Raw genomic sequence first — 72,089 nt, forward strand, 5'->3', positions numbered from 1 at the left:
AAAAAAAATAAAAATAAAACACTTGGGAATTATGAGTAAAACAAACAAAAGCAAGACTATGAGCTAAAAGAAGAATATGAGGTAATGGAAATTAGAGACTATAGCAAACATAGAGACAAGCAAAAACAATACAAATAGAGGCTAAATGCAAACTATAGGCTACAGACTATGATGAGCAAAACATAAATAGACTGACCAAATAAACAACAAGACTAGGCTATGATTTAAAAAACTGCTGTTTATGAGAGCAAATAAACAATATAGAAATAAACAACTAAAGATATGATTAAAGAAGCAACAACAGACTGCAACTACAGATAATGAGCAAAGAAACCAAACAGAATGTATGAGCAAAAAAATCAAACTAGATTATGTGCTAAATAGGCCTAAATAAATAAGTTTACGAACAAAAACTAATCTGAATATGCCACAGTTTCTCACTTAAATGTTCTACAGTGTAAAGATTTACCATTGTGGGTATTCTACACTCTTAGTTAAGAACACTGGATTTAATTGTGTACCTCTGCTGCTTTCTGCCCTCCTTCCCTGTCCCTCTCATTCAACCGACTCAGAAGCAACGAATGTTCTCATTATTATTTCAGTACTTGTCAGGAGAGCTGGCCAGCTGGGGTAGATGTAGCCATCTTTCCAAACACACCCATGCGTTCACTTGCCATGTGCACATACACAAACACATAGTTTAATTTGACTCTATCAGAAAAAAGTACACAGAACATATTAGCTACTGCACTTAAGTTTATTTTATTTTTACAACAACCAGAGACCCATTATTGTCAGGCAAACTGTGAGGGTGCATATTGATGCAATGTACGTACGGTAATTACTACATGACCACAGATGTATATGACCATTTTTCTATTTATATTATATTGAAACAAAAACACAATTGTCCTGCATTGTTATAATGAAACAAGGAGGAGAGGAGTGAATAATCCAAACATTGTTATTCATGGTGGTAAAACAAACAAGCAAACAAAACTGGACCTGTCCTACCGAAAGCCACTGCCCTAAAGGATGAAGGATTCACGGGAATGCAAGGTTAGCAGAGATTGATTGATTGATTGCTCAACAATTGAACTATGATGACTAGTCCAACATAAATTGTGGTAATAAGTCCACTAAGTATGTTTAAGAGTAGTCAAGTTGTAGGAAACAAAGAAACAAATTAAGAAACGTGGTGTGGTGCACCTTGGACCCTTCTCCCCTGAGCAACATGTACATGTTATGTAACCTTGCGTTGTTGAAGTAGCCCCATAGAATGTTGAAGTAGCCCCATAGAATGTTGAAGTAGCCCTATAGAATGTTGAAGTAGCCCTAAATGTTGAAGTAGCCCTATAGAATGTTGAAGTAGCCCCATAGAATGTTGAAGTAGCCCCATAGAATGTTGAAGTAGCCCTATAGAATGTTGAAGTAGCCTCCATAGCCCTCCATAGTATGTTGAAGTAGCCCTCCAATAATTCATTGTCAAGCAGCGTCACCACTGACCTTTTACAACAAAGACGTACTGTATATACCACATGCAGCGAATGTAATGAATTGAGCAGGAGCTGAGAAAACATGCCAGAAATAATGGTGATTAAACAGCATTGGTATTTCACACTTTACAGAAAAAATAAAAAAGAATCCCAAGAGACAACACTTTGAGCGAAAAGAATACATTATAGTATTGAGGTGCAGTGGAAGGGGATGGAGACATCTATAAAAAAACTCACTTTCTGTGCGGAAGCAACAATGTCCTGCGATGATTTAAGTGGCTCTCTCTGATTCAAGTCAGATCTATGGGGTTGTATCTTATTCAAAGGAGATGATGCCGCAGGGACAGCAACGGCAAAGTATAGGAATGGAAATAATATAATCACATAGGCTACTGTATACAGTATACACACGATTCACTCCTCAAAACTGCATAAATTCCTGATTGCTTACTTTTACAAGTTTAACACAGTGGCCTCTAGTTTGAGGGGCCATGTTTTTTTCAATAACTTTTTTCATTTAAAAAACAAAAAAACAAAACAAGGACGGTTGTTGGTGTTTTCGATTAATCTAACATGGTTAAAATGGAGTTTGATGTTACAATGGGTTTGTATAGGAAGGTGGCATGTCTGATAAAACGAATATATAAATATAAACTAATATCTAAATACTGAATGAAGCAACTTAACAGCAGTCTGGGGTGCTCCTAAAATAATATAAGTTATATTTCTGAGTTAAATGACCACAAGAAAATGTGAAAGTGAAATATCCGTTTAACCTGTGCCATTCGGTCTAGAGCCAGCCCACTCCAAAAATCCAGGCCGGTAATTTCCACACACCTATGCATGCGCACAGATCATTTCAGAATCTGCTGATTCTCACTAGACTGGATTTGCAACCTAGCAAAAAATCGAATTGATCCCTGTCTAGGCATTTATTGCATTATATTTTACCATTGTATATGATCTGTTGGTCAAACTCATTAACCACGTCAGGAATGCCATATCCACAGTGATGGGCTGAGGCCTTATATTTTGGAATCCTGACGGGAGATAGCAGTGATGCTACTCCGTAGCGACTGTGTGGAATGCTGGCTGAATATGTTAAGTTTACCACCTTCAAACTAGAGGCCATTCTGTAAACAATAAGCCATACTTACTATTATTTCCACTTGGAGTTTATCTATTCTTATCATTGACATATACAATGATATAATAGAACATTTTATTTTAGGGCTGACCTGGTTCACAGGAAACAAAGTCTTGATCGGCACAGAGACGGGTGCGTAGGCACACTGGGCCACACACTGTCTGCACGGTCACAAAGACCTTCAGGCATCTGAAGGTCTTTGTGACCTGCGTTGCTTAAATAAAATTGTCCCTATTGTGCAAGGTGTGCGGGTCCTTTTATTTGATTCTCTATATTTTAGGGCTGGTATAAAAGTCTTTCATAAGAATGAAAAGGGAAGTGATCAGGCACAATTTATGTCTTAACAAGTTCACATCCTTTTTTGAGATCACAATTCAGATTCTTAGCGCCTCTGATTGGTTTTCCCAGTGCAAAATCATTCCAGCAATGAACCCGTCGCTGCAAATAATTGTTTTTTCTCAAAACATGCAACTCGTTTCTGCACCCTGGATCCCTGGAGTCTATAGTGAACTAGCAGGAGGGGCTCACAGGTACCCCTGAGGTAACCCTACCGAGCACTCAGTCCGTGTGTCCGCCCGTCCTTGCCTCAAATCATGAACGCAGAGTGCAATTTGAGGGAAATTTTGCATGCACATTCCCACTAGGCTACTTGATTTCTCATATTCCATCCTGATTGTGGAAGATTGGCTTCCAATGTTTTCAGGTGTGGACAGTTTTGTACAGAATGCCACAAATCATTAGAAGAGAAATAAAGTCAACAGTGCAAAGCCAAACAAATAACAATAATAGAAGTAATAGACGTCATACATAATAATAATAATTGTACTGTCTGTCTGTCTGACAGACCGACCGATCGACCAAATGGCTGTCGAATCGTTATGGGGAGGTTTACCCAGAATAGTATTATGCTCTAGTAGTCTACACTACAGGATAAGACCAGATGGAAGCTGATAGTCACAGCCTTATTTTCCATAGGGAATGTAGAGGATTAAGTAAATAAGTAAGTACCAAGAGTGCATATTCATTGTTCCAGATGGGGAGGCATCCATCTTTTAAACTCCCAGCTGCCACACAGGTTAGAGGTTATTATTTATTTGGATTGCAAAGATTCTAACTGTGAAGAGAGTGGAAGTGCCAGCTAGGGGCTCTCTGTTGGCCTAGTAGAGTTTTAGACCTGCTGTGCAAGCGCAACATGTCAGTATTTTTCAGGGACTGGGGAAGGCCACAACAATTCATCTAATTAACGGGAGATGAATGAATATGAAAAATTCCGTTGTTATAATTTGGGTAGGAGTATCTTGACAACTGGCCTTATTGAAGGGCAAGGGTTAATTAGGCACAAGTGAGCATCACTGAGCTACCCTGTCTCTCTTCACCTCGGCTCCAGTCCAACGTTTGGAGCCTTGATCATGTCAAATGCAAAATCGACCACTCAATCAGGCAAAATTAATTAATGGAGAGAGTCTGAATGGTACCGATCTGGTAAAACTGCTGGATCCAATTTGGGTCAGACTCTGATGCGTTGCATTTCTCCTGCTGCACTCACTGAAAAAAAGTGTAAATGTCCCCAAAACATGTTTTCAACAATGCTTCATGGAAAAATACAAGCGCCTGGAGTTCGTCTGGAGTTCCACCAAGTCCAAAAATACCTCTGGGTATGCTTGGATAGAGCTGTCCTTTTTGTTTGGAAGCCAAGCAAAAATAAGTTTTACTCTTTCTTATGTACCTGTACACAAGATGTAACAATAAAGTACAACCTTGAACTTGAACCAACATGTTGAAGATGTGAGGGCCAAGGTGACATCAAGGTGACATATCCGATGTCTCGCTGGTACGACCTGGGGAGCTTCCGCCAATACACTAAGCCCTGGTCTTCTCTGCAGCTGAATACTATGCCCCAGTCTGGTGTAGGAGGCCACATGTCAAGAAGGTAGACACTGTAATCAACAACTCTCCAAATCCTCTGTTCTACCTGCCAGTCCATATCCTGGCTTTGACCTTTTACTGCGGCCAGTTTTGAATTGCAGTTGAATGCCTTGTTTGAGCCAAATCTGGGTTGAACGTGATTAGTGGAGCTCCCTCTGGTGTTGTGGACGGCGTTGATGTTTTGGAAGTCGTTTGGTACACATGGGTGTCTTTGTGGTGTAGCGTATCTTGTAGACCAGACCCATTGCAAGTTGCCCTATAAGATTAGAAAGCAATGGTTGTTGATTAATTGTTTGAATTTTCAACTAACATTAACCCGTTATCTTTTCCCCATGTTTCTTACAGAATGATTACAGGTACTGTGTGATTGGAGAATTTGTATTCATCAATGACTTTCATAAGAGGGTAAAAGTCTGTATAATCTCGTGAATTATACTTTTGAGCATAATTGAAGCGGCATCTCCAAATTTCTTTTTGGAAAGGTTATGCAATATCTAGAAAACCTGCAGAGGATCTGAGCCAAGTAAAGGCCTTGTGAAGGAACATAAAACAACAGGGAGTCTCTGATGTAAGCTGGCTCTAACGAGTTGAGAGACTTTGACAGACACATGACACATTGGCATAGTCTAGTTAAGACCAGAGTGACTGAGAAACAGCCGAAGGCTGATAAATAGACGGGAAGCAACCTTTTAATGATTGGCCGATTGACAGCACATGACCTCAATTCGGAATTCAGCCTATGGGATCTGTCGTCATGGTTACAGTCTCGCAGGTTATGGCATCTCTAGCGGCTGGCTACACTAACTTGGCACACACACACACACACACACACACACACACACACACACACACACACACACACACACACAGACAACAGCAGAACATACAAACACTGCAGACTTTCATTTAGAGCCTGTGTCTACATTGCGTTTTATGAGCGGGAGGGTGCTTTGGAAGTTTGGATATCATCTCCATAGCACTAGCACTGTATAGCTTAGTTGAAACAGCATAAACATCAACTTCTCATGGTTGGGGGTGGCAATGATTACAAATCACCCGTGCTGGGTTAAAAAATCACCCGTGCTGGGTTACAAATCACCCGTGCTGCGGGTTTCAAATCACCCGTGCTGCGGGTTTCAAATCACCCGTGCTGCGGGTTACAAATCACCCGTGCTGCGGGTTACAAATCACCCGTGCTGCGGGTTACAAATCACCCGTGCTGCGGGTTACAAATCACCCGTGCTGCAGGTTTCAAATCACCCGTGCTGCGGGTTACAAATCACCCGTGCTGCGGGTTTCAAATCACCCGTGCTGCGGGTTTCAAATCACCCGTGCTGCGGGTTACAAATCACCCGTGCTGCGGGTTTCAAATCACCCGTGCTGCGGGTTTCAAATCACCAGTGCTGCGGGTTACAAATCACCAGTGCTGCAGGTTTCAAATCACCAGTGCTGCGGGTTACAAATCACCCGTGCTGCGGGTTACAAATCACCAGTGCTGCGGGTTACAAATCACCCGTGCTGCGGGTTACAAATCACCCGTGCTGTGGGTTACAAATCAGCCATGGCTTCCTGTGAGATTAGAGTTAGGTTAGGGTTTGGGATAGTGTTAGTAATGGTCGGATTCATCATTAAATACATCATTAAATACGCTGACGACTCGGTCATCGTCAGCCTGCTTGACAATGATGAGAACTGTCACGGGCAAGTGGTAGACGACTTTTTATCCTGGTGTGACAACGCCTTCTTACAGCTTAATGTTTCAAAAACAAAAGAGCTATGCATAGATTTTAGACGTTCCCCACAATCCCCCCAGAAGAGTGTTGTCAATGGACAGACTGTAGATATTGTGCCCAGCTACAAGTATCTAGGCACAATTATTGATGACAAACTGAAATTCGACCTAAATACTGATGTGATGCAAAAAAAAAGGTCAACAACGCCTGTACTGCCTAAGGAAATTGGCTAAGTTCAATGTCGACAAGACTCTGATGAAACTGTTTTACAGCGCCTACATCGAGTCCGTCATTTCTTTTTCCATTATCTGTTGGTATGGTAATCTCTGCATCAGAGACAAAAATTCCCTAGGGAGAATTGTAAAAGTGGCCTCAAAAATCATTGGCTCACAAATGAACGGCCTAGACCAGATCTTTAAGAAACAGGTACTTAACAAAGCCCTGTGTATCCGATCTGATGCTGCTCACCCACTATACGGAGAGTACATCCTTCTCCCATCCGGCCTTCGCTTGCGAGCCCCCTGTGCCACAAAAAACAGGCACAAACATTCCTTTGTCCCGGTCTCTATTCACACACTGAATGCTGCTGTGCGTAGATCGAGGATATAACCTTATGATGAGCACCTTTACTTTTTACTGTATTATCTTGTGCCTATGTCTATGCACACCACTTTTATGACCTATCGCATAGCACTTTAAACGCCTGCACTTTAATGGTTGTGTGCACCTTTTACTCTGGTATCCGCTATGTGAACTGTTTGTTGTCTGTACTGTTTCATTCATTGTTTAATGTACTGTCTATGCTGCAACCCAATTTGCCCTTCGGGGACACTAAATAAACTTGAACCTTGAACCTTGACTAACAAGAGGTTGGACCAATGCCACGCACAGGGCCTGCAGTTGATTCCATAGTAATTCTGTGTTGTCACTTTCAGCTGTTGTGAACTATGGGTGTTCTAATAATAATAATAATAATAATAGCTTGAATTTATATAGCGCCTTTCATGAACCCAAGGACGCTTTACAAAATGTACCAACAACAATCAACAACTATATGCCATAAGCCTGAGAGAATAAGTGTCTTTTCAAGGCAGCCTTAAAAGAGTCCAGTGTTTTAGCGCACACTGAATGCTCTGTCCCTGAAGGTTCGCTTGACTGCCTTGGGGACAGAGAGGAGGTCCAAGTTTGTGGACCGCAGGTTTATGGAGGAGGCCTGATAGGTACTGTGGAGCCAGGGCTTTTTTTCATTTGTAGGTGAGGAGGAGGAGTTTATAATTGATACGGAACTTGACAGAAAGCCAGTGCAGTTGTATGAGGCTGGGGAGGGGAGGATGTGCTGCCAAGGCTTTGTGCGGGTGAGAACTCTGGCAGCTGAGTTTTGGACATACTGCAGCCTGTCCAGGTAATTGTTTGGGACCCCAAACAGGACTCCATTGCAGTAGTCCAGGCGGGAGGTTGCATGGATGAGGGTCTCGGCCACGGAGTCAGAGAGTGAAGGGCGGAGTCTGGAGATGTTCTTAAGGTGGTAGAATGCTGATTTCGTTATGGATTTGATATGTGACTGGTAGGAGAGGGTTGAATCCAGAATGATGCCCAGGTTGCAGACTTCCAGAGATGGAGTTATGGAGCTGCCATAAACATGAAGCAGGAAATGTCCAACTTTGTGTAGCAGTGCCTTGGGACTCGGGAGCCATGACCATGAGCTCTGTCTTCGAACTGTTTAGTTTGAGAAGGTTAGTGGTCATCCAAGCATTTATTTTAGTGAGGCAGTTGACAAGGGACTGAGGGGGGAGCTGAGTGGAAGGTGAGGTGCTGAGATACAGTTGAGTATCATCAGCATAGCAATGAAAGCTCAGACCATGGTGGCGAATAATCTGGCACAGGGGGAGCATGTAAATGGTGAAAAGTAGTGGGCCAAGTATGGAACCTTGTGGTACACTGTGGTTGACTGGGGCTGGGTGAGATCTGGAGGAGTTGATGGCGACAAACTGTTGTCTGTTGGAGAGATATGACTGGAACCAGGAGAGAGCTATGTCTGTGAGGCCAAGGCAGCCGAGGAGGATGGTGTGGGAGACTGTATCAAAAGCTGCGGAGAGATCCAAGGCCAGAATCAGCAACAATGAGACGTGAGAAGGTCATTGGTGATCTTTAATAGGGCGGTCTCCCGTGCTGTGGTGAGTTCTGTATGCGGATTGGAGTGGTTCATAAAGCCTATGGTTGGACATGTGTTGTTGTATTTGGGCGGCAACTACTCTTTCCAAGATTTTACTGAGGAAAGGAAGTTTGGAAATCAGCCGGTAGTTGCTCAGCTCCTCAGGGTCCAACCGGGGCTGGTGCACTCACTAGCGTGTATTGTGCCGTTACTTACAGAATTCTGAACTTAACCTGTCAGAATATTCATTCATCTTGAGGCTTTTCTTTTCTGTGTTCCCAGGAGATCTTCTTTCTCCGACACCCATTAGCCAAAAACCCATTTGAAATCACAGTACAAACACATAAAATGTTTACCGTTAAATTATGTATGAACGTGGAGTAAGTTCAAGAACAAGACAGCCACTGTGATAAATGCCTAAATGTCTGTGGTGTTTGGTTGAAGCTGCACTGCTGTGACTCCTGTGAGACAGGAAAGTAAGAAAAGGAACAACCACATTGCAGACAGACTAAATCTTGCGAATGAAAGGAAACAGGAAACCATTTTCCTGAGTCTTGTTCATCTCTTGGAGAATGAATAAGACACTCCTCCTCTGCACAAGGAGTTTAGAGGACTTTTTTCTGAGGGCATCAAGTGTGGTTTAATATAGACAGACTCACTGAGTTTGCAAGTTTATCTCTGCTACAATTGTATGCCTGTGTAAGACCCCAGTGAAATATTCAGGAGGTAAATTATGCCTTCAGTCCAGTGGAACGTTAAAGAAAACCCTTAGAGCTGACAGGTGTAACACAGGTGGCACTTTAGCCTGATTCTAGACGGTGCCTAAATTAGTCCATGACTCACTATTGATATCATCTTTACCCTGTGCCCAACCTCTCATTGAGGAAATCGTACACTATTCCAAATGTAATTATCAGACAACACTAACCAAATAAAAGTTTAAGATGGAGCATGATATTGCCAAATCTCATCTTCTGTGCAGGCCTTCGGCGGTGAGGTTAAATCTAATCTATTTGTGAGGGATGGACAGTCATACACTGCAATGAACCAACTTTCACCTATGTTTCTGTATTTAGCCAAGGATCATTTTCAGGTCAACATCATACCTGTATGTACACAGATTTACACTCAAAGGAAGGAGGGGGATGGAAGTGTGGTGCTGGGGATGTCAGATAAGTGGTAGAAGAGAGTTTGGGTTATCAGGCATGGTCGAAAAAGAGTAGGATAAAAACTCCCGTAGAAGTAGATAAAACAATGTCTCCGTCTTCGCTGCTGTAAATAGAAGAACCTATCACCATGGGACCAATCAAGCCTATGAGAAACGGAAAGCGAGCAGGCGTCAAAGAGTGGGAGTTTGGCCTGTCTGAGACAACTGGCATTAAAGTTGCTTCCTCTAATGACTGCGTCCTCTCAGGAGGACCGGCGGCATTTCATCCAATTGATTTCAAACAAAAATAACCTGTAATGAATATCCACCAGCGCTGACAGGAAGTAACATTTTACTCATGAGGATAGCTGTGTTCGATCTATCCACATGCACCGTTGCCTGTGACAACCGTGCCCCACCCACCCACAACCCCCCCTCGCCACCTAACCCGCCCCCACAGTGTCCACTTGTTCACTCTCCTCAACCACATTAAATACACAATTGGTGCCTGTGGCTTACTAGTTAACCCATTGCATTAAGGAACTCAGCGGGCAAGGACAGATGTGTTAATTGGCACAGGATGGTGGTGGGTTACTGGCTGCACCCAACTAAAGGCACAGTTGGGGGGAGGGATGAGGCTTGGGGGAGGAGGGAACATCTGTCAGTCAGCCACTATCCTCGGGGAGTAGAGGAGAAGAATAAAGAGAGAGAGAACAGGCCCTATCTCGCGCTGTCTTCCTCTTACTGTCTCTATGAGAGACTCAACATCAGTCCCACCATTCAGTGCCCAACTTCATAAAAGTTGACTGTCTGTCTGTCTGTCTGTCTGTCTTTCACCATTATTGGCCGCTGTGGAGAAGACTGATCTATTGTTAATTTGTTATAGTTCATTGTTCCTACTTCCTATCCAGAGACGCATTACTATTCAGATGCAGGGGTATAGGGTAAATAAGGAAATCAAACGGACACAAATTTGTTACATTTCATTTTGTACGGTTGTCGTGCATCTAATCTATGCTCACTCGGGCAATGCATGTTTTTCTTATGAGAGGCGGAGAGAGCGAGAGTGAGGCGAGGAGGACAAAATTAAACTTTTAATAAATTGATGATACTCCTTGCTGACATTAACCAAACAAACCCTAGAGTGCATCTTGGCAAACACGCATGCCGCCCGCCCCCACCACCACCACCACACACATGCATGCACGCACACACACACACACACACACACACACACACACACACACACACACACACACACACACACACACACACACACTGCAACCACCACATAAAGGCTGCAGGAGCAGGGTGGCGTTGCCATAGGAACTAGGAAAGGTAATGGCCATGTTCTTGAGCTCATGCCGCAAGGGTTGAGGGGCAAAAAAAATAAGGGAGGTGGGTGTGGGGGTGTATGTGTGTGTGTGTGTGGGGGGGGGGGGGGTGAAGTGAGTCAGACTTATAAACTAATGATGAGAGGTTTAACTTCCAATCCTCCATCTTAGTAGTTAGTACCAATATCCAAGCCAGCATCAGATTGATGGTGGCCTCAATTCTTAAAAACAGCACTGTGTTTGCTTTTAATGCATCCATGATTGGAGGGTTCACCTAATGTGGCTAATGGTGTTAGCTTTGATGAAGAGTGGACTAGGGGCCTCTTTAAGCGTGGCCTTCCATCAGCACTCCTGGGGCATGATGAATAAATGATCTCTAATGCAATGAACTAACCTTTCAACTAACCAGTCAAAGCTATCGCCACCCATCTTTGTATGTATGCATGTATGCGTGTGTGTGTGTGTGTGTGTGTGTGTGTGTGAATGGGGTGCAAGAAGTTGCTGAGAAATTCAAATTATTTAATCATAGGCTCATTCGCCTGGACCCCACAGTTCTTTGGCTCAAAAGGAAAGGTTCTTGGATCTGCCATTAAGCACATTAATATTTATGGTCAGCGAATAGAGGGTATGCGCGTGACATCATCATCATACCTGGAAGTTTGGGAACGCCTACTGAGTGGCAAAAAAAACAACTTTCTGGCCTTGACAGCCTATACATCCAAACAGAAAAGTCCTATCTGATTGAATTAAACAATGTTAAACAACGTTAAACTCACTTTGCCACTCGATTTGACACTCACTTTATGCATGCACATCCCTCTATATATGGCCACACATGGCCTACGCAGTCTATCTATCGGTAGTCTATTGGCTACAAACATTCACATTCATCAGCCACATATAAAGTGTGTGGGCTTGATTAGATAACTCTTTAGGTTGCTTTGCCAATTATGCACAGTTTATTAATTTAGCCTACACAGCATTCTGCTCTCTCCCATCAAGCTGATTATCACCCACAAGTCTCTCGTCGCCGTTGTCCTTTGTTTCATTTTGCCCACACACAGCATGGTTTTTATAGATAGAGGCGATCCTCCCAGATTATAGCACAGCATATTTTAATTACACCATTTGAAATGCAATGGGGGCAGATGGGCCTTTGTGTGGAGACATGACAGTGAAATAGGTGGGCTGCACAGGGATGTGAGAGTCGATGGCAGCAGTAATGGAGTCTATACGCTAATTGGTGTATTCCACCATAGGGAAGTTAGATTAACATAGCCTATTCGTTTAATTTGGAACACGCGGACAAGAACAGTATACTGGCCATGCACCTGCATGGTATACGGCTAGGCTCTCCCAAATATGGACATGGTACTATGTTTGACCAGGTCTTACTCAAAACATTGATCATTGATCTCAAATGACTGGAAGAATAAAGGAGAAAGAGAGAGAGATCTTTGTGGAGCTTTGTCACCCTAAAAAGCGTTCCATTCAATTTGACACAAGGGTCTGCTATATAAACTGTTGGAAGCAATTTGAAGCAAATCTCAAAGTGCTACAGGCAGAAAAAATTAATGAATTGCATTTTTATAGCGCTGTTCCAAGTGCTCAAAGCGCTTCACAATGGTTCATTCATTCATACATTGGGAGGTGAAGTGGCGAACAGTCGACGCCAGCGTCCTCACTTCCCACATTCACACACCAATGGTGGCAAGCTCACACCGACCAACCCATTGGAGGCAATGTAGGGTTCAGTGTCTTGCACAAGGACACTTCGACATGTGGACAGGAGGAGCCGGGATTCGAACCGCCGACCCAGGGATCATTGGACGACCTGCTCTACCTCCTGAGACACAGCCGCCCAATTATAGTCAGAGGATATTAATAAAATCTGGGAATACATTTCTTACCAAGAATGTTCGAGGGTTCTTCACCAATATGTTTGTAAAGGTATCTACTAACATATCTGGTTTCTATTCAACCACCCTATATACGTACTAGGGGAATTTTTGACAGCTGCTGAAAGTTGGGGTACTGTACATCAACAAACATTATAAGGCAACATTTTCTAATTTCATTATGCTTTAAGTAGCATGTGACATGTCAAACTATATAGGGTTTTCATGATTCTGAATCCATTCCAAGCATTAGTTTTGCACGAAAACTTGGGCTAAAAACGGCCATAGCAGTCATCACAAATGTGATGAGGTCAGCACATTTAGGCACATTTAGGCAAGTGGCTATGGCAAAACTAGGGGTCTGTGGCCAAACTAGTTTTGCACGAAAAACACTCTTTGGGCTAAAAACGACCACAGCTGTCATCACAAATGTGATGAGTGGCTATGGCCGAATGTTGATGAACCCCAGCAGCTGTGAAGAATTCCCCTAGGGTGGTTGAATAGAAACCTATGTGGGATATATAGTAGACACCTTTAGAAACACATTGGTGAAGAAAATAAACCTATGTGGGATATATAGTAGACACCTTTAGAAACACATTGGTGAAGAATATAAACCTATGTGGGATATATAGTAGACACCTTTAGAAACACATTGGTGAAGAAAATAAACCTATGTGGGATATATAGTAGACACCTTTAGAAACACATTGGTGAAGAATAGAAACCTATGTGGGATATATAGTAGACACCTTTAGAAACACATTGGTGAAGAAAATTAAACCTATGTGGGATATATAGTAGACACCTTTAGAAACACATTGGTGAAGAATAGAAACCTATGTGGGATATATAGTAGACACCTTTAGAAACACATTGGTGAAGAAAATTAAACCTATGTGGGATATATAGTAGACACCTTTAGAAACACATTGGTGAAGAATAGAAACCTATGTGGGATATATAGTAGACACCTTTAGAAACACATTGGTGAAGAAAATTAAACCTATGTGGGATATATAGTAGACACCTTTAGAAACACATTGGTGAAGAAAATTAAACCTATGTGGGATATATAGTAGACACCTTTAGAAACACATTGGTGAAGAAAATAAACCTATGTGGGATATATAGTAGACACCTTTAGAAACACATTGGTGAAGAAAATTAAACCTATGTGGGATATATAGTAGACACCTTTAGAAACACATTGGTGAAGAATAGAAACCTATGTGGGATATATAGTAGACACCTTTAGAAACACATTGGTGAAGAATAGAAACCTATGTGGGATATATAGTAGACACCTTTAGAAACACATTGGTGAAGAAAATTCTTGGTAATAAATGTATTCCCAGATTTGACATTATTCTGACAATATTCCCTGACTATTAGAGGAAAAACGTATGACATCATGAAATCAATGTACATTAACAACAAATGCACTGTTGAGATTGATGTAAAACACACATAGGCCTAATTTCCCCCCCCAAAGCAGGTTAGACAGGGATGCAGCCTGTGTCCAACCTTCTGCCACTAATGAACTGACAAAAATATTGGAACTATCTACAGCACCTGGCATCCTCGAAGCAGACACAGATGTCGAATGCTTACCGAAGATGATGTGGTGCTGCCGTCTCAAGGAAGGATTACAGCAGCAACTTGATCTCCCAGATGTGGGCCCTGACAGCTGAATCTAAAATTATTTAAAACAAAAAAAAGGAAAAATGACAGCAACACAGGTACGGTGTACCTTCAACAAGGATGTGAACGACCTGAGCAGCGCTGATCTCACAGAAAATAGTACAGTATGTACGGCAATTCCGTACATACACGACTAAAAAAGATAAATCCGTAAATATATACTACTACTGACGGAGGCGTGGCTTTCACAAACAAGTGCACAAAGTGCAATTTCACCGTGGCTGGGTGAGTTCGGGTTTTACATTATTTTAGGATTTCTAGTCGTGTATGTACTGACCTGAGACACGGCAAGAGCCGCAAGAAAGGCTTTCTATGCCATCAAAGTAAACATCCAAATGAAAACCTGACTAAAAATATTAGACTCTGTGATAGAACCAAGTTGACCATGATACTGGTATCATGGTCAGACTCAGTATCATGGTGTCAAGGTCAGTATCATTATAACAATCAAAAACAAAAATTGTATGTCTGAGTTATATTAGATAAAGGTCCTGTACCTAATTCTTACTGTTCTTTATACCCCATATTGCAGACAAAAAGGAAAACACAAAGATGATTTTGGACAACTTTAGTTTTTTTCAACCAAGGTTCATGTTTTAGGTTGTTATTAGAGAAAGTAAAAGATGAGTGTTATTTTTTTTTTCATTTGCTGCTTTCTTACGTTTTAGGGATTTTAGCTGTTTTTGACAGGGGGCAGGGGCATTCGAACATGGGAAATATGTATTTTTTAATACAGTTTTAAAGCGATTTTTTTTATTTATTATTTACTATAGTCCTACTAGACCTCAATAAATTACATCTGGCCACAGAAGATCACAGGATATACTGAATGTGAAGGTAGCCTACTGGTGGGAAGCCACACTGTGTGTCATATAGGCTCAATATGTCAGTTTGACACATTCAATAGATCCTGTGATGTTTTGTGGCCAGATGTAATTTCCTGGGGTCTAGTAGGACTATAGTAAATAATAAAAAAATAAATCGCTATAAAATTGTGAAAGAAATACATATTTAGCCCCATATGCTCGAATGCCCCCGCCCCCTGTCAAATACAGCTAAAATCCAGAAAAACTAAAGAAAGCAGCAAATGGAAAAAGATAAACACTCATCTTTTACTTTGTCTAATAACAACCTAAAACATGAACCTTGGTTGAAAAAAACTAAAGTTGTCCTTTAAATTCCAATATTTTATGACCCAAAATTAATCAAAGAAATGCATAATTCAATTCAACTAAGCAATCACTGCATTGATGTTCAAAATACAAATAAAAAAATCTAACCATGCCTTTGTAAATCCACAGCAAACACACTAGAACCCCAAGCTGCCTCACTTCCTGGAACTTGTATAGCTGTTCCTGGTACCTCACTTCCTGGAACGTTCCTACAAGTGACCAATTTGTGTAATTTTATGAACGCTGATATGATAACAGATAATTAATGGCTACATTTAGATGTTAAATATTCAACTGGTTTTTTTTAAACAAATGTGTCCGAATATTCAGAAGGACTCAAATGCAGAAAACAGCATGCAACCTTGCAGGCAAGAGGCAGAATACAGTTAGATTCCAAAAAGCAGAACAAAAGTCAATACCATAGCCTAGGTATGTCATCAAAAGGCAAAACAAGGCAGGCAAGCCAAGGGCAAGGCAACATAAGGCTAAAAAAAAAAAAACAGACAGTCAATGTCTCAAACAGGAAAACGAGTGGTGGTTCAAGCTGGAACAGAAGATAGGCGTTACCGCAACAAACTGACAAATGGTGATGTTGAAGCTCACTCAAATATATAGCCTAACTAATTAGAGCAACAGACAGCAGGTGAGTAGAAACAGGCAATTGGCTGTAGACTGATTACTAGGAATGCAAGGGGGTGTGAACTGATATGAAGGGCCCAGGTCTAGGGAGGATTCCTGACAAAATGTATTCCTTTTCTTATCACCAACCAAGTAAGTTTCTTTCAATACGGCATACAAGGACAGGAAATAAACTCTTTCACAAATGTATGTAGCAGCGTCACATCACTGTCAGTATCTTGGCCAGTATCATGTCACAGGGCTATGACAAGGCCTGAGATCCCTGTGACAGGGCTGTGAGGTCTGTGACAGACTGTCACAGCCCTGTCACAGCCCTGTCACAGCCCTGTCACAGGTATGTCAAGGCCTGTCACTGGCGTTTAGGCGTTATGACTGACCATGACATCCCTGTGACAGGTAACATGTTACCATGTTATGTGGTAACATGTTGACAGGTGACAGGCCTGTGACAGGGCCATGACAAGAGCTTGATGTGACAGGGCCTGACATCCATATATAATTCTACTTATAACAGGCTTTATTTTTCTCTCCATGGAAAGTAGGCAAATCCTTACATGAAAAATGAAAAGGTTACATTACAAACCTGAAAGCTCTCACCTACAGAGAGAGAGAGAGAGAGAGAGAGAGAGAGAGTGAGAGAGATAGAGAGAGGTGTTTGTTGTTTGCACCTGCACCCCATAGCAACCTGCAAGCGTCTCTTTGATTAATACCTGGTGACAGTAAATAACATCAGCTTTTTAGATAGGTATCGGCTATAATGGCATGGACTGAAGTTACTTACCCACCCTTACAGCCACATGACCCCCACAGCATGCAGACATGTTCTGTAAGTACTGCTTGTTCATTATTTTAGCTTGGATATGACATGTTATTATCTGTCAGTTCAACAGGTAACATGGGTGCGCTGTGCGCTAAAAGGTAAACGTATAGCCTATTAGCCTGCCTATTGACTCCTTGTGTCACTGTCTGAAATACAAACTATTCTCTATGATATGATTCAGCTTGAATCACTATAACTATGTTAATTATCACCGGTTTTTGGGATGAGTTTATATAGGTTCAGTAGGACAGGTAGATGTTCTGGCATTGTGCTGACGGCAGGCAGAGACGCTCATGACAGTCCCTCCATGTGTCTCCCCAGGCTCTCCAACAACCCACCACTATTTTGCAGATGCTCCCAGCAGCCATGATGGCTCCCGGCTCTGCTCCCTCCATTAGGACTAGTGGTCATGTCAAGGAAGGTATGGCAGGCTGTCACTGCACACGCACACTAAATCTCAGGATTTCACAATCCTAGTTATTCTTTCCTGTCTGTCACATTATAAGTTTGCATGCATGCACAGTAGATTTATTATTTATGCTGCACTCTCGGCTCCACAGAGTGTGTATGTGCACATGGGCACGCAGGCATGCACACCCTGTCACTGTGTGTGTGTGTGTGTGTGTGTGTGTGTGTGTGTGTGTGTGTGTGTGTGTGTGTGTGTGTGCGCGCGCGAGCGCGCGTGTAAATTTGTCAGCAGGCACCACTTATCCTTGCTTAGCCATCCATATTTAGATATGAACTTTTAAAGATATCATCCTGCCAAAGAAATGTTTCTTGGAATAAGTCCAATATGAGGGCTTGTATTTGAAACTGGAGTCAGCAAAAAGACAGCAGCAGCAAAACTAACAACAATTTGAAGATGTTTTCCTGGATGACCTGCTTTCCATTTTGGGGCCCACAACATTTATTTACATATTAATGATGACCTACCGGGTATTCTATTGTTACCAGCAGTGCCAGTGGCCCATCTAACAGATGTGAGCAGGGTTTTTAGCATAATATTCATTAGCTACGCGCCGTACGCGGCTACGCCTACTGGTTGAAAAATACAGGGACCTTGCAATCTGAACCAGTGTTGTTTTTTGCAGCAAATTTTGATTTTAGTTTTAGCCATAGTCTCTTCAATATAGTTTTCATTTAGTTTCAGTCACATTTTAGTCACCTGGAATGTTTTAGTGTTAGTCTACCGGTAGTTTTAGTCGACTAAATATCATAAGATTTTAGTCGACTAAATCTACAGTTGATTTAGTCGACTAAACTGTATTTTGACGGGCCTTGATGCCGTCGTAATGAAAATAGCCGATCTACAAGCTCACAACGTTGTGAGCTTGTATCATTACAATGAGAGCAGACCCATGCATGCTCCACTCAAAGGCGGCAACCACCCCCCCTCCAGGCGGCAGGGCGAACAAGCCCCCACCCCAAAGCAGAGCACCCACTAGGGAAGAATGCTGGTATAAGAAATCTACGGTTGGCACGGAAAACCTCCAAGTACTGTGGCAGACAATGTTGGTCCAATATGATCTAAATAAGGGTCCCAAATGTTGTAGAAAGTGTCCAATTTAGAATGCAACATGCATGTATGGGCAAAATACATTGAAAATGTATTTTGATACAAAATACAAATACTGGGTCAAAAAATTTATCTAAATACAAAATACATCTAATTTCTTCCATCCCAGCGAAATACAAATTACAAAATACAAAAAAGTATTTCAAATACGTATTTCAAATACATGTATTTCAAATACTGCCCATCTCTGCATGTAATGTATTCACAAGGAATACAGTCCATTATAATGTTAGGCCATGATTTCTTTGATGGAGCAACATCCTTGATCCAAAACAAAAGAATATTCTTCCTAGCAGCAAACATTAATAAGTTGAATCATGCAGCAGCTGATAAGATGGAGAAATATCACATCTGGTTATTGCATCACTCATCTGTATGTACAAACAGCTGAAGTCAAGGGGTATAAGGAAATCAATAATTTAGAAGTGTGAGTCACTGCCCAACAGATATTGAGTGAAGGAGAGGTTATAGAATGGAGACCGCATCTCATATTCAATTCATCACCTCAGGCTGGAATCAAATAAGTTGAATCACCTTTTGAATTAAACACCACCAAGTCGCATGGGGACATGAGGAAATAAAAGCAGCGTAATGAAGTGGATATATGACATCAATGATTCCCTTAGGGAAATATGATAGAAATCAAAAGAAACAGGGCACTCTGGCTCAACCAGCTGTACTCACCATATATGACTGTCCATGATATTTCAAAAGGGGAAAGTAGAATTTGCACGGTAACATACAATATAAATATTGGGTATATATTGGAAATCCAATATTCCAATAGTAAATATTCTGTATATCTAACAAAGAAAGTGTGTGTGTGTGTGTGTGTGTGTGTGTGTGTGTGTGTGTGTGTGTGTGTGTGCGTGCGTGCGTGCGTGCGTGCGTGCGTGCGTGCGTGCGTGCGTGCGTGCGTGCGTGCGTGCGTGCGTGCGTGCGTGCGTCATATCAACATGTAGACCTCGTAGATTTGATGATGATCCAGAATGCCCAGATGCATCAGGTCATCATGAACAACATGACCATGTCAACCCTCAGCTTGTTTGGGTACAACAACAACCCTCCGCCCAGAGGTCCAGAGGTACTGTACAGTTCAGTCTGTGACTGAAGGGTTCAGGTTCAGATTCAGTTTGAGTACTGTAGGCAGTTGAGGACTCAAGTTGAACTGAAATACCTAGAAGTGAAATTCAGGTGCTCTGAAACGTTGAAAAAGTTAATTAACACACCCTTTGAATGTTCTCCTCAAAAGTCTTCAATGTGAACTTAAACGTATTTCCTTACTTACTTAGACTTAGTTCCTCCCGTTCGTATTGGAACATTGGGCAACGAGTCCCCTCCATTTTCTCCGGTCCCTGGCGACCCTGCATGGCGTATTTCCTTACATTCAATTCATTTTCTACCTTGAATGAAGTCTAATTAGATTCACAGCTGCTGAAAGGAGATTAATAGTTGAATGAGAAGCGAACATTTTCTTTCACCACCTATAGTAGCCTTTTATGTGCAGTGAAAATTACGCCTGGTTTTGGCTGTTTTCCAGCCCTCCCTAGCTCAGGTAACCAGGTATCCAGTGATGATTCAAGATGCAGAGGAGAATGAGGAGATCCACTACCACCATTACCAACCTGCCCCATACCTGTCCTATCCAGCCTGGTTCCCCCAAAACCCACAACCTACACTAGTCTACCAAGACCTCATCCATCAAGCCCAGCAGCCGGTTCCCTCAGCATCGCCACACAGAGAGAGGTGACGCACAGGCACACACTGTAATATCTTTCATACAGCACATATTTTCATAGCATATTGGTTTTTTTTGCCACCACTATGGCAACCAGGCAGACTTTGTTGATTTCGTTTACATAACCAATATACAATTTAAATACAATTTTAAACCAACTAGATAGTCACAGTTTTACCGTCTCCCCAAAAGAAGGATCAGGATAGTTTCGCATTGCCAGATGATCCGAGATATCCGGCTACCGATATGTCAGGGGAGTTCAAAATCCAAGGTAGTTGCTAGAACAGCTGCAAGAACAAATCTACATTGGAAATTCAAATGGCGGACTCTAAATAACCTTTTTTAACCTTTCAATTTGTTTTCTCACACAATTATAGCAACAAAAGGTGGGAGATTGACCTCAGTTTCTAGTTGAGCAAAGTATTTAGGATCAGGATAATTAATCGTACATCACCTTTAATTTCGCCAAAGAGAAGATTTACCTTTTGTACTTCCCACTCAAAAATGCACTTATCACCACTGGAAAACACACACACACACACACACACACACACACACACACACACACACACACACACACACACGCACACACGCACGCACACACGCACACACGCACACACACACACACACACACACACACACACACACACACACACACACACACGCACGCACACATGCATGCACACGCACCCACACAAAATAAAATAGGGCTTTCAATTATTCTTGCATATAGTACATAGCAGGTTTGTATACATGGACATGGAAACTCATTCATTATGCATTTGTCAAAGGGTATGACATTTATTGTATTGTTTCTTTCATATGTGATGTAATGCAATCCAGGCGAGGCGTCCCCCCACCTCCCCCACCCAGTGCCACAGGGACAGTGAGAGCCGACGTCCCACCTGCAACAGGTACGACACCATACAGTGACACCCGCCCCGACAACCAGTTAGCAGTACGCTAATTAATAATGTCACCATTAAAAGACAACGGTAATGATGTTGATAACAGCGAGTATCACAATTATGGTGATGAGAGAGGGCGCTGATTGTTACTGTGATAATGGCACAGATGATTGCGTATAGCCCTAGGAATGCATTCATCAGATGTGTTTTATCTCTCATGCTTTCTCATTGATTCCCTCACAGAGTACTACAATGCTACAGAGAGAAGATAATTGGCAACAGAGACGGGAGTCTGATTATTGCTTTCCTTGTTGTAATGATGATACTTCATGAGTGCATTTGCCTTGGGAGAGATGTCATCATACTGTACGTAGGCACATCAATCCCATTTAGTTTATTTAGCTGCTTCCGTTCAGGACTCTTATCGAGTCTTTGCCTACTTTATCTGTTTTATGTACATCTACAGCAAGTAGAGAAAGCTAATAACAGATGTATATAATAATAAGTTCATTTTATACCAGTTTCTACTCATCTTTGCCAAGGTGCAATGCCACAATGCATCCAGTGGGGAGCAGCAAGTGATTTGCCATGTTGAAAACTGAGAACAGACTGCTTACTTAGTTTCTTGTGTTAATTGATTACACACAATTTGTATAATACACTTTTGTACAACACTGTGGCTTGTATGTGTGTTGATATTTCTGGGAAAAACACCAGCCTAGACAGGAGTGCACACAGATAGGCTCAATAGCATACTGTAAATCTCATGTGCGTGCTTTAATGCTGATGCAGTTGTCCAAATTAGCATAATTTAGACCTGTTACAATCAATAGCATTGACTCAATAGCACAAAAATAGGCTATAATTAAACAGCGTTCCGGTAGGTGTTTAAAGCATTCTAGGTTAGGGCATTCTAGTTTAGGGCATTCTAGGTTAGGGCATTCTAGGTTAGGGCATTCTAGTTAGGGCATTCTAGGTTAGGGCATGACTTACTGTGGGATACCGAGCAGATCAACACCACATATTGTTTTGTAATGTGGTGTTGTCTCAACTTGTCTGACCCTTGAGAAATCCAGACCAAAACACGTACCCATGAATCAGCCTATAATCCTGAATTGTTTCATAGATGCCCCCTGTTCTCCATTCTCCCCACCCCTCCCACAGTAAAATGGAGCTAGAATGGTGCCGTAGAAGGTTTGTCATCCTCGAGCTGCTGTTCATACAGTACCCAGGGCCGGGCCAGGGCCTTCATTTTCAGGCCCGTTGAGAATTCTACCACTGGGTTCTGTATGAATGGCAGCTCGAGGGTGACAGTTTGGAGCTACTAAATTACCTGCATTAGAAGACAACTAGCTTTCTACCATTATAGTTGCATTTGACTGTGAGAGCGGTGGGGGAAATGGAGAAACAATTCAAGGCCAACAGTTATGTTGGGACAGGATTATATAGGCTGATTCATGGGTACACATGTTTTGGTTTGGATTTCTCCTTTAAATACAACACACAGTCACAGACAGATTGGGGGGTCAGTGGTCAATGCACCACTCAAGCTGGTGATGACAGGAGAAATTCAAGGTTGCTGTTGTGGAAAAGAAGTATAGTGTAAAGTTACCAGATGGATTTCATTGCAGTGAAATGTGTGGTATCAAAAATGGAGAACTGGTGTAAATGTGGCCCAATTCTTACGATTTGTTAGAACTTGAACAATAGAGGCTATGCGAGTGACATAATCATACCCTGCTGAGTGGCACACAGTAACTATCATTTCTCAATAATTTCCGACGCAGGGCGGCTCGTCGGAAACGGGCCGGCCCCCTGGGCACGTTCCTGGGGGTCTGTATGTTCTGGGGATCCCCACATGGTAACTGTCATTTCTGGACCGTGCGGGCAGTCTGCCGGAACCGGGCTGGACCCCCACATGGAGTTGCAACACTCACTTCACACGGGTGTGATTTTTGATACATTTATGAATAATCCTCTTTAAGTCACTTATTCCTTTGGTACTCCAAGGAGAGTAAAACAGATTACAAAAATGTAATTAAGATACTATTTGATCCAGGTCTGGTGGTTAATATTTGAACTTCCTTGTCGCCCACCGAGGGGGATTCAGGTCATTTACCAGAACTTTGACAACTTGTTGTATTGCAGATTATGCTCGTGACTGCATGGGGGTTTCGGAAGGTTGTGTGAGTGGGTTATTTTTAAGATAGAGGGCAAAGGATGAACACCTAAATCTCTAATATAATAGCCAGATTAAGAGCTCAGGGAAGAACGTGCCGACGTGTCTGTCTCTCTACTGTCTCCAGGGCAATGTCAGTGTTTACCCAGCTATTAATACCAAAACCACTATGCTCTGCCAGGAGGGGTGGGTAAGACAGATCAACAAAAAAGAGACAATTCACTCAACCGTACATATACTACAATTTCAGGTACTTTTATTTTACTTGATTATTTCCATTATTGTTATACTTTATCCTACCTCTACTCCTCTATGTATAATATGTACAATTTAAGGCATTTAGTTAAGTAAAAACGAATAGAACCACCGAAAGGAGGTTAGTCAGGTCAAACTGTATGTTTCATAATCATTCCCTGAAGAAGACCTTTCTAGGTTGAAAGGTGGTGTTTCAAATAATGCTGTATACTGTGTGTCTGTTTACTTTGCTTTTATACTTATTTATTTAGGTCAGCAGCACCTCACCAATACTGGTGTGCGCCCTTCTCCTGTTTGTTTACTAGAAAGCGGACGACGCCACGACACTGACGAGCATAATCAGGTTAAACAGGGACGGCATGTTCTGGGCACTGGACAGAGACGTGTTGGAGAGGAACATATGAAAAATAAATGAGAGACTCTTTAAGTGGTGAAGTGGGTGCGGTAACGTTGAGGGAGGGAGATGTTTTCACAGTGTGTACCCAAATGATTGCAGACAACATATGCAGCACTGACGCCAAGCTACTTGTACCGTCTGGTCTGGCAGTCTCTTTTCTACCCACCTCATAGTCTAGTTTATGTCTGGGCCTCCTCCAATCCAGAAGGAAGAACAGTCTGTGATCGTAATATGTCTAGGAATCCTTAAATTAAGCAGTGATACACCTAGCCTAGTTGTCACTCGAAAGATGAATGCTAGGTGTATTGCAGCAGGATTGCGTATCAGCAAGCTGTTTTTTATTTATATTTTTTTTAGGCTGGGAGCAGTTGCTAGTCAGATTGTTTCATGGTTTTCAGAAGCCAATTAAGAACTCCACTCTCTCGCCTAATGATTATCCATCAATAATATTAATGTAATGTTTATGACCTCACAGAAAGAAAATGAGGAAACAGAGGGAAATGCAACTCAACATTATCTTTTATTCATAGAAAAATAAAATATTTGAAATGACACTGCACACGTACAATACATTTTATTTTAGAGTTCTAAAGGTCATTTTATTAGATGCTGCTTCTGATCAGAGGTGTCAGTCCTAACTCTCTCTCTCTCAAACATGCACACATAGACACACACACCTCCTCTGGCTTGGCATGGTGGGGGTGCAATCATGCTGGAACATTCTGAATGCTTTAGAAGGATCAAAGATTGTCAAGGACTTCTAGTGCTCCTGGAGGCTGACCAGCTATTGTTATGAAAGTGAACCACTAATGCCAATGCATGTTATTCACTCACACCTCCATTCTGCTTGTCCTTGTCTTAGTTGTCTCTTTGTGACATTCTGAATCGGAACATATGGCCTCACCATATACAGTAGAAGTATAAACCATAATACTACAATAATTTCAAGTACACTTCACTTTCCTTACGATACATTACTTTCACTTTTTTAATACAAAATAAACAATGCAACTGAGCTTATGTGCACTGTACTGTTCCATAAAATGAATGCTCTATACAATGCTGTTTGACAGCCTACAGTAAATGCACATTTTGGCCTGTCTATGACTAGCTGGGGAAGGGGTCAAGGGGTGGCCATTCAGTGTGCTGCAGAGTGCAGAGAGACATGACAATGGCTTACGGCCAGCCAGCCAGGCTGCAATATTTTCCATGCAGAGATTAGCCCATCGCACAGCTGACAGAACACACCCCACAACACGTCTGCCGGTCCATCTTAACAGAGATGTCATAATACCATTGCCCACCAAATGTCAAAGACAATGGCAAAGCATAACACTTCCCTGGTACTCACTCCGCTTCCCATTTTAGGATGTAGATAACATTGTGGGTGAATGTCACTATGAATTATAAATCTATACACGTCTTTTCATGCTCTTTTCTGATAAACTATGCCCCTTTACTAACCCAGCCAAAGTGCTATCCTTCTCGTCGTCCCTCAAACTCCCCTCCCCTCTCGTCTGTTTTGGCTTTCAGCCTCTCTGGGCTTCCAGTGACATGGAGCGGCCCAGTTCTTTTGGTGCTTTTGCAAATTCCATGCGAATGGGTTTGACGGGCGGAAGGTCCCTGGTGATCTCATCCACACTTCTCTTGCCGGGGCAGGCTCCATCCGGCTTGGGGAAGGGCCGGAGGTCCTCTTCGGTGTGTGCGGCTCCGCGGCCCAGCCTGATACCCAGCTCCGCGGGGGTGAAGATGGGCAGAGGCAGGGTGTTCCTCTTTGGCAGCAGCTGGTGTTCTCTAACACCCTGCTCCACAGTGCCCACTCTGTAGACACCGGAAGGACAGATCTGTACGAGGGAGCGGATCTGCCACTGTCGGGCCAGAGTTTCCCTACGAGAGCTGTCGTTCATGTTCATGTTCTGCCTGCAAGCGTCAGAGAAAGAGAAGAAGACACCATCTCAGAATGATTCACTTGCTTGATTAGACCTTGGATACCTTTCAGAATTCTACAAACAGCCAAACCATTGCCGCCGAAAAATAAATCTTCAATTTGATGATGAAAGGGCTGATTTAATTAATAATCTAATTGAGGACCATGTGTACATCAGGGCTGCCATGTCTCACCCTTTGAGTGTGACAGTCACGCAATTTAACCCTTTACCACGCACCACGCCACACATGCCATTTCACACGCATTATAAATAACAATTTTCTCCGCGGCTCCGCCGCGTAATAACGCGCACTCATGTGTACGGTAAAATAGCCGATCTGCATGCAGCGCTGATATATCATATATGCAGTAGGAGGAAGAGGAGGGTAAACAGTGGACCTGGACAAATCGTCGGCAGGGTCCCTGACTGTGACGCATGGAAATGAGCCATGCGGAGTTTAACATCGCTTCGAAATATTTTTCATGGAAGACAATATAGCCCCCACAAGTTACAACAAGTGAGTAAGTGTCAAAGTGACCATCTCTCGTCTTCTATACTGGTGTGGCGTCTCTTGCGTGATATGAGGAAGTGGAACGGTGCCAGTAGCCCGTGCACATTATAGGGACAAAGTCGTGTGTGTGTGTGTGTGTGTGTGTGTGTGTGGCCGCATCGCGACTTGTTTCTGTTCAGAGAGAGAGAGAGCCCACAGATGTGTTTGAACTAAGAAAATGTAAAATTAGGCATTATCCCACATTCCAGTTTTCTGACTTTTTATTTCACAACATATTCCCCAATTTCCACTGAGATTATGGGGTGAATGAATGTGAATGAATGAATCTCTTTCTGTCATAGTGACATTGTCCTGCATCAGATCATGTCCAAATCAGGTTCTCCAATCTCCAGTAGCCTCTTCAGTTTTTTGAAGATTTTTTGAGTGGTGCAACCACTGACCACTCCCTTACGGAGCTATGTGTGTGGCTGGCTGGGTCTGAGCAGTGAGCACTATGTGTGTGGCTTGCTGGCTGGCTGGGTCTGAGGACTATGTGTGTGGCTGGCTGGCTGGCTGGGTCTGAGCACTATGTGTGTGGCTTGCTGGGTGGGTCTGAGCATACATACATACATAGATAGATATCTTTTTCATTTCTACTTTAAGCATGAGGAGGCTGTCAGTGCAGGGAGAGCAGCTGGCATGGAGGTGAAGACATCAGTGTTAAGGTTAAATATCAACGTTAAAACGGGACAAATCCACATTAAAAAGGCAAAAAAAATTCGCCGCTGCCCTTCGGACGGCGTCGAACGCATTAAGGCACTAGAGTCTCACTCTTGACATTTTCTGAAATATGGCAGCCCTGTGTACATTGAGGCTTCAGTATGTGTCAGACTAGCCTACATACAATCTAACCTTATACATTTTATAGAGGCTTATAACATTATAACATTTAAGCTGATAAATAGGTACTCTATCCTGATACGATTACATTGGCAACCCCTTTCTGTTAAAGAGCTGGAGAGAACCCTGTTACATTACTATCAGAATATAGGGCTTTAACCTTTTCACACTAGAAGAAAAAAACATTTTAGTTTTAACCAAAAGTCAGTAAGGGCTCACCTGTCCTGGGGCACAGTCTTTAGGGTAACACTGTGCCAATCGGCAGTGTAGCTCTCCTTCTGGGCATTGTTCTCCTCTCGTAGGCTACAGGCCAGCTGGGCCTCCACCACAGCCCCATTGCACTTCTCCATGACGGTACACACTGATGGCATCATCTCTCTGCTGCTGTGGACAGATCTGTCAGTTAGTCTTATCGCTGGTCTGGCTTTTTTTCCTCTGCGCTCGTCTATCTCCTCTCAGGACAGTCAGTGGCTTCTCTCTGGCTTTGAGTGTGATTACAGCAGTCTGTCAGCCTGTCAGTGGTTGTCGATGTGTGCCCAGCAAATCAGGGATGCTCTTTCTCCTCTCCTCGTCTCGTTCAGACTCTCTTTCTCTCTGCCGCTGTCTGTGTCATGGACCGTGTCCATCTGTGACTTTTATAGCCGCCCTGGTGCTATTCCCGATCAGCGATGTCATATACTATCAGTGCATGCTGACATCCGACACCAAGTACCCCCACTGTCTCATTTCCCAAGATCTGGAACTCGCACTGAAGAGGGGTTACGGGTAATTGGGCCAGAAATCCCCTGACACTTACACTGTAATCCCCAATCCCCTTTATGACCACTGGACCCAGCAATTTCCACTTCAGCTGCCTGGTACCGGTGGTTCAGTCAGGGGTGAAGGGATCTGTCTCACTCTCTTCACACACAAATGGAGACAATCTATGGAAAACAAGTCGACAGTCACAAGGGGTTTGTTCCTGGAAGAGGAATCTTAATAGACAAGTGGTCTTGATGTACATGTCATGGAACTGCTTGTGGCACCTCACTAGTATGGAAAGATATACTGTAAGCTCATTTGTTTTTCACAAACAAATAGCATATTATACTCAGTCAGTCAGTCAGTCAGTCACTCTCACTCACTCACTCTTGCACTCTCTCTCTCTCGCTCACAAGCACACGCGCACCATACCCCATACCACACAAATCCCTGTACAGCATGTATGGAATGGCACATTACTAGAGCAGGATTTCAACACCACTGCAAATTAACATCAAATGACATAACACATGAACCACTATGAACTACTTGGAAGTGGAGAAGGCATTCCAGACACAAAAAATCGGATCAATTAATGGATCAGTTGAGTTGAGTTGAGTTACCAAACACCTTTCCAATAGAGAGTGTGCTAAACAAAGTGTAGCGCCCAGGATTACATTAGATAATTGACACTGGGTGAAAAAATGGGTTGCAAAATCGTGGGATAAAAAAATATTTTTAAAAAATAAGGGAAAAAGTATAACCAGTCTATAGGTAATAACACAAAGTATTTTATATATGCCGGGCCACTGGTCCCTAAATGCACCCCTCCCACCATTTTCCTGTAAATTTAATTATGATTGAATGCAGCATCCAATCGTACCCAAATTGGAATAGCACGTTGAGTGTCCTGTACAGTAGCCTACCTCCAAAGCCACTTTCACTTCTGCCCACTTCGGCTACCACAAACATGAACAGTTGCAACAGTCTGCCGTACAAACTCATGACTCTTGTCTCGCTTGTCCCTCCTCTATCTTTGCTCTTGGTTATGTCTCTAACTTGAATTATAAAAATGCCACACACAAAATCCGACCAATCCTTTTGTCACCCAAGGCCATAGAGCTTCAGCCAAAGCCTATGTATTAAATAATCCTTGACTGAGGCGCACCATAATCCCGCCTGCCTATAGAGGGAATGTGTGTGACATCATCATCATACTGAGAAGTTATGCGGGAATGCCTATTGCTGACTGCAAAAAACTACTTTCTGGCCTTGACAGTCCATAGGCTACATCCAAACAGAAAGGTCCTATCTGATTGCATGAATGCCACAGACGTCCACACTATTTATCCATAATGTATAAATGATAGAAAGGGGTCAGGATAACGAGGCCTTTTCGTGGAGGTCAGAATGATTTTTTTTCGTCTGTGGTACTCTAATGACGTTAAACTCACTTTGCCACTCACTTTTCCACTGACTTTATGCATGCGAAATTGCGAATACCCTCTATAATAGTTTACTTTATTTTACTTTATTACTTGAAATCAGGGAGAAAATATTTTGGTTATAGTGATGAGAAAAACAGAGCAAAGAAAAATAGAAATGTAAATCACAGAGTTTATTTGACAGGTGACCCAGCCAGTTCCAATATGAAAGGGGGTCATTTATATCTAATGACCTTACAACATGCCACTACCAGGCAGCAGTGCCAGTTCCTCCAGCAATCATTCATTGCTTCAACGACAGCACCATGTTGTTCATAATCACCTCATGTTACAGAATGTGACGAGTGCGCCGCACGCACACACACACACACACGCACACATACACACACACACACACACACGCGCGCGCACGCGCGCATGTATACATAACGTCTGAGTGCTACTAGTCTGCCGGTGTGGTGTTACCGCCCAGGTCCGAGGCTACTGCCTGAGTGAGTGTTGACTCACTCATCCACATCAGCCAATGATGTCATCAACTCACATCAATATACACAGCACAGGTTTTTTCCACGTTTTCGGGACGGGTAGGGCGAAGAATGTGTGCTAATTAGTAAGGCCAGGTGGGGCCTCGGGCCAGTCCAGTTAGGGAGGCCTGTTGAGAACTCTAGTTTTCGCCGGCTGCGCTAATAACTTTGGGGCAGGCCCATCTAGAGTTTGAATGGACACGTATCAGTCAAAAGGCAGACGGGTGGGGAAGATCAACATATGGAATGTCAAAACAGGTCAGCTCCATATGGAGATCTAAGCGTTTGATCTAGGTGTTGAACCAGTCTTCTCCATGTATGGCTATTCAGGGTTTGATGAGGTCAGTGTTGTGATCTGTGTGTCACACTGAAACTACAGGTCTGGGAATGCCCATATATGGACATTCCCAGACCTGTAATCCTTGGGCCTGTTGATAACTCTAGTTTTCGCCGGCTGCGGCTGTGCTAATAACTTTGGCACGGGCCCGTCTACAGTTTGAATGGACAGGTATCAGTCAAAAGGGAGACATCGAAGAGGAAGGACGGATGGGGAAGGATCAACATATGGAATGTCAGAACAGGTCAGCTCCATATGGAGATCTAAGGGTTTGAGGTCAGATGTAGAGTTGCTGGCCGGCTCCATATATGCAGATCTGGCTGATGATCTAGTCTTTTCCATGTATGGCTATACAGAGTTTGATGAGGTCAGTGTCGTGATCTTCATATATGGAGACAGCCATATATGGAGTGTGTCACGACTCACGAGGCATGACGGACTGACGGCCATATATGGTGGTGTGACAGAACGACTGACAGGTTTTGTAGGTTTTCATAGTAATCTGCGACCTATGGTCGCATTAACATTATACAGACACAGACGATTGATCATTAAAATAAACATGCTCATCCAGTTTAACTTATGGCAGTTATGGCTAATAATGGCTATGGCTCTTTGTCTTTCACAGTTCACATTTCGTTTGCATTTTTGGATCCAACTGGCTGACCTTCTTGTGCACTGCTAAAACATTGTCCTAGATTCCAAACACAAATATTCAGTGTTATTTTCCATCTACCTGTCAAGCTCTGATGACTGAGAACAGCAATATCTCAACTTCATATCCACACCTTTCCAGTATCACATATAGGGTGAAATGTATCTGTGTGTGTGTGTGTGTGTGTGTGTGTGTGTGTGTGTGTGTGTGTGTGTGTGTGTGTGTGTGTGTGTGTGTGTGTGAGTGACGTGTGTGTGAGACGTGTGTGTGTGTGTGTGTGTGTGTGTGTGTGTGTGTGTGTGTGTGTGTGTGCGCGCGTGCGTACGTGTACGTGGAAAGGGAAGAAAGAGACGGTTCAGTTATGTTACCGAGTTATGTTATGCAGCCATGGCAACCACAAATGTCATTTCAAAAACGTAAGTCACTATGTGAAGTATATACTTCAGTGGTGAGATAATATGTTTATTGAAGCGACTTTGAACCGAGCAGTGGGTTATCTGAATTGGAAATTGTGTATATAAAATTTATTTTTTTATTACAGATTCGAGATTCCCACAGAGTAAGCCCTAGTACTCATAAAGTTGCATCACATTACAGAGACCCATGCACCCTCTGGACAGCAGTACTGTTGTGAGTCATGTCTCTGCTATTCAAACGAGGCCAGGGCTGCAGAAGGGCCATAAAGGTACTGAATAGCGATGAGGTGATTTCTGCCAGTGATCCTTCAGGCCCAGTGGCTGGCGTAGAAGCACCTGGAGTTGTGTAACTGCGCTGTCACAGCTGCTGAGAAGTGACATTTAAATGAGCTGTCACTATCAGGATGTACGGTAACGAGAGTGGGAGGGGTTGGACAGCGGAGGGCGGCTGAGGCCCTGTGTGTGTGTGTGTGTGCCATGCGCGCACAAGCACCATGTGACACTGTAACAGCCGGCTGGTGCCATATATTAAAGCAATGTTCTTAACAGAGTCTCTCTTACATAACAACAGCCTTATCAGCATCAACACCACCACCAGGGGGTTCCCAGTGGGAAGGTGTGATGCCAGGCAACCGAACACAATCCAGGAGGGCCATGTCTGTGGAACAGGGTTCACCAAACCAGCAGCCAGCCACCCACAACAGGCAGGCCATGTGAGAGTGTAGACATACATTGTAGATTGTTGTATTCCACCTCAGAGGAATGCTTAGTCATATGCCCAATACTGGTGTCTGACTCACCACTACCCATACATAATAAATCCACTGATTATAATACAAAAGAGAGCACTAAGAGTAATAAACAATGTAGGATACCGGGACCACACACACACCCACTGTCTTTACAATCACACCTTCTGAAGTTCACAGATATGGTCAATGTTAAAATTCTACAAATCATGTACAAGGCAAGATATAACCAATTACCGGTAAATGTACAAGACAAAGGAAGGGGGATACAATCTTAGAGGACCACTGAACTTCAAAAAACCTGTGATGCGCACAAACTTGAAAACAAGGAGCATCTCTTACGGAGTCACTCTGTGGAATGAGCTGGAGGATGAACTAAAGCGCTGTGGAAGCATAAACCAATTCATTTTTGATAGATACAGAAATGAAGAAGAGTACTAATGGGGAACTATGACGTACTGTACTATATAATTATAGTAAACCATACCATACATTATATACATTATGTAATATATAAGTATAGTAAACCATATCATATATTATTAGTAGACCATTATTAGTAAACCATAACACATTATGTACGATATAAGTAAACCATATCATATATATTATACCATTATTATTATTATTAACTACAATTATTATTAGTATCATTGGCAAACCTTGGTGCATACTGTGTACTATATAAGAATAGTAAACCATACCATGTATCATATACTGTTATATACTATACAGTATACAATAGTAAAACCACATTACCTATTATACCTACTATACCATATTATAGTAAAACATACAATATATATTATAAGTAACTCATTATATATATTCAATAAGGATAGCATAACAGAGACACATGAATCATACTCATAATATCCCCTAAATAATAACCCTTATATAGTAATCCGCCAACAATGTACCTCGGGATGCTCTTTGCCACCTTGGCCTAATCAATCATTACATGTAAACCATAACACAATGGCAATGACAGGTATTGACTCTGCACAGCAGGAATTATTGTATTATTTTCTTATTTATATGTATGTTTATATATGTGAATATGTGTAGATGAATGTATATATCTAAGGACAACATGAATGTATGCACTGTGTAGGCAGATAGATGTCCTTTTTCAGATATCGGACAGGACATGAGCAACGGATACTCAAAAGAAGTTAAAAAAAAAAGAAGAAAAAAAGGAAACTATGTGTGCTATGTATGAACTGTATGTCCACCATTCCGAAAATAAAACTGAACTGAGATTCTACAGTTGTTTTCTCTGTGATGTGTATTTCTATGAGCGATCGTGGTTTCATTTAATGCCATATAAAGCATTTTGTGCAGGAACCCCTTTTGGTGTTTTAAACATGTTATAATTTAGCTATTGAAAAATAGCAGATCTACAAGCTCATAGTGCCACCGAGTGGCGCGCTACGAGCTTGTAGGTCTGCTATTTTTGAAAAATCGTGAAAATATTTATTTCAGAAAACTGGAGAATTTAGAAGAATCTTTTAACATTTTGAGGTCAGGCCTAAATGGGATAAAGCAGTCCAGATGAGACAGTGCAGCTCCCAGCAACATGGTTTGTACAAACAACATGTGACAAGATGCGCTTCAGGTTGCAAGTTTATTTCAGCTTCAACATCCCACCAAAACACATGCATAAACACACAACATCCAAAATCACCCATATTCTCCATGTTGCCACTGTTAGAGGGTGAAGAAATCACCCTACAACATCCACTGCATTTCACCGTACTCACGCAAACACATCCATTTAAACTTACTAGCCATACTATTATATTCATATTCATTACTTTTCTGTTCAGAGCTAAGTCAACCTTCATAATATGTATTATGTTAACAGTAACAATTATCCAAGCACAAACCCATTTGAGAACAGCTCTGAAACATGATCATTGAGCTGTTTATTCTCTGTTAATAACGATTCGTCCAGTTAAATAATATTCAAGAGGAAATCTTGTGATTGAATCAATAGTATGCTTATAATCATAAGACATAATATGAAGGGTGTGCGGCGTGCCTCTGCTCATACGACCATTACTGCCCTGCAGGTTTCGCATGAACCAAACAATGAACAGAGTGAAAGCTCAGTAAAGCTCTATGGTAGACAAAAATAGCCAAGATCCGACACCATTCAGCTCATACTCAATGATGAGCCCCTTTAGAATGTGCCTGGAGAAAACTGAAGGAGAGTCAAAACTTGATATTTTAGCGTAAAACTGCAAGCAACAGCAGAATCAGTAGTGGAAGTTCTGTTGGAGGCACTTGAAGAACAGGCAGTGGGAGTTGAAAAAGATTCTTTCTTCCGGCTCTCCCCAGCCTTGACAACTACTGCCCCCTGCTTTATGTTTGTGATCACTGCAGCAGCCAGTGGATCACTCTCTCAAGTTTCAATCATCATTTCAGCTTTCATCTTCCAGTTCCTCATCCTCGTCGTCTTCTACGGTATTCTTGGCCTCGAGCCTGGCCAGAAGCAAAGGCAGGTTGATTGCAAGCCCAGCACCCTCTTCATCATCAGAATCATCATCATCATCCTTGGGAGGATAGAATCGCTTCGCTTTGAGCACAAAATCATCAGCCACATCCAAGTATATAAGACGATCCTGTGAAGGAGCGAGAAAAGACAGAGTGGGAGGAAAAGTAATAATCCAAAAGAGAGAACAATTCAACATTTGTTTGCCCATTATACCACAAAACATGTGATTCAAAACATGTGCGATTCAGCATGGTGTGAAAAATGTAATTTGGAATCTCACCATGATGAATAGGTATCTCTCGGGTGGGGGATCTTTGCTGTTGTTGAAAATGTTGGTTTCAGTGTGGAGTGTGTTCAGCAAGGAACGCGCCAGGGGGGCGTTGCGCATGCGGTCATTAGACGCACTGGGATTCACTGTGAGTAGAGAATCTGCTTCTGCCATAAAACCTAAGGAGAAAGTTTATAATCAACACTTGATAAGCTTCAGAGCTACTATGTCTCATACTACTGTATGTCTCATGATCTGAGGGGACCGACAGTAGGCTGACAGGAAATGGGGAGAGAGAGATTGGGGGAAGACATGCAGTAAAGGCCGTCGGGATCGGGAGTCGAACCCGCGGCACACTGCCAGAATGGATTACCAGCCAAGGTGCCTGGACCACTGAGCCATGGCCCAGGCCGATGATCAACTTCTTACCCAAGTTCTCCAGGATGGTCTTCCATCCGTCCCTGACCTCTCGGCGTGTATCTCTCATGGCATCAATATCCACACTGAGACGGCGGTAACCCTACAACAATGTGCAAATATGGGATCAAATCCTTTCCCTTTCAGCTAAATCATTTCATTTCAGATATTCTATGCTACAAGAATCTTTACACAAATGAATCCATATGGTTTCACTACAGTCCATTCTAATCTATCATCTAATCTCCTCACCGTGGAACCCATGCGGGTCATGGTTCTGGCCTGGAGCAACGTGTAGAGGTGGCGGTCATCTTCTCTCTCTGAATGGCTGGTATCACCTGGCTCACTCCACAGGTTGGTCTCCTGGTCACGCCGTTTCTGGACTTCACGGTCAAAATACTCCAGAGGGTCATGACTGTACAAACACATGAATCATGCACAAAATGAATGAGTCAGTCACACACAGTTATACATTTGTACAGTAATTATAAAACCACCTATACTTTATTCACAAAGCATGCAAATGACAAAGCATGTAAACCAGATGGTATGCAGTGTAGTTTTTAGTAATTTGATCAATTCTTCTTACTTACGGGATTAGAGGCTGCTTCTCTTCATCATCGTCATCAGTAGCACAACAGCAGCAGCAGAACTTCATGAAAGCTGCCCCCATGTCTCAAAACGATAGGGAACTGGTACCCGCGGCGTGGAATGATCCTGAAAAGGCTTTTGTGGTGGGAGTGGCAGGTTCTTAAATGGTCTTCCTTAAGCGTTTAAGAAATAGTTCAAGTATATGAAGATATGACCTTTTCTAAACGAAAACTCAACTCTGGCTTCAGCACACCAGCACCACTGTCCCCGTGGGTGCTGCCCCACTGCACTAAAAAGGTTCCAGATACCTTGTTCAGACCGTCGGAATTACTCCCAAAAACATTCACGAAGAGAATTCATGAGCAGGAGGTATATGAATATGATCCACTGTTATAAATATTGTCAATTCCGCTCTCACGCTCAAGAGTATCTGGTGGGGATTCTTTTTTTTTCTTTTCTTTTTTTTAATCATAAATAATTCCAGATCCAATGGAACCAGGACCGGCCGAGGCACCAGTCTCTGTCCTGGATCAGAGTAAAGATGCTCGGGCAGATGAAGTGTTCTTTCTCCTTCCTTCTCCTTACAGAGGACAAAGAGAGCAGTGAGGACAAAGACAGCAGTGAAAGATCACACTCTTAACTCACTTTCTCTCTCTCTCACACACACACACACACACACACACACACACACATCATGTGAGTTGTTCCATCCATTGACTGTGTTTGGCCCCTGGCCCTGATCATCTCTCCCTCCAGTATATGAGCCTAACTTTCCCACTTAAACCCTGTGACATTTCATAGATCAGTAGCTACAGAAATATCATACAGTAAATGTGCTTATGGATTTCGAAATGCTGCATTGTGCAATATGGTTCATAGCAAAAGGTCCTCGAAATAAATGTATAATTTCAACTCTTAACCTCCCTGGGCAGTAGCTACAGAAATCTCATACAGTAAATGTGCTTATGGATTTCGAAATGCTGCATTGTGCAATATGGTTCATAGCAAAAGGTCCTCGAAATAAATGTATAATTTCAACTCTTAACCTCCCTGGGCACCCGGTCATACTCGATGAAACCATTTGCACCTTCCTTGCTCTTTAAATCTGCTCAGCCCCTCTCATCTCCAAGAGCTAAGGTCCAACTTCACATAAGTCAACGTAGTTTGTTGGGTAGTTTTCTGTAGACAAGGCATGGGGAGGCAGGGAGAGGTGCTGCAGGGGAGAGGGACGACTTGGCTTGCTTTGGAACGAGGAAGCCAGTAATTGTACTTCCCCTTGTCTTGTCAATAGGGGCATTATTCAATGTACTGTAGCTTTAACCACAAAAAAGAAAAACATATTTCCTCTAGAAGCATATTGTGAGATTTTAGTAAAAATCACACCTGTGTGAACCGAGTGGTTCAACTCCCCTCTCTCCTCCCCCCCCCCCCCCTCCTCTCTCTCTCTCTCTCATTAGCAGGCAACAGTGAAGCACTATCTCTTTCTCTCTGTTTCTGGCACAACAGCACCCCTACTGGTACTCAGTCATACTGGTGCTCATTAACACACGCATTAACGTCACATAGGTGAACACGGACATTGCTGTTCATTGGAGTGGTTGCACCACCCAAAAAGTGTTTTACCTACATTGTAATGACAAAGCGGGGCTGAGCTAAGCACTCTACTTCCCCTCGCTCTCTATCTCTCGGTGATGGACCGATTACACAGCACCCACACAACATGCCCAGCACGGAAAACACATGGTCAGAGGCCAAAGACACATCGCCCATCGTTCAAAATGTAGGGTTTGTGTGTGTGTCTCACTCGGACACACAATATTTACGGCGAAAGAACACAGACACATGGCGTTATGACGTGAGCGCACCACAGGCGCGCAAGCTTCTAGCGAGTCACATTCCCACCGTTTTCTGAAAGAGTAATGATATGTGAACCATTTCCTTTGAAGACAGAGGTAGAGCAACAGGGTTCCATTAATGAAGCATTATGAAACAAAGACCACAAAGGGGTGACTTGCAATCTTGCATGCGATTCTGGTCACAGGATATTATTGACACGCCAGGGTTCCAACAATGGAATATAAGGAAGACAACAAACAGCTCGGTCAGAGAACCTACTCCTACTGTGTTAGTGAAATAGCCTCATAGGCAAGACTAGTTAGTCTCCTTACGTCACAAAATCAGGAATCCCCACCAGCCAAAAAACAATCATCAAATTAAATCAATTCAACCATTGTATTATATATGAGTCTGGTTTAAGTTTCCATACAAAATAAACTACAGTTGAGAGGTTGGTCAGTATTTATGTAATGGCTTTAAATTAATGTTTTAGAACTGATTATAATTTTACACAGAAATTCAAAAATTACACCAACACTAAAAACAAAAACATTACTAAACGGAAAAAAGAAATCAAGGCAGGATTGATACTTTATATAAACCTTTGCCAACGTTATGAAGCATTGGTTTTATGTACAGTAAGGATGTTTTGCTAAAAGCAAATAAGGTGAAAAGTTGGACATATTGTTACAGTAATAAAGGCACAACGTCCACGTTTACATACTTTGATCAGATTTAAATTCTCATTCCAAAACACTTTGTATGCATTTCAGTTCCGACCAAAATTAATTTGCTAAAATCTCAACAAGGCAAGTTGAACCGTGTTTGGCGTTGTATGCACCGTCTGGTGGCCAGAGCAACATGGACACAGACAATCATTATGATAGCTTTTTGCGGCTTGACAACTAATCTGCCTACAGAGACGTTATCACTAGAGATAAATTCAGGTCAAGATTGTGGCATTCCTAGATTTTGTTATGGCATCATCAAATAACTGAGCATGCAAACAAAATATTTAAGCCACTTCTTATCATAATGTGGTCATTGTGTGCCCTGGCCTCAAGAGATATGGTCCTTAGTCAAGAGTTATAATGGAACCAAGTTCTCCCTGCTGTGCCTCATTTCAGTGCACTGGAAGGCACAAGGTACAAAACATAACCGTCCTTTTGAGTTGCAACCTGTAAATTATGTCATAACGACATGCATTATGAAAAATAAAAACAGTTATATTACATGAGAAAGATTATTATTTTTTGCCTCATACGTATACCTAAATTATGAGTCCTGTTCTCAAAATGACAATGATCATCACATGAATACAGTAAAACATTTGACAGCCACCAATTTTCTCAGCTGTTTGCTTGAAGGCCACTTGAGGTTAATGGCACACAATATAGTTTTAGCAAGGATAGATCTTCCAGATGTGTAACCATTATCTCTAGCTAATAATAATTTGCATCATAAACATTAAACAATCACTACCACATTTACGTGTATAGAAGATTGAGTTGGAGGTCCATTTAACCACTAAATCCTTATTTTTGGGCTATTCAAGGATACCTGATCTACAAGCTCAATGTGTCGCTAGCTTGTAGATCTATTGTTTAAAAGTTTGACAATTTTTTATTTGATTTTGTTCACCTACTGTATAATGACAAGAATAGGGACACCAGTGTTTATGGTTAAATGCTGCCTCATCATTCTGTCTTCCATGCTTCAAAAACTCAAGCAGAAAGGCCAAATACATCAACACTAGTATTCGAGGAGAGGTTTGGCATTTGATTTCTCTTTGATTTCGCCGCTATATCTGGTGGGGCTCAGCCCCACCAGCACACACACACACACACACACACACACACACACACACAGCCTGTGTGGTGGTGAGAAGACCACCGTGACTCTTGTCCTATTGACCACAGTGAAGTGAAGAAGGGGTATAAACTTTTAAGGGAGTCTTTTCCCAATCAAATAAAGGTTGCAAAATGTGTATCTTCAGAACAGTTCTTGAAAGAACCACAGTTAAGACGGTGCAGTAACCAAAATAAAAACAACAAAAAGGTATAAACAAAGCAACAACAAATAAACGTCGGCTAGAAGGCTCAGGGTCAGACTGTTGCTTGGTGCAGCAACGTTCAGACATGTTATTGCGTCAGTTCTGTTGAATTGAGAGGGAAAAGGTATACAGTGAAAATGACATCCACCTGTATTCCGCCTCTTCTCAGTTCCAAAACGTCCATCCCGATTCAAAAACGCTTCGCAAGGCGTGACGACAAAATTGTCATTGCACAGTGAGGGACACAGCAAAAATGCATTGGTCATCTACACATAAAAAATAAGGATGTGACCATTAATAAAATAAAGAATATTTGTTGAGAGTTTAAGGATGAAAATGAGCAATACGTCCAGCTGTTCCCCTTGTTTTCCTAATAATTGCCGTCTCATGTCATGTCACACATCCTCTTTGAGGTTCATTCTTCTCAGTGCGTTCATCTTCTCATCTTAGGTGCACCACAACAGTAAAGGCTGGGCGATGTGTGGTACCGGAGAGCCCAGAAACGCAAAGAACAACTCACAAGCTGCTGTGGCACTGTGGCTAGAAGGCCATCTCTCCTGTTGTTCAGTATGGCAGAGGAGGTTGTCTCCTAGTGGTGAGAGCACTGGAGGTCAGTGACACGCTGGCGTAAATGTGCCATGAATTCAAACATGGTGGCAGCCAGAGTCTGGTGGATGAGGTAGCGAGGCAGTCTGCCCTGATGGACGGGAGGAAATAGGTACGGTTAGTGTTAAAAGTCCTCTACACAGAATGCTGGATATAGTGTCATCCTGACGAGTGTGTGGGCCATTGTTAACCGTGTGTAATTGTGCAAGTTACCATGTAAGCTGGTGCATTTCACATGATGTATATATTTATTAATCTTTATATTATATTGATAAAATCAACTTATTTTATTTTTTCTTTGTGTGGAAAAGGGAATGCCGACTATCAATGCTGACTCAAAAGGAAAAGGCAGTTTAGGGCTCACCTTCAGGTCTGTGTTGAGGACCCAGATGAACGTACACACAGATGGGTTGCTGCTGGACTTGAGGACCACAAATCCTCCGGGTCCGTTCTCTCCCCTGGGGAGGAGAGGGAGGGTTCAGTTCACACAGAACGAAAGGGCAGAAACGTTGCAAGGAATACACTGACTTATAAAAAAGGAAGAAAACAATCTGACCATTGTTGTGTTTTGAATGCCAAAGAGGCAATAGACGAGCCTAGGAACCAGACTGCTTGCTACACTCAGCATTTTCTTTTTCCTCACTTCGCTTCACAGCCAGGAAAGCCTCCTCTCTCCATGCCCAAACCGGAGAAAACGGCCTGCGGCTTGTGATTGGTCTGTGGGGGGGGGGGGGGGGGGGGGCAGTGTTGTCCTATGTAATTTGTAAAACTCAACTTTCTGACTTGCCAACGTAATGGAAATAGGACCCTGGCCAGACTGAGTAGCAATGTAAGAAATAGACGATCGTAGCGAATCAGGCTAGATTCCAGGCAAGCAATAGACAGCACAAGGCATGGTCTGACCTGACGTAACGACTGTGTGGAGGCTTGGCATCGTGGTCTGTTGCCATGCCTGCAGAGATGTAGCGGTCTCGCTTGCGCTCCACCCGCCGCACATTAACAAAATCCCTGTTGAAGGAGTGAAAAGAGAAAATATGAAGATTTGGAACAATGTTACAGAAACCCAGGGCAACTTTGCGGTTTGATGAATAGATTGAGCTGCCTTTGATTCATTTAGCGCCCTCTATTGGATTTTTATAATTCTGTGTGACATACAGCCTCATTACTAGTTTCAGACTCGTCGATGAAAGAATATTCTGCATGCTACAGTACCTTCTTCTCATGCAATTAAAATGCTTATTGTCTCCACCAGGCCGAAGGCATGGGGGGAGAGTATGTTTTGCACTCCGTCCGTCCGTCCGTCCGTCCGTGTGTGTGTCCGTGAGCAGCTAATCTCCGGCACCGTTAACCCGGTCGATGCCAAATTTTGCACACACACTCCCTGGATGCCAACGATGAACCTCTGCCCGAATATTTCCAGAACGGCCTGTTATAGCGCCACCAGGAGGCCGCTTTGGCACCGTTAACCCGGTCGATGCCAAATTTTGCACACACACTCCCTGGATGCCAACGATGAACCTCTGCCCCAAAATTTCCAGAACGGCCTGTTATAGCGCCACCAGGAGGCCGCTTTGTGCAAAAGAAGTTTTTGCACAGTACAGCTACAGATTTTGTCCAAACATCGCGCAAATTGGTACACAGTCTCTCTAGAGCCATTCAACGAAACGGGTCTTTCAGATTTCTCAGACTCCATCCTGATTGGTTAAGATTGGCTTCCAAAGTTCACAGGAGTGCTCAGTTTCAAACAAAATGCTGCAAATCATGAACACATCGCGTGATTTCTGTGAAATTGTGCACGCACATTCCCACTAGGCCGAGGAAGAAATGCCACATAAACAATTTCAACTCAGCCTCAAGGTGGCGCTATAACTGGCCGAAAAGTGTTTTTACCTCTAACTGCACGGATCTGTGGATAACTTTGTATGCAAACTCCCTAGAGGCCATAACATGCCATTTGTATAATGCATGCCATTCATCTTTATTACTAAGCATTATTAATATACTGTTAGATGTTATATTATTTACTTTTGTTGCCCTTTTATCCAACCACCAGATGAAGGCAAGCTGCAATGTCCTACATTCCTATCCTGGTGGAGACCTGTGCCCAGAAGGGCACTTTTTCTAGTTATGGACAATGTTTTAGCCCAAGGATCTTCACCTTCTCTAAAGCACTGGTTTTCAACCAATGGTCCTTGAGGAGTTGGTAACCAAATGGACCCTTAAAGATCTTGAACTCTTGAGTGCAAAGTTAATTCATTTTACACTCCCAAAGTTACATTGTTCAAATTAAACATCTGCATTACATAATTTAGAAGTCATGTGAGATTCCAGTCTATAAACTGACCAATTCCCCATCAGGAATAGCTACAAAATGTATACTGGTATTTGTTTTCCAGTATTGGGAAGATAAAATGGGTTCCTTGTATCATGGGTATCTATCATGTGTATTTAAAAGCCCTACAGTTGAAAACGGCAATGTTGAATAAAGCACTGGTTGGTCATGCAGTCAGGCTTGTTTTATTTGTAATATACAGTTGGAATATATACCGTACCTTGCAGACACAACTCCCCCCGCTGCCCCAGAGGAGACGTCGTAGGAAATCATGGTGTTGTCATCAACCCTCTGAAGGATCTGAAGAGAGGAACACCATTATTAGGCTTTTTCTTTTCTTTTTTACAGCAGGATACAACCTGAACAATGAGAATGTTTGACAACATTAACCAAGGCATTCCTATGTTGGGCATGTCATTACATGCTTATTTATACTTGTCATGTACTGCAGGGACCACGAAGCAACAAATAGAAAATCTGCAAGCTTGAATTGCATTGTGAGCTGTCATTTCTGTCATGTGACAGTGTTATAACTTTACAGACAATGTCGAAAGTTGCATGCTCAAGCAAACACTGTTGCTCGTCAGTTCAGTCATTGTTCTATTAAAGTGAAAGTGTCATTGTTTAAGGCATATTGCACACCTCTTTATACTGCTCACCTGGGTCATGTTATAAAAAATATAGCATGCACAGGTTTAGGGCTGTCGCGGTTACATAATTTAAACTGCGGTGCGATAAAGTGGCTCAGAAGCGCGATATGCAATACTGTGCGATATAGTTCTCATGCCCCCTTTAAAGTTTAAAATTAATGAAAAAATACATTATTAATAAACGAAAGTTACACTAAGCTTTACTTTACTATGTTGCTTTATAAATGGCAGAGACGACAATATTTATTTAAAATTAATCTTCAATTGGTCCTGATCTTCATTAATTTAATATATTAATTTAATATATTAAATTAATGGTGTAAAACCGAAAGCAGTAATGAAAATGGAACACCCCATCAACTGCCTATATATAACCCGCAACGGCTTCAGAGAGGAACGCAAATTGATAATTGTTCTGTTTGCTGCTTGTTATTATGATAGTTGCTCCGTGAGTTTGGAAGTAAAGAGCTTGTGAATCAGCAGACCCTGAATGACATAGCTTAACACAACTCTTCTTTACTTCCAAACTCACGGAGCAACTATATCAGCCTAATAACAAGCAGCAAACAGAACAGTAACGATATTCCCTGCTTCACGGAAAACTCTCGGATGGTGCACTTATAGCACAAATAGCCTACAGCCCTACACATGTTGCATGCGATTTTAGAAAGTAGAAGGAATCTAGCCTGGTTTTCACGCCACCAGACGAGGATCATCATTGGTAAATAATTCCTTCTGTAGATAGCGAGTGAGTTTGGTTTCTGCTCGAACTCTCTTGGGCACAATCAGTGCAGGAGCATCGCTCATTGATCTCAGCAGAGGTCTCTAACCAAGAGTCCTTTTTTTGGCTGGATGTGCCACTGGCATTGTTGGCTCCGCGTTCGCTGCGTCTGCGATGGCCGCTGCAGGGCGTCCATCGGCCCACTGTCAGGGATCCTGCGGTTTATTGCGCCTGTGCGGTTTTTCTGCCCCCTTGCGGTTTCAACTTGTAATAGCGCGATATGCGATAAATGCGATAATTGCGACAGCCCTACACAGGTTGCAAGTTGCATAATAATGATGCAATGAGAATACTCCCACCCAGAGGGGGCAGTGCTAGCCAATTGTTTGTCACTGCTGGAGTGAGGACTTTTAGCAAGTAATGTTCCAAGTTTAGGCTATGTATCTATATATATCATTGTGGCGCTCTCAAGCCCCTCAGTGAGCTGTTCACACTATACATCAAGACTAAGAGTACACTGGCTAAAATGCCTGTGTTCTGCCAGTGGGTTAAGTTGTATTTATTTTACACATTTTATGACTTATATATGTGTATTATATATGTATCCCTTGGTATGTTTCTCTTTGGCCCCGAGTCCGCTATTAAAGTTTGAATTGAAATTATACAACAAAGTATAAATGAGGCTCAATAATCAATCAATGAAAGCAATAAAAGCAGAGGGGTTCTGTTACCTGGCAGACTGTAACCGTTTTGTTCCACTGGACCATCTTCTCTGGCTGTAACATTACCTCCTGGTACACGAGCTCAGCACGGCACTGAACAAGAGCCTGAGGAAAGCCAAATTAAGACAATAAAGCACAAACACTTCAGCTAAAGCACAAGTAAAGGTGCAGCCACATTGTACAGAGCAGAGCACCAAACAATCGGTATTGGAAAATAAGATTGCTAAATGCTGTCATATAGTAATCCCAATCCTGACCATTGTAGATCAGGTGAGTAATTATAATGAACATGCTGTTGATACTCATCTGAACACAACAGATGTTTAGATTAGTACATACAGAGTTTATGACTCTAAGATTTTTTTTAACAATTTGTGTACTTGCTTTTGATGACAATGGAATCCTGTAAAAAGTGTACAAATAGAGCCAAATGAACCCATAAGAGTTAAATGAACACTGAGGATATGTATGCAGTTGTGTACCTTGAGAATAAAGGTTTTTCCATGGAAGGGGATTTCCAGAGTGTACACACAGTCTCCCATGTCCTGCCACAAGAAACATTTTATTAGCCTTATAAAATATGTCACTTCCTTACTCCTTATGAAACAGGATCCAATTGATTTCGGTGTCATTATATAAAATGAAATGGAAATTCTTTCACTGACAAGTGGCTGTTTATATAAGCAGGTTTCTTAATCAGAATTATGGTAATGGAACATTCAGACTCACGTTGTTCTTTTCAAATTTCCAGTTGTCTTCCTGGGCTAGGATCTGTTCCACCACAGACATGGCCTCACGACCCTGTCTCACATACTCTTTCTCCTGGGGAGGGAGACAGAGTGTGGTGGTGAGATGAAGAACTACCTAATCAACACCAGCCGGAGACCAGAGCTGGGACACAGAATGAGCATACCGTACCTGTGCAGTGACTGCCCTGCGCCCAAGGCCCTCTTCATCAAGATCTTCCTCTGAGCCTGTAGAAAGAGGGTAGCTGTATTGTTAAAGAGTATAGAATAAGGATGTAGAGCAGGGGTAGGCAACCAACTATCTATATATATATATATATATATATATATATATATATATATATATATATATATAATTTATTTAAGCAGAGCAGCGTACCTATGGGGGGGGGGGGGGGGGAGAGTGGGAGAGTACAAGTTTTGCTTTTCGTTGTCACCGAGTACCGTGTTTACATTGGCTGTTTGCCGAGCGCAGCGAGCACTCACTGCCGACGATGCGTTCACGCCACGGATCACAACAAACTAAAGGGTGGCAACAAAGACACTAATAAACACGCCAAAAAATGGTGCAATCGTGGCAATCAAACTACAAAAGTGTGGAAGACAAGGAGAATACTTGGACCAGCAGCAGCTGCACGTACACTGAAGTGGATGTCTCGGTATCAGAACGACCTACAGCACTATTGTACCAGGAGCGCCAGTGAAATGAAATGACACCCAAGCTGGTGGTGTGGTCCCCGTCCCAGCACAAATTGGTGCCGTTCAAATGGAAAAAACCCTACCAGTTAATGTGACGCGGAAACTGGGGTTCAACATGTTTGTTGGCTGTGTGGAACTGTAGAAAAATATATTATTCTTATATATTTGCATATTAATTAGAATTAATTTGCCTCCTGTGTGAATAGCATGGGTTAGGTCAGGTGTACGCTACTGTATTTTAACCTAAGTCATAATGGTGGTACGTGTCAAACGGTTCTCGCGTTACGTGGATTCACGGGGCCCTAATCCATCTCTCCACAGTGGTTGGTTACCTGCGAGGGATTCCGGCGGGGAGTAGAACTGTCCATCTGACACAGCACGGGGGTATATCATGGGAGCACGCTCGCATGCCGAATTCACAGCTGCTAGGTAGGCTGAGGGACAGACAAGACTTTATACAAGTCACCAATATAATTGACCAATATTATTTTTAGTTATAACTAGAACAAAAAGTTTCCCACTCACCTCTCTCATCATCTGCCTCCTGAGTGAGCACTTTGAAGTCAAGAAACCATGTTTCCAGCCATGCCACAACAAATGACGTAATGGGCAGCACATAGCCAAAGGCATTATTCTGGGAAAGGAGCTATATAAGAAAGTAAATGACGTGAGCCTAAGACTGGATTGTACACGCATGTACAAGACATTACACATTGACTTGCTTGACAATTGACAATTTATTATTGAATGAAGGCACCATATCACTTCTTTATTTGGGACACGTCATAATCATTTTGTTGAAGGACTAACTGTATCACTTCCCCATTGTTGATCATATAAAAAGTTACCAAAGCTGTGAGACTTTTTGACATTACTCATCTTTAGCAGCTCTTGTATCAAGTTCCCCATAATAAGTCAACACTAGTTTTCAGCCCATTATAAATGAAATATTGGTGGAAATGAAGTAAAAAATGTGCAGTGGCTCATGATTCACTGAACCATACTCCAACGCTAAGATTCAAAACAGCAGTAGGGAGACACTCACATTAGATCGGATGACCTTCACAACGAGGAAGACATTAGTCACTAGAGTGGTGATCTGTGGAAGGAGTAAAGAGGTCCCATGTTAGGGTCTCCAGTATCATTCTCGTCTATCACCCAAATAAGAGCTTTAACTGTGTCTTTCTGAGCGAGCTCTCTTACCGCAATGACCCACCAATGCCTCAGACGTAGAGCAGCATAAGCCACTTGCAGGCAGAGGAACCGAAACACAGCAAGCAACTGTTATGAAACAAAAGCAGAATGATAAAATGACTTCTTTATCTAATCATGTGAGCATGAGTTGTTTTTCTTTTGCATTCTGTTTTCCTTTGTGTCTAGGAATGCAGACAAATGAACAACAACGTATCCAAGTTGCCTAGTGGTGCAAGCGGAAAACAAACAAAAACTTATTTTCTATGCAAGGTTGAGGGTGTTCTGGTGGGCCCAGAGATTATGGCCAAATACCGACGTGCCTGACATCCACCTAGAGTATACTGATTACTGATATCAAAATGTTATTTAAAAATACTTGTCATGGATGAAGTAAATCTCACAATAAAATAATCAGGCAGATGAAAGTTAGGGATGCTCAGTCAGACTAGAAAGAAGTCATCGGATCTGAAGTTCGGCACTGGTGTACAAACAAACCAAACCAACACCTTCACTTCTAAACTTACAAAGATGTCAAAAAAGGAAGACTTGAAGTCGTATTGGACCACCTCTATCTGCAGGTTGTCCCAGATGGTGTTGTAGCTCTGGAAAGGCAAAAGAGCAGAGTGGACCATTGATCTGTTGTGTGGCAACAGTAGGTAGGGGTGTCAGAATAAGAAATAGAAAATGACAGTTGACGGTTATAATTAATAGTTTTTCTCCTTAGCTCTATATTGACGATACAAAAAAGGGGGGACTAACACATGCATCTCCATGTTCACTTACATTCAGCTCAATAATCCACAGAAGTGCGATGAAGAGGAGGTCGAATGTGACAAAGAGACAGAATGTGCGACGGACGTCAGAGATGGCCTTGCGTTCCCCAGGGGCCACACACAGGTAAGGGGAGGGAATGGATAGAGACGTTGAGTAGGACGCATTGAGGGAAGCGATGGCAGGAAGGCTTCCCCCTAACTCCCCGTAGCCTCCACCCGGCATTGCTGCGGCGAGATAGGGTACTCCACCTAGCACAATAAATGGTGCATTTATATAGCGCCTTTATCCAAGACGCTTTACATAGATTGTACATTACATTCACCCAAATCAAACACACACACACATTCATACACCGATGGCAGAGGAAACCATGCAAGGCACCAACCTGCTCATAGGGAGCAATTAGGGGTTCAGTGTCTTGCTCAAGGAGACTTCGACACGAACACATGGGGAGCCCGGAATAGAACTGGTAACCTTCCTGTTCCCAACCAGCAACTCTGAGCCACTGCCGCCACACAATGGAAGGCTCTGACTTAGCAGGGTTCAAGCACCAGCCAAGAGTACGGGGGACTACCTTTACATTTTGTATACGTTGTTCATGTTCACTGTTCGGGAAATAGATAAAAAGAAACGCCATAACTCTGCCCGCACGGCTAGGGTAGCGGTCCGCAGGGGGTGCATACTTTGGTTACACATACCAACAGTCCTACAGTCATTAGTCAGACAAACCCGTGCTGAGGGTTACAAATCACCCGTGCTACGGGTTAAAAATCACCCATGTCTCCCGACATGCGTGGTGGGTTCTTCAAACTAATCCATGCTGCAGGTTATAAAATCACCCGTGGCTTCCTGTGAGGCTAGGATAAGGTTAGGGATTGGGTGTTTGACTCATGGTGTGTCTGACTGTTGGTATCATGTCTAACGTACCAAAAACAATTGACATGCATGCGGCACGTGTACACACGCGTATACACACTAGAATGTGTCCCCCTCGATTCAAGACGCACCAAACCAAGTACCCAAATCATCTAGTGGTTACTTGACGATGTGTCAAGTACCGAACTACTCATCAAATGGCTACTTTGCATAACGATAAAAAGCAACACATCCAGTATTGCTTCCGTGGTGTTCTGTTTGCACAACAATGCCTCCTCCTCCATCGAAGAAGAGGAGATTCGTCTAAAGCAAACGTTTTAGTTTCGCTACTACAAGAAGTTGTCTGATTATTTTACCGGTAAGTCTACTTTTGCGTTTGTGTGTCTAGAACTCTCATACACTACTAGGCTATCAGCTGTTCTGTGTGCACATGTACTGTACTGTAGGTGCTTGCACGTACATGTACTACATGTGTGCAGTTTCGCTACTGCAAGAAGTCATCTGATTATTTAACCGGTAAGTCTACTTTTGAGTTTGTGTGTCTAGAACTCTCATACACTACTAGGCTATCAGCTGTGCGCACAAGTACTGTAGGTGCTCGCACGTGCATGTACTACGAGTGTGCATGTGTTGCGGGTTCGATTCCCGATCCCAACGACCTTTGCTGCGTGTCACTCCCGCCTAATTCTAAATGACAGAGCGGTTGCGCAAAGACCCGCCCGGCAGCACTGTTTAATGCAATTTATTTGTGCCAGTTATAAGTATTTTTTGTTGAATTACTCATGACAAAGTTGTAAAAGTCAACAGTATGTATATCCATAAAATAAGCAAGCAGCATGCGCAGACAATACACTAGTTCTTTCAATCACTTTATTATTATTAGGCCTATTATTATTATATTATATTTTCACAATCTGATGCACAGATAAGCCGGCAGATACTGTACAACTTTGTCATCAAAACAACAAAAAATACTTGAATACTTAACTCGCATAAATAAATTGCATTAAACAATGCTGCCGGGCAGGTCTTTGCGCAACCGCTCCGTCATTTTGATACACGCGTCACTCCCCATCTCTCTCTCCCCATTTCCTGTCAGTCTACTACTATCAATAAAGGCTGGCAGTGAACAGGTAGACAAAAGAGGAACGGGCGCACACCAGTATTGGTGAGGTGCTGGCCTAAGGCAGTAAACGAGTAAAACTGAGAATGGCAGTGAACAGGGACATAATTTAAGTGTGAGATCTTCCTTTTCCTAGCTGGTGCACGATCATCACATAGCTTTGTTTGCTGTCAATGGAGTTTGAGCGTTACTTCCAAGTTCCGAACCACTAAAGTCAGAGGAAATGTAAACGTTTTAAATGAAGAAGGAACAAACCAGGGATTTCTTTTGTTCTGTACAAGTTACAACAATTTACAATTACAAAATAGTCATAAGAATAGAGAAGGAAAGAAACAGAACAACAATATACAATAAAATCTCCCCATTATGCAAGTATAAAGACAGTCAGATTCTACAGTATATTAATGCTTGACACCGACTTGTGAGTCCCCAGTTCGACTCCAGGGCCAGCCTGACCTTTTGCTGCATGTCACTCCACTGCTCTCTCCACCATCATTATCAATAAAGGTCAACATATTTCCTAAGATATTTCAATTGATGGCAGTCTGCTCATTTAGAATTCAAAGTTACTGAGCTTGCTTGACCTTTGTCTAGTGCATGTTGTGTATTTTGCATTTTGAAGGACCATTTCCAATTTGATAAGATACACAGGTTTAACCATTGGACTCATGGATCGATGTAGCCCTGGACCAGGGCTAGACTCGATGCTGAGTGATTTACCTCTATTTGGTTTAGATTATCTCATTGGAATCGTACTTATCGTAGTGTGCTGCTATAGTGGAGAAGTAGTAATACCCGGTCCCTCATTCACCAGTTTCAACTGTATCTGTCAACAACAACAACATTGATCAGCTGTCCGACTCAGAACATTAGATCGTCACAATTCTTCTGACAGGGCAACTTCCCACAGTTACCTCTCACCCATCGCCTCCTCTAGCCTAAAATGTGGACCTTTGGTTACCTTTTCTGTATTTGGGACGTTGGACGTCCCAAATAAAGAAAGTTTAGCAATAAGGGTCCCGAAAGGAAGGGGCTAGGACTTTGGGAATCCCACAGTCAGGCAGTAGTAAATAACTTGAACACCTTGTCCCTCACAAGCAACTTTAGTCTTTAACAAATCTCTAACATACTACGGACAACCAAGACGTTTACAAAGACAATCGCTGATTTGATTACGCTAATAAAGTTGGTTAACGGCAAATATAAAATATGGAAATGAAAAATGGTGTAAAAAAATAAAAGCAAGTCAGCCAGCTAGCAATATTGTTAGCTGTTCGTTAACGTTAACTCACCACTGTGTTAGCTAGCTGGCTAAACACGGTATCGTCTCACTCCTTGCTTTTGCTTGTGGGTTCTGGGTTGGTTGCCTTGCTACGACAGATGACGCGATAGCTTGATCATTGATTAATGAGTAAATAACTTCATCAGGGACAGCGCCAGCGGCACATAAACTAAACTCACCTGATTCAGCGAGCTACCAGTAGTGTCACAATGTGTTTGCGCACTAAGCGCAGCATCTAGCAGAAGCAGCAGCACGTCTTCCGGGATGGGATCATAGAAACGTCAGAGTCTACAAGACTACAACTCTACATAACGTTTTATGTTAGAAATGTTGATTGTTGTTGTTGAGTATGGGTCCCCAGCATTTAGAAACTGCCAGATGCTAACTTTCATTATGTTGAGCAATTTTCATCATTGGCATAATATGTGACCATAGCATTTACAACCAAGGCAAAACATATAGCTTTATGTATAGCATGTGACGTGTCAAACTAGGGGATTTTCATTATGCTGAATCCATTCCAAGCATTAGTTTTGCACAAAAAACACTCCTTGGGCTAAAACGGCCATAGCCGTCATCACAATTAAAATCATGACAAATGTGATGATGTCAGCACATTTGGGCTAGTGGCCATATGGGGCAGCGTCTAGTGAGCTAATCTAGTGAGCTAATTTAAGACTTCCGGTGGACGATCTCTTCAAAATAAGAGTACCCTCTAGAGTATTGAAAAAAAGTTTAATTTGCACATTAAAACTACAAATTAAGCATTTAAATGATGCTATATGATGCTATAAGACACACATTATGTTTCTGTGTAAGAATAAGTAATTAAATCCTTATAATAATAATAATAAAGTTATCTAAATGGATAAATGCTATTCACTGGAGTGCATGGACTTTATAAAGTGGACACTGGACAAAAGACGGCTCCGCAAGGCAACTATCTGGACATACCCACGCGTTCGGGGAGATGTCCTATACCACACCCCACTCTCCGCTAAGCGGGAGAGGTGTAAAATTCACAGTAGCAGACCTTCTACTGGGGTCAAGGCTGACAAAAAGTACCGTTTCCGGACCCAGAATGGACACTGGACAAAAGACGGCTCCGCGAGGCAACTATCTGGACATACCCACGCGTTCGGGGAGATGTCCTGTACCACACCCCACTCTCCGCTAAGCGGGAGAGGTGTAAAATTCACAGCAGCAGACCTTCTACTGTGGTCAACGCTGAAAAAAGTACCGTTTCCGGACCCATAATGGACACTGGACAAAGAGGCCTCCGCGAGGCAACTATCTGGACATACCCACACGTTCGGGGAGATGTCCTCTACCACACCACACTCTCCGCTAAGCGGGAGAGGTGTAAAATTCACAGCAGCAGACCTTCTACTGGGGTCAATGCTGACAAAAAGTACCGTTTCCGGACCCAGAATGGACACTGGACAAAGAGGCCTCCGCGAGGCAACTATCTGGACATACCCACACGTTCGGGGAGATGTCCTCTACCACACCACACTCTCCGCTAAGCGGGAGAGGTGTAAAATTCACAGCAGCAGACCTTCTACTGGGGTCAAGGCTGACAAAAAGTACCGTTTCCGGACCCAGAATGGACACTGGACAAAAGACGGCTCCGCGAGGCAACTATCTGGACATACCCACGCGTTCAGGGAGATGTCCTGTACCACACCCCACTCTCCGCTAAGCGGGAGAGGTGTAAAATTCACAGCAGCAGACCTTCTACTGGGGTCAATGCTGACAAAAAGTACCGTTTCCGGACCCAGAATGGACACTGGACAAAGAGGCCTCCGCGAGGCAACTATCTGGACATACCCACACGTTCGGGGAGATGTCCTCTACCACACCACACTCTCCGCTAAGCGGGAGAGGTGTAAAATTCACAGCAGCAGACCTTCTACTGGGGTCAAGGCTGACAAAAAGTACCGTTTCCGGACCCAGAATGGACACTGGACAAAAGACGGCTCCGCGAGGCAACTATCTGGACATACCCACGCGTTCGGGGAGATGTCCTGTACCACACCCCACTCTCCGCTAAGCGGGAGAGGTGTAAAATTCACAGCAGCAGACCTTCTACTGTGGTCAACGCTGAAAAAAGTACCGTTTCCGGACCCAGAATGGACACTGGACAAAGAGGCCTCCGCGAGGCAACTATCTGGACATACCCACGCGTTCGGGGAGATGTCCTCTACCACACCACACTCTCCGCTAAGCGGGAGAGGTGTAAAATTCACAGCAGCAGACCTTCTACTGGGGTCAATGCTGACAAAAAGTACCGTTTCCGGACCCAGAATGGACACTGGACAAAGAGGCCTCCGCGAGGCAACTATCTGGACATACCCACGTGTTCGGGGAGATGTCCTCTACCACACCCCACTCTCCGCTAAGAGAGAGAGGTGTAAAATTCACAGCAGCAGACCTTCTACTGGGGTCAACGCTCAAAAAAGTGCTGTGCCTTGGGGCATTGACGTGAAATCACTTTCTCTACGCAAGCTAAGTCAGGTCAAGGAGTTACCTCTAGCTTTGGAATGGGTGTCACTTGTGTGCGTTGATTGCATCTGTCTGTGCATTTATGCATTTGTTTGTCCTGACGAAACTTGATTATTTCTCGACTGTTTATTTTCTCGTATGACACGACATAGAAACTACTTGTGACTACTGTCTTTGTGTGCTGTCGAGCGGATGTTCTTTGCATCAGCTCAAAGGTATAGCCTGCTGTGTCATTCGATTCATTTGTCCAGATATGCCATTTATGATCTTTAAGGATGTACAATGACGCATATGGTGGCCTGTCGAAAAATACACACATACTGGTCAAAGCATACTCATTTTGGTGGTACAGACAGGATAAATTTAACGTTTTTGGAATTTTTGTGCCAGCTCTTAACAGGAGAAGTAAGGTCTGTGGGCTGTTAATTACTTCATATGTTGATAAGCTCTTTTCCTGCTGACATGTTTCACATTGTTCAGATTGAGCAGGTAATATTTGTGCAATAGTGTCTAAGATGCCTTTTTGTGACACGTCAAGTGGCTGCACTATGAATTGTGACATGTTCTTTGTAGATGGTAAGGCCTTGTCACCACATTGAGTACAACTATACAGACTAAGACTTTTCAGGCAAAGCAGGTCATCTCCAAGGAAAGGAGACCGAAGTGTGTATTCTACAAATCTATTTAATATGGTGCATACTTCTGTCCTAGAACATTTCTGAGACACTAATGACACTGATGTGTTGGCTAGATTGAATTTCTCAAGTTTCCGTCTAAATGTTGAGTCCTGCGCTGCTGCTTCTTCAAGCCGTGTGTGACATTTTTTGATAGCAGATGTCTGTTGTAGAAATGTTAGAATTGGTAATGGTATAGCTTCACACATATTGTCATTTAGACTTTCATTGCATAAAACCACATCATCATCATCTTCTTCCAAATTGTCCTCCGTTATTGTTCTGTTAATTGCTTTCAACTGTCCAGGCACAGAATGTACAGATGTCTGTATGTTTTGCTTGAACAACTGTGTGGACACCACACATACTCAACCAAACTACTAGTTTGTGTATAAAATCTAATGGGTCATTGTGCATTCCTAAGGCCAAGTAAGATGCTATTCACTAGTTGTTGAGTGACACCACAGATTGTTTTGCAATCAAATGTGTGACCTGGATTTTGAAAAAACGCTTGAATGAGAGCTGCTAAATTCCCCGGCATAGATGACAACTGAACCATCGAAGTAGGTGTCAATGGTTTCAATTTATCTTGTACTACTTGTAGATGCAGTATACCCACGCGTTCGGGGAGATGTCCTGTACCACACCCCACTCTCCGCTAAGTGGGAGAGGTGTAAAATTCACGGCAGCAGACCTTCTACTGAGGTCAACGCTCAAAAAAGTGCTGTGCCTTGGGGCATTGACAATTATTTAATTAACGAATTAAATAACCTTATTTTATTCTGAAGGCAACCGGATGTCTTAAATTAGCTAGCTCTCAGACAGGAAGTTCTAAATTAGCTCATAAGACGGAGCCAAATATCTGTCTGAGAGTGGAGCCTGCCTGGCAAATGACATGGGGGGTCCTTTTTGTGGGCTTGGCCGAAAGTGGGCGTTACCAAAAGGTGGGCGTGGCCATGGCCGCCAGAAGTCTGTCAGATTTTGACAGCTTCAAATTAGTGTTAAACATAATATAACCCAATTGACTCCAGTCCTCTCTGTTTAATATATCTATAATGAAACTATATAAACTATGCATATACCATGAAGTGCTATGACTACTAGCTCTGGTCCATAGCTCTAATGCGTTTCATTTAGAGCTATGTTACTCTAAACTTCCCCGCTCGCATGAATGCAGACCAGCCTCTACTCTTTGGCGTAAATAAAAAGAACGTTTTTGCTACACATAAAAACAAAGGCGAGTTGTGTCATTAGAAAGCCTACTTTGGTAATTGGTTCTAGTTCTAGTGAACAGAAATAATAAATAAATAGACTTGGTAACCTAACTGTAGGGAGTGCAAACACATTAAAGAACCTGGGGGTTATCATCTATGAAAAGGCAACACAATGAGCAGAAAATAAAAATGAACCATGTAAATACAACAAATTGAGCAGAGCACTGCAGGGAGTTGAACCCCATTCCGGTAAACCAGAAGTACCACAACCAGTGCCTTGGTTTTTGTTTTGTTTTACGAGGTCCATTCGTTGAAATGTAAATTTTGCATTGCAACGGTAAAGTAATTTCACAATTGACATTGTAGGCAATAATTAATAACGGTATGGCACCAGGCCAAAGCCATGGGGATAGAGTATGTTTTGCACTCTGAGTGAGTGTGTGTGTGTGTGTGTGTCCGTCAGTTTGTTAACAGCTAATCTCCAGCACCATTAACCCGGTCGATGCCAAATTTTGCACACACACTCCCTGGATGCCAACGATGAACCTCTGTCCCAAATTTTCCAGAACGGCCTGTATAGCACCACACATTTTTGTATGCCCTCCGAGACTATGGACTATAGCCTTTCGCTTTTCCGCGATTTAACCTTTTTTCAAATCGTGAACAATGATGAAGAATCGCGCACTATAGCATGCCACTTAATGACCTTGGGGTCATCAAGGTCATTGATATTGATCAATAACCTTGAGCAGTATAAATGACCTTCAATAAGACTAGTAAATGACCTTGACCAGTATAAATGACCTTGACAAGTACAAATGACCTTGACCAGTATAAATGACCGTGACCAGTATATGACTGACCAGTATAAATTACCTTCATGAGACTAGTAAATGACCTTGACCAGTATAAATGACCTTTAGAAGACTAGTAAATGATCTTCACCAGTATAAATGACCTTTAGAAGACTAGTAAATGATCTTCACCAGTATAAATGACCTTGACCAGTATGCGGTACGTGACCATGGACTATAGCCTTTTGCTTTTCCTTGATTTTCACCTTTAAAAAATCCTCAACAATGATGAAGAATCGCACACTATAGCGTGCCGCTCAATGACCTGAGACCATGGACCAATGAATGAAATACAACACATTGAGCAGGGCACTGCAGGGAGTTGAACCCCGTTCCGGTAAACCAGAAGTCCGACACCAGTGCCTTAGTTTTTGTGTTGTTGTTCATTTAAAGGTCCAGGTGTGCATACGCATGTGCCCCTGTGTGTGTAGGTGCATGTGTGCATGTGTGTGCACGCTTCAATGACCACTGTTGGACCCAATGGCGATCAAGGACCTCAGGGAGCCACCCATAATTCACAACGGTCACAGCGAACTCTGTTGCATCACAACTGGTGGCCAACAGTCGTAACCAACACCGCCACGACCCACAGGAGAATACCATCGCACAGTGGTATCAGACCAACCACAATCAGCCAGCCCTCAAACCAAACCCTTCGACCTAGAAGAACTCAAAACTGCAATGGGAAAGTTGAAACCCGGAAAAGCAGCAGGGATTGATGACATACTGGCAGAAATTATACAGCACCTGGAACCTAACGCAAAGACCTGGCTCGTGGGGATGCTGAACACATGCATGGCACAGAAAACCATCCCTTCTGTCTGGAGAAAAGCCAAAGTGGTTGCAATCCCCAAACCTGGCAAAGACCCATCATCCTCAAAGAGCTACCGACCCATTTCCCTCCTCTGCATCACCTACAAGAGAGGCTGCTACTCCAACGCCTCATACCACTCATAGACACCAAGCTGACTAAAGACCAAGCTGGTTTCCGTCCCGTCCTGTGCTGGACAGAGCTCAACCTCACCCAACACATTGAGGATGGGTTTGAGGGAAAACAAATAACTGGAGCAGCAACTGGAGGGCGAAGCAAGCACGCAGGCAGCTTGTGCCTGCCTGCGTGCCTGCCTGCCTTCCTCATGTGGAAGCTGCATAGTTGAGTTTGTGTGTGTGTTTCTTTTTCTGTCTTTCTTTCTTAGGACGAAGATCAAGGTAGACGCCGTTGGAAGGCTCAACACAAGCCGATGCCCCTAGAGATCCATCCCAAAGCTTCCCTCAGGGAGTCCAGCAAGCCAGCTAGCCAGCAAGCCCGCCCAGTCAGCCAACGCAGCCAGCCAGCTCCGCCAGTCAGCCAGTGTAGAAAGTCAGGCTGCCAAGCCAGCGCACATCAGCCCTTGCAGTCAACCATTGTAGCCATACCAGCCTTGCTCAGTCAGCTCAGCCAGGCCTCTCTCGAGGCCTGGCTCTCTGTCTGCCTGGCCCGGTCTGCCCCGCCCTGCCTTGCAGCAACAGAACCAGCCTTGCTGGCAAGCCAGCCAGCTCAGAATACGAGCTCAGCAAGCCAGCGCAGCTGGCAAGCACGCAGTTAGTCTAAACCAGTTTCAGACTGGCAGGCCAAGGCAGACAGACAGGAAGACCGAGGCGCCTAGGCAGGCAGACAGGCCAGGAAGGCAACAAAGTGCAGGCAGGGGGACTGTCCGGCCTAAGGCTGCGCTGCAAGGGTTGGAGCCTGGCCAGCTCCTGCTGGTCTAGACTGAGTGGCTGTGGCTGCACAGTAAGGCTGCGGTAACCTAGTCTGGGCTTGCTGCTGCACTGGCTTGCTCAGCTCGCATTCTGAGCTGGCTGGCTTTCCAGAAAGGCTGGTTCTGTTGCTGCAAGGCAGGGCAGGGCAGACCGGGCCAGGCAGACAGAGAGCCAGGCCTCAAGAGAGGCCTGGCTGAGCTGACTGAGCAAGGCTGGTATGGCTGCAATGGCTGACTGCAAGGGCTGATATGCTCTGGCTTGGCAGCCTGACTTTCTACACTGGCTGACTGGCGGAGCTGACTGGCTGCGTTGGCTGACTGGGCAGGCTTGCTGGCTAGCTGGCTTGCTGTGCTCCCTGAGGGAAGCTTTGGGATGGATCTCTAGGGGCATCGGCTAGTGTTGAGCCTTCCTATGGCGTCTACCTTGATCTCCGTCCTAAGAAAGAAAGACAGAAAAAGAAAGACACACAAACCCAACTATGCAGCTTCCACCTGAGGAACCGAGACGCGAGAAAATAACTGAGCGTCACTTGGGATGGTCACAAACTCTCCAACGATACCCACCCCATGTATCTTGGAGTTACACTGGACAGGACACTCTTCTTCAAAAAAACACCTGGAGAACACAAAAGCCACGGTCAACAGCGACAATAACATCCTGTGAAAACTAGTGAACTCCCAAGTGGGGCGCAGACCCACAAACAATCCGTGCAACTGCCATGGCCCTGTCTTTCTCTACAGCAGAGTATTCCTGCTCAAGCTGGAGCCGATCACGTCACACCAAATTGGTCGACACAGCCCTAAATGACACCTGTCGCATCATCACGGGATGGGTCAAGAAAACACCTGTCCCGTCCGTGCCTTTATGCGCTAGCCGGCACCTCCCCCCGCACATCAGACGACTGTGTAACGCTCAAGATGAATGGAAAACACAGGAGATAGACAGTGAAGTCTGGAATGAAATGATAGAGAACACCTCACACACACAGTTTCCTTTCGTGGCTGTTTACATTCGAGGGTCGCCGGTCCTCTCAAACGGAACAGTTTAACGTCATGCCCAGGACGAAAAGATATAGAGAACACCATAATGACAAATGACAAATAACAGCAGGAAGGCATGGGCCACAATCCACCGTCTTGGCAAAGACCACACCACCCATAATTCACAACGGTCACAGCAAATTCTGTTGCATCACAACTAGTGTAGGTATTGGATGGAGCCCGCACACCACAGGTATAAGAAAGACGTGATGCAGAGGAGGGAAATGGGTCGGTAGCTCTTCGGGGATAATGGGTCTTTGCCAGGTTTAGGGATTGCAACCACTTTGGCCTTTTTCCAGACAGAAGGGGTGGTTTTCTGTGCTGTGCATGTGTTCAGCATCCCCACAAGCCAGGGCCTTGAGTTAGGTCCCAGGTGCTGTATCATTTCTGCCAGTAGGTCATCAATCCCTGCTGCTTTTCCGGGTTTCAACTTTCCCATTGCAGTTTCAAGTTCTTCTAGGTCGAAGGGTTTGGTTTGAGTGATGGCTGATTATGGTTGGTCTGATACCACTGTGCGATGGTATTCTATGTGGGTCGGTGGCGGTGTTGGTTACAACTGTTGGCCACCAGTTGTGACCAAGACCGCCACCAACCCACAGGAGAATACCATCGCACAGTGGTATCAGACCAACCACAATCAGCCAGCCTTCAAACCAAACCCTTCGACCTAGAAGAACGTGAAACTGCAATGGGAAAGTTGAAACCCGGAAAAGCAGCAGGGATTGATGACCTACTAGCAGAAATGATACAGCACCTGGGACCTAACGGAAAGACCTGGCTTGTGGGGATGCTGAACACATGCATAGCACAGAAAACCATCCCTTCTGTCTGGAAAAAGGCCAAAGTGGTTGCAATCCCTAAACCTGGCAAAGACCCATTATCCCCAAAGAGCTACCGACCCATTTCCCTCCTCTGCATCACCTACAAGCCTATCCCGTCACACCAAATTGGTCGACACAGCCCTAAATGACACCTGTGGCATCATCATAGGATGCATCAAGACAACACCTGACCCTGTCCCAACACCTGTTTACATTCGAGGGTCGCCGGTCCTCTCGAACGGAACAGTTTAACGTCATGCCCAGGACGAAAAGATATAGAGAACACCAACATGACAAATAACAGCAGGAAGGCATGGGCCACAATCCACCGTCTTGGCAAAGACCACACCACCCATAATTCACAACGGTCACAGCAAACTCTATTGCATCACAACTGGTGTAGTTATTGGATGGAGCCCGCACACCACCAAAAAAAAGAAAAACAACATACTATAGTATGCCCTCCGTGACCATGGACTTTAGCCTTTCGCTTTTCTGCAATTTAACCTTTTTTCAAATCCTCAACAATGATGAAGAATCGCGCACTATAGCGTGCCACTTAATGACCTTGAACAATATCAATGACCTTGAGCAGTATAAATTACCTTCAATAAGACTAGTAAATGACCTTGACCAGTATAAATGACCTTGACAAGTACAAATGACCTTGACCAGTATAAATGACCTTCACCAGTAGAAATGACCGTGACCAGTATATGACTGACCAGTATAAATTACCTTCATGAGACTAGTAATTGACCTTGACCAGTATAAATGACCTTTAGAAGACTAGTAAATGATCTTCACCAGTATAAATGACCTTTAGAAGACTAGTAAATGATCTTCACCAGTATAAATGACCTTGACCAGTATGCGGTCCGTGACCATGGACTATAGCCTTTTGCTTTTCCTTGATTTTCACCTTTAAAAAATCCTCAACAATGATGAAGAATCGCACACTATAGCGCGCCGCTCAATGACCTGAGACCATGGACCAATGAATGAAATACAACACATTGAGCAGGGCACTGCAGGGAGTTGAACCCCGTTCCGGTAAACCAGAAGTCCGACACCATTGCCTTAGTTTTTGTGTTGTTGTTCATTTAAAGGTCCAGGTGTGCATACGCATGTGCCCCTGTGTGTGTAGGTGCATGTGTGCATGTGTGTGCACGCTTCAATGACCACTGTTGGACCCAATGGCGATCAAGGACCTCAGGGAGCCACCCATAATTCACAACGGTCACAGCGAACTCTGTTGCATCACAACTGGTGGCCAACAGTCGTAACCAACACCGCCACGACCCACAGGAGAATACCATCGCACAGTGGTATCAGACCAACCACAATCAGCCAGCCCTCAAACCAAACCCTTCGACCTAGAAGAACTCAAAACTGCAATGGGAAAGTTGAAACCCGGAAAAGCAGCAGGGATTGATGACATACTGGCAGAAATTATACAGCACCTGGAACCTAACGCAAAGACCTGGCTCGTGGGGATGCTGAACACATGCATGGCACAGAAAACCATCCCTTCTGTCTGGAGAAAAGCCAAAGTGGTTGCAATCCCCAAACCTGGCAAAGACCCATCATCCTCAAAGAGCTACCGACCCATTTCCCTCCTCTGCATCACCTACAAGAGAGGCTGCTACTCCAACGCCTCATACCACTCATAGACACCAAGCTGACTAAAGACCAAGCTGGTTTCCGTCCCGTCCTGTGCTGGACAGAGCTCAACCTCACCCAACACATTGAGGATGGGTTTGAGGGAAAACAAATAACTGGAGCAGCAACTGGAGGGCGAAGCAAGCACGCAGGCAGCTTGTGCCTGCCTGCGTGCCTGCCTGCCTTCCTCATGTGGAAGCTGCATAGTTGAGTTTGTGTGTGTGTTTCTTTTTCTGTCTTTCTTTCTTAGGACGAAGATCAAGGTAGACGCCGTTGGAAGGCTCAACACAAGCCGATGCCCCTAGAGATCCATCCCAAAGCTTCCCTCAGGGAGTCCAGCAAGCCAGCTAGCCAGCAAGCCCGCCCAGTCAGCCAACGCAGCCAGCCAGCTCCGCCAGTCAGCCAGTGTAGAAAGTCAGGCTGCCAAGCCAGCGCACATCAGCCCTTGCAGTCAACCATTGTAGCCATACCAGCCTTGCTCAGTCAGCTCAGCCAGGCCTCTCTCGAGGCCTGGCTCTCTGTCTGCCTGGCCCGGTCTGCCCCGCCCTGCCTTGCAGCAACAGAACCAGCCTTGCTGGCAAGCCAGCCAGCTCAGAATACGAGCTCAGCAAGCCAGCGCAGCTGGCAAGCACGCAGTTAGTCTAAACCAGTTTCAGACTGGCAGGCCAAGGCAGACAGACAGGAAGACCGAGGCGCCTAGGCAGGCAGACAGGCCAGGAAGGCAACAAAGTGCAGGCAGGGGGACTGTCCGGCCTAAGGCTGCGCTGCAAGGGTTGGAGCCTGGCCAGCTCCTGCTGGTCTAGACTGAGTGGCTGTGGCTGCACAGTAAGGCTGCGGTAACCTAGTCTGGGCTTGCTGCTGCACTGGCTTGCTCAGCTCGCATTCTGAGCTGGCTGGCTTTCCAGAAAGGCTGGTTCTGTTGCTGCAAGGCAGGGCAGGGCAGACCGGGCCAGGCAGACAGAGAGCCAGGCCTCAAGAGAGGCCTGGCTGAGCTGACTGAGCAAGGCTGGTATGGCTGCAATGGCTGACTGCAAGGGCTGATATGCTCTGGCTTGGCAGCCTGACTTTCTACACTGGCTGACTGGCGGAGCTGACTGGCTGCGTTGGCTGACTGGGCAGGCTTGCTGGCTAGCTGGCTTGCTGTGCTCCCTGAGGGAAGCTTTGGGATGGATCTCTAGGGGCATCGGCTAGTGTTGAGCCTTCCTATGGCGTCTACCTTGATCTCCGTCCTAAGAAAGAAAGACAGAAAAAGAAAGACACACAAACCCAACTATGCAGCTTCCACCTGAGGAACCGAGACGCGAGAAAAGAACTGAGCGTCACTTGGGATGGTCACAAACTCTCCAACCATACCCACCCCATGTATCTTGGAGTTACACTGGACAGGACACTCTTCTTAAAAAAAACACCTGGAGAACACAAAAGCCACGGTCAACACCCACAATAACATCCTGTGAAAACTAGTGAACTCCCAAGTGGGGCGCAGACCCACAAACAATCCGTGCAACTGCCATGGCCCTGTCTTTCTCTACAGCAGAGTATGCCTGCTCAAGCTGGAGCCGATCACGTCACACCAAATTGGTCGACACAGCCCTAAATGACACCTGTCGCATCATCACGGGATGGGTCAAGACAACACCTGTCCCGTCCGTGCCTTTATGCGCTAGCCGGCACCTCCCCCGCACATCAGACGACTGTGTAACGCTCAAGATGAATGGAAAACACAGGAGATAGACAGTGAAGTCTGGAATGAAATGATAGAGAACACCTCACACACACAGTTTCCTTTCGTGGCCGTTTACATTCGAGGGTCGCCGGTCCTCTCGAACGGAACAGTTTAACGTCATGCCCAGGACGAAAAGATATAGAGAACACCATAATGACAAATAACAGCAGGAAGGCATGGGCCACAATCCACCGTCTTGGCAAAGACCACACCACCCATAATTCACAACGGTCACAGCAAACTCTGTTGCATCACAACTGGTGTAGGTATTGGATGGAGCCCGCACACCACAGGTATAAGAAAGACGTGATGCAGAGGAGGGAAATGGGTCGGTAGCTCTTCGGGGATAATGGGTCTTTGCCAGGTTTAGGGATTGCAACTACTCCAGCCTTTTTCCAAACAGAAGGGATGGTTTTCTGTGCTATGCATGTGTTCAGCATCCCCACAAGCCAGGTCCTTGCGATAGGTCCCAGGTGCTGTATCATTTCTGCAAGTATGCCATCAATCCCTGCTGCTTTTCCGGGTTTCAACTTTCCCATTGCAGTTTCACGTTCTTCTAAGTCGAAGGGTTTGGTTTGAGGGCTGGCTGATTGTGGTTGGTCTGATACCACTGTGCGATGGTATTCTATGTGGGTCGGTGGCGGTGTTGGTTACAACTGTTGGCCACCAGTTGTGACCAAGACCGCCACCGACCCACAGGAGAATACCATCGCACAGTGGTATCAGACCAACCACAATCAGCCAGCCCTCAAACCAAACCCTTCGACCTAGAAGAACTTGAAACTGCAATGGGAAAGTTGAAACCCGGAAAAGCAGCAGGGATTGATGACCTACTGGCAGAAATGTTACAGCACCTGGGACCCAACGCAAAGACCTGGCTTGTGGGGATGCTGAACACATGCATAGCACAGAAAACCATCCCTTCTGTCTGGGAAAAGGCCAAAGTGGTTGCAATCCCTAAACCTGGCAAAGACCCATTATCCACAAAGAGCTACCGACCCATTTCCCTCTGCATCACCTACAAGGCTACATGAGAAGCTGCTACTCCAACGCCTTGTTGCCACTCATAGATACCAAGCTGACTAAAGACCAAGCTGGTTTCCGTCCCAGCCGCTCCTGTGCTGGACAGAGCTCAACCTCACCCAACACATTGAGGATGGGTTTGAGGGGAAACAAATAACTGGAGCAGCATTCAGAGATCTCTCTGCTGCCTACGACACTGTCCAACACCGCACAATGGTCAGGAAAAGCCTCCTCAACAACAGGCGCTTCTATGTCCAGTTAAATGACCAGAGGAGTAAATGGAAAGCCCAAAAGAACGGCCTCCAACAAGGTAGCGTGCTCGCCCCCCTCCTTTTCAATATCTACACAAACGACCAGCCACTACCCAATGCCTAATGCCAGCGTTTCATCTACGCCGACAACCTCTGCATTACGACCCAACAAGCAGACTTCCAGAAGATTGAGTCTGTCCTTGAAAGTGCCCTCCAAGAAATGTCAAGCTACTACAATACAACCACCTGAAACCCAACCTATAGAGAACACCTCACACACACATAATTTCCTTTCGTGGCCGTTTACATTCGAGGGTCGCTGGTCCTCTCGAACGGAACAGTTTAACGTCATGCCCAGGACGAAAAGATATAGAGAACACCAACATGTCAAATAACAGCAGGAAGGCATGGGCCACAATCCACCGTCTTGGCAAAAACCACACCACCCATAATTCACAACGGTCACAGCAAACTCTGTTGCATCACAACTGGTGTAGGTATTGGATGGAGCCCGCACACCACAGGTATAAGAAAGACGTTCTTTGTTGAAATACTGACAGCGTTTCGATCCATTTGATCTTCATCAGGTCATGTGTACACAAAACATACACTTTTATTCTAAGGGAGTGCCCCCATTAAACAATCAAAATACCACATTTTGGTGCCCCTCCCATCACTGCAGGTGTGACACGTCAACCCTGAGTGAGTAGGTGGGGACCCAGACATATTGATGTAAATATAGTCTGTTCAGAAATTGTAGTGCCTCTCATAGAGCTTGTAGGTGATGCAGAGGAGGGAAATGGGTCGGTAGCTCTTCGGGGATAATGGGTCTTTGCCAGGTTTAGGGATTGCAACTACTCCAGCCTTTTTCCAAACAGAAGGGATGGTTTTCTGTGCTATGCATGTGTTCAGCATCCCCACAAGCCAGGTCCTTGCGATAGGTCCCAGGTGCTGTATCATTTCTGCCAGTATGCCATCAATCCCTGCTGCTTTTCCGGGTTTCAACTTTCCCATTGCAGTTTCACGTTCTTCTAAGTCGAAGGGTTTGGTTTGAGGGCTGGCTGATTGTGGTTGGTCTGATACCACTGTGCGATGGTATTCTATGTGGGTCGGTGGCGGTGTTGGTTACAACTGTTGGCCACCAGTTGTGACCAAGACCGCCACCGACCCACAGGAGAATACCATCGCACAGTGGTATCAGACCAACCACAATCAGCCAGCCCTCAAACCAAACCCTTCGACCTAGAAGAACTTGAAACTGCAATGGGAAAGTTGAAACCCGGAAAAGCAGCAGGGATTGATGACCTACTGGCAGAAATGTTACAGCACCTGGGACCCAACGCAAAGACCTGGCTTGTGGGGATGCTGAACACATGCATAGCACAGAAAACCATCCCTTCTGTCTGGGAAAAGGCCAAAGTGGTTGCAATCCCTAAACCTGGCAAAGACCCATTATCCACAAAGAGCTACCGACCCATTTCCCTCTGCATCACCTACAAGGCTATATGAGAAGCTGCTACTCCAACGCCTTGTTGCCACTCATAGATACCAAGCTGACTAAAGACCAAGCTGGTTTCCGTCCCAGCCGCTCCTGTGCTGGACAGAGCTCAACCTCACCCAACACATTGAGGATGGGTTTGAGGGGAAACAAATAACTGGAGCAGCATTCAGAGATCTCTCTGCTGCCTACGACACTGTCCAACACCGCACAATGGTCAGGAAAAGCCTCCTCAACAACAGGCGCTTCTATGTCCAGTTAAATGACCAGAGGAGTAAATGGAAAGCCCAAAAGAACGGCCCCCAACAAGGTAGCGTGCTCGCCCCCCTCCTTTTCAATATCTACACAAACGACCAGCCACTACCCAATGCCTAATGCCAGCGTTTCATCTACGCCGACAACCTCTGCATTACGACCCAACAAGCAGACTTCCAGAAGATTGAGTCTGTCCTTGAAAGTGCCCTCCAAGAAATGTCAAGCTACTACAATACAACCACCTGAAACCCAACCTATAGAGAACACCTCACACGCACATAATTTCCTTTCGTGGCCGTTTACATTCGAGGGTCGCTGGTCCTCTCGAACGGAACAGTTTAACGTCATGCCCAGGACGAAAAGATATAGAGAACACCAACATGTCAAATAACAGCAGGAAGGCATGGGCCACAATCCACCGTCTTGGCAAAAACCACACCACCCATAATTCACAACGGTCACAGCAAACTCTGTTGCATCACAACTGGTGTAGGTATTGGATGGAGCCCGCACACCACAGGTATAAGAAAGACGTTCTTTGTTGAAATACTGACAGCGTTTCGATCCATTTGATCTTCATCAGGTCATGTGTACACAAAACATACACTTTTATACTAAGGGAGTGCCCCCATTAAACAATCAAAATACCACATTTTGGTGCCCCTCCCATCACTGCAGGTGTGACACGTCAACCCTGAGTGAGTAGGTGGGGACCCAGACATATTGATGTAAATATAGTCTGTTCAGAAATTGTAGTGCCTCTCATAGAGCTTGTAGGTGATGCAGAGGAGGGAAATGGGTCGGTAGCTCTTCAGGGATAATGGGTCTTTGCCAGGTTTAGGGATTGCAACTACTCCAGCCTTTTTCCAAACAGAAGGGATGGTTTTCTGTGCTATGCATGTGTTCAGCATCCCCACAAGCCAGGTCCTTGCGATAGGTCCCAGGTGCTGTATCATTTCTGCCAGTATGCCATCAATCCCTGCTGCTTTTCCGGGTTTCAACTTTCCCATTGCAGTTTCACGTTCTTCTAAGTCGAAGGGTTTGGTTTGAGGGCTGGCTGATTGTGGTTGGTCTGATACCACTGTGCGATGGTATTCTATGTGGGTCGGTGGCAGTGTTGGTTACAACTGTTGGCCACCAGTTGTGACCAAGACCGCCACCGACCCACAGGAGAATACCATCGCACAGTGGTATCAGACCAACCACAATCAGCCAGCCCTCAAACCAAACCCTTCGACCTAGAAGAACTTGAAACTGCAATGGGAAAGTTGAAACCCGGAAAAGCAGCAGGGATTGATGACCTACTGGCAGAAATGTTACAGCACCTGGGACCCAACGCAAAGACCTGGCTTGTGGGGATGCTGAACACATGCATAGCACAGAAAACCATCCCTTCTGTCTGGGAAAAGGCCAAAGTGGTTGCAATCCCTAAACCTGGCAAAGACCCATTATCCACAAAGAGCTACCGACCCATTTCCCTCTGCATCACCTACAAGGCTATATGAGAAGCTGCTACTCCAACGCCTTGTTGCCACTCATAGATACCAAGCTGACTAAAGACCAAGCTGGTTTCCGTCCCAGCCGCTCCTGTGCTGGACAGAGCTCAACCTCACCCAACACATTGAGGATGGGTTTGAGGGGAAACAAATAACTGGAGCAGCATTCAGAGATCTCTCTGCTGCCTACGACACTGTCCAACACCGCACAATGGTCAGGAAAAGCCTCCTCAACAACAGGCGCTTCTATGTCCAGTTAAATGACCAGAGGAGTAAATGGAAAGCCCAAAAGAACGGCCTCCAACAAGGTAGCGTGCTCGCCCCCCTCCTTTTCAATATCTACACAAACGACCAGCCACTACCCAATGCCTAATGCCAACGTTTCATCTACGCCGACAACCTCTGCATTACGACCCAACAAGCAGACTTCCAGAAGATTGAGTCTGTCCTTGAAAGTGCCCTCCAAGAAATGTCAAGCTACTACGATACAACCACCTGAAACCCAACCTATAGAGAACACCTCACACACACATAATTTCCTTTCGTGGCCGTTTACATTCGAGGGTCGCTGGTCCTCTCGAACGGAACAGTTTAACGTCATGCCCAGGACGAAAAGATATAGAGAACACCAACATGTCAAATAACAGCAGGAAGGCATGGGCCACAATCCACCGTCTTGGCAAAAACCACACCACCCATAATTCACAACGGTCACAGCAAACTCTGTTGCATCACAACTGGTGTAGGTATTGGATGGAGCCCGCACACCACAGGTATAAGAAAGACGTTCTTTGTTGAAATACTGACAGCGTTTCGATCCATTTGATCTTCATCAGGTCATGTGTACACAAAACATACACTTTTATACTAAGGGAGTGCCCCCATTAAACAATCAAAATACCACATTTTGGTGCCCCTCCCATCACTGCAGGTGTGACACGTCAACCCTGAGTGAGTAGGTGGGGACCCAGACATATTGATGTAAATATAGTCTGTTCAGAAATTGTAGTGCCTCTCATAGAGCTTGTAGGTGATGCAGAGGAGGGAAATGGGTCGGTAGCTCTTCGGGGATAATGGGTCTTTGCCAGGTTTAGGGATTGCAACTACTCCAGCCTTTTTCCAAACAGAAGGGATGGTTTTCTGTGCTATGCATGTGTTCAGCATCCCCACAAGCCAGGTCCTTGCGATAGGTCCCAGGTGCTGTATCATTTCTGCCAGTATGCCATCAATCCCTGCTGCTTTTCCGGGTTTCAACTTTCCCATTGCAGTTTCACGTTATTCTAAGTCGAAGGGTTTGGTTTGAGGGCTGGCTGATTGTGGTTGGTCTGATACCACTGTGCGATGGTATTCTATGTGGGTCGGTGGCAGTGTTGGTTACAACTGTTGGCCACCAGTTGTGACCAAGACCGCCACCGACCCACAGGAGAATACCATCGCACAGTGGTATCAGACCAACCACAATCAGCCAGCCCTCAAACCAAACCCTTCGACCTAGAAGAACTTGAAACTGCAATGGGAAAGTTGAAACCCGGAAAAGCAGCAGGGATTGATGACCTACTGGCAGAAATGTTACAGCACCTGGGACCCAACGCAAAGACCTGGCTTGTGGGGATGCTGAACACATGCATAGCACAGAAAACCATCCCTTCTGTCTGGGAAAAGGCCAACGTGGTTGCAATCCCTAAACCTGGCATAGACCCATTATCCACAAAGAGCTACCGACCCATTTCCCTCTGCATCACCTACAAGGCTATATGAGAAGCTGCTACTCCAACGCCTTGTTGCCACTCATAGATACCAAGCTGACTAAAGACCAAGCTGGTTTCCGTCCCAGCCGCTCCTGTGCTGGACAGAGCTCAACCTCACCCAACACATTGAGGATGGGTTTGAGGGGAAACAAATAACTGGAGCAGCATTCAGAGATCTCTCTGCTGCCTACGACACTGTCCAACACCGCACAATGGTCAGGAAAAGCCTCCTCAACAACAGGCGCTTCTATGTTCAGTTAAATGACCAGAGGAGTAAATGGAAAGCCGAAAAGAACGGCCTCCCACAAGGTAGCCTCGGAAACCCAGACGTTTTATTTCCTGGAAGAAAGAAAAGTCTGGGTCCCGGTCCACGTCCAACCGGCATACGGGTGGGAGTGAACCTAGAGTGCAGATGGGCGTCGCTCCAAATGGGGTGACGTCAGTCTTCTACCTGGTGTGTTCCTGCACATCTTCCGACGGGAAGCTAATGCTACTGCAGTACTGAGGCCGTTCGTTTTTAACAGTAGTAGCCTAGTAATTTTTTGGGAGAACGATAACTACAAGTCTACAACTATCGAGGACAACTATTTGGAGACATGGCTGAACCCACCACTCCATCAAAATCCATCACGAACTTGTGCAGACTCTGCGGAGATAAATACAGCGATAAAAGAAACAAACACAATTTATTTATTAAGAACGTCAAGCAGGACTACACAGTTGTATTAGAAGAACTCACAGGAACATCAGTGACAAGCGACGATGTGTTAAAGGCTGTATGCCAGACGTGCCGCAGTAAATTACTAAAGTATCGCCGATGTAAAGAAGAGGTTACAAAACTTGGCGACGAGATAAAAGAATTGGATCGAAGGCACAAAACAGTCAAACGGTGCGCCAAGCCCACACCAGAAAAAGAGGTGAGTAAGATGAAATCCAAGCAACAGTGTTTTCTCTTGTGTAATGCCATTAGCATACTTTAATGTGCTTGTCTTTGTAATGTTAATATTATTCAATCAGGTCCAAGAGTGTGGGTCGGCTGGGTCCCGTGACCGTCAAAGAAAAAAAATATTTAGACTGGAAAATCCTGCAAGCCCTGCAAGACGAAGTCTTTTCATTGATAAAGATGTACCAAAGTGTACAACTAGTTTGCTGATGGTGAGTAGCTATGTTAATATAGCCTAATGACAATATATTCGTTTTCATTTGAGTATTGGGCTATGTAGAGAACGTTACAATTATCATCATATCATTGTATCAAGTTGTACATAAGCACGTGAATATTCATTCAATTATATTAAATAATAATTTTATATTTTTATTTACAGATTGGTGAACAGATTGTCTTCATATGGTGTGAAGTTTGAATTTTTATTATTAACTAGGCTAGCATTTCACCTCTTCCAAATCTTTCCTCATCCCAAACCTGCTTTATCTTAAATATTTGCATTCCCCCAAACGCTTTCTTTAAATTAAATCTTTCTTTTACATAATTGTGCTTTGACTTTTTTAACCACTTGAATGTAGCATGAACCCTCGCTGAAAATTACAGATCCACAAGCTCACAGCGCTTCTCATTATCTTGTGAGCTTGTACATTGGCATACATTATCATGAAGTAGTTATGGTGTTGAGGAAAAAATAATACTGTATTCATATATGTTGCCATGTTCCTATAGCCATCTTCTTCTGTATCAATGAGGACATCACAATGGGAAGAGCTCCAGCATAGCAGTGCATCGCCAAAGCACTCCCTCAGTCCAACTTTGCCTTCATTTGGAGCGGTGAGG

General features: G+C 44.0%; 4 protein-coding genes across 8 annotated transcripts; 1 reads left to right on the top strand and 3 right to left on the bottom strand.

Moving 5' to 3' along the window:
• Window positions 1-6,181: 6,181 nt before the first annotated feature.
• On the top strand, window positions 6,182-21,662 carry LOC310868522 (proline-rich protein 29-like; the record flags this gene model as incomplete). Its single annotated transcript, XM_083778977.1, has 6 exons — window positions 6,182-6,277; window positions 17,490-17,589; window positions 19,707-19,828; window positions 20,285-20,490; window positions 21,326-21,396; window positions 21,634-21,662. 6 exons carry the CDS (start codon window positions 6,182-6,184, stop codon window positions 21,660-21,662), a joined length of 624 nt encoding a protein of 207 aa, XP_083635103.1.
• Window positions 21,663-24,722: 3,060 nt separating this feature from the next.
• On the bottom strand, window positions 24,723-28,156 carry tcap (titin-cap (telethonin)). The gene is made up of 2 exons (XM_083780050.1): window positions 27,759-28,156; window positions 24,723-26,141 (listed from the first exon to the last, which is right to left on the bottom strand). The coding sequence occupies exons 1-2, from the start codon at window positions 27,911-27,913 to the stop codon at window positions 25,751-25,753; spliced, it is 546 nt and encodes a 181-aa protein (XP_083636176.1). The 5' UTR covers window positions 27,914-28,156; the 3' UTR covers window positions 24,723-25,750.
• A 5,913-nt stretch (window positions 28,157-34,069) lies between these two features.
• On the bottom strand, window positions 34,070-36,757 carry LOC310869351 (melanoregulin). Of its 2 annotated transcripts, none has more exons than XM_083780048.1 (5): window positions 36,185-36,757; window positions 35,844-36,006; window positions 35,604-35,694; window positions 35,187-35,353; window positions 34,070-34,987 (listed from the first exon to the last, which is right to left on the bottom strand). In XM_083780048.1, the coding sequence occupies exons 1-5, from the start codon at window positions 36,262-36,264 to the stop codon at window positions 34,871-34,873; spliced, it is 618 nt and encodes a 205-aa protein (XP_083636174.1). In that variant the 5' UTR covers window positions 36,265-36,757; the 3' UTR covers window positions 34,070-34,870. The 2 variants fall into 2 exon arrangements, with proteins under 2 accessions (XP_083636174.1, XP_083636173.1); XM_083780047.1 differs by having other exon boundaries at window positions 34,070-35,033.
• A 1,643-nt stretch (window positions 36,758-38,400) lies between these two features.
• On the bottom strand, window positions 38,401-52,101 carry stard3 (StAR related lipid transfer domain containing 3). Of its 4 annotated transcripts, XM_083780039.1 has the most exons (16): window positions 51,976-52,017; window positions 51,807-51,881; window positions 48,525-48,763; window positions 48,266-48,343; window positions 47,751-47,828; window positions 47,593-47,646; window positions 47,073-47,193; window positions 46,880-46,981; window positions 46,021-46,076; window positions 45,832-45,924; window positions 45,585-45,647; window positions 45,112-45,207; window positions 43,230-43,309; window positions 41,581-41,685; window positions 41,042-41,135; window positions 38,401-40,768 (listed from the first exon to the last, which is right to left on the bottom strand). In XM_083780039.1, the coding sequence occupies exons 3-16, from the start codon at window positions 48,735-48,737 to the stop codon at window positions 40,661-40,663; spliced, it is 1,341 nt and encodes a 446-aa protein (XP_083636165.1). In that variant the 5' UTR covers window positions 48,738-48,763; window positions 51,807-51,881; window positions 51,976-52,017; the 3' UTR covers window positions 38,401-40,660. The 4 variants fall into 4 exon arrangements, with proteins under 4 accessions (XP_083636165.1, XP_083636166.1, XP_083636164.1 ...); XM_083780040.1 differs by lacking the exon at window positions 51,807-51,881 and having other exon boundaries at window positions 51,976-52,101; XM_083780038.1 differs by having other exon boundaries at window positions 51,807-52,051.
• Window positions 52,102-72,089: the final 19,988 nt, after the last annotated feature.

This window comes from Protomyctophum parallelum, assembly GCF_964188405.1.
Source record: "Protomyctophum parallelum genome assembly, chromosome: 13".
Lineage (NCBI taxonomy): Eukaryota > Metazoa > Chordata > Actinopteri > Myctophiformes > Myctophidae > Protomyctophum > Protomyctophum parallelum.

Bases quoted from the DNA above. Each gene is read 5' to 3' on its own strand.
- tcap (XM_083780050.1), bottom strand. From the start codon at position 27,913: ATGATGCCATCAGTGTGTACCGTCATGGAGAAGTGCAATGGGGCTGTG. The intron at 26,142-27,758 runs GTGAGCCCTTAC...TGACGCTTGCAG, and splicing joins AAGACTGTGCCCCAGGACAG to GCAGAACATGAACATGAACG.
- LOC310869351 (XM_083780047.1), bottom strand. From the start codon at position 36,264: ATGGGGGCAGCTTTCATGAAGTTCTGCTGCTGCTGTTGTGCTACTGAT. The intron at 36,007-36,184 runs GTAAGTAAGAAG...GTGTTTGTACAG, and splicing joins GAGAAGCAGCCTCTAATCCC to TCATGACCCTCTGGAGTATT. The intron at 35,354-35,603 runs GTAAGAAGTTGA...CTTTCTCCTTAG, and splicing joins GACCATCCTGGAGAACTTGG to GTTTTATGGCAGAAGCAGAT.
- stard3 (XM_083780040.1), bottom strand. From the start codon at position 48,737: ATGCCGGGTGGAGGCTACGGGGAGTTAGGGGGAAGCCTTCCTGCCATC. The intron at 41,686-43,229 runs GTACGGTATATA...CTCCTTCAACAG, and splicing joins GGGGGAGTTGTGTCTGCAAG to GGATTTTGTTAATGTGCGGC. The intron at 41,136-41,580 runs GTCAGACCATGC...TCTCCTCCCCAG, and splicing joins CCACACAGTCGTTACGTCAG to GGGAGAGAACGGACCCGGAG.